Source organism: Mytilus californianus, unplaced genomic scaffold (genome assembly GCF_021869535.1).
Source record: "Mytilus californianus isolate M0D057914Y unplaced genomic scaffold, xbMytCali1.0.p SCAF_5, whole genome shotgun sequence".
Taxonomy (NCBI): Eukaryota; Metazoa; Mollusca; class Bivalvia; order Mytilida; family Mytilidae; genus Mytilus; species Mytilus californianus.
In genome coordinates, this window is record NW_026262701.1 from 46,581,622 (window position 1) to 46,653,710 (window position 72,089).

The 72,089-nt window shown below is 32.6% G+C and overlaps 2 protein-coding genes and 1 long non-coding RNA gene across 6 annotated transcripts in view; all 3 read right to left on the reverse strand.

The window, feature by feature from the left end:
* Window positions 1-516: 516 nt before the first annotated feature.
* Window positions 517-27,449, reverse strand: LOC127702339 (beta-1,4-galactosyltransferase galt-1-like). 2 transcript variants are annotated; one of them, XM_052206474.1, is made up of 2 exons: window positions 26,228-27,449; window positions 517-1,573 (listed from the first exon to the last, which is right to left on the reverse strand). In XM_052206474.1, the coding sequence occupies exons 1-2, from the start codon at window positions 26,632-26,634 to the stop codon at window positions 634-636; spliced, it is 1,347 nt and encodes a 448-aa protein (XP_052062434.1). In that variant the 5' UTR covers window positions 26,635-27,449; the 3' UTR covers window positions 517-633. The 2 variants fall into 2 exon arrangements, with proteins under 2 accessions (XP_052062434.1, XP_052062435.1); XM_052206475.1 differs by lacking the exon at window positions 26,228-27,449 and adding an exon at window positions 2,897-3,169.
* On the reverse strand, window positions 18,725-21,939 carry LOC127702340 (uncharacterized). Its single transcript, XR_007982379.1, has 3 exons — window positions 21,395-21,939; window positions 20,534-20,645; window positions 18,725-19,096 (listed from the first exon to the last, which is right to left on the reverse strand). It is a non-coding gene; the product is annotated as an uncharacterized LOC127702340 (long non-coding RNA).
* Window positions 27,450-50,607: 23,158 nt separating the features above from the next.
* LOC127702341 (lysine--tRNA ligase-like) overlaps window positions 50,608-72,089 on the reverse strand; it is a 23,863-nt gene continuing 2,381 nt past the window's right edge. For all 3 annotated transcript variants that reach the window (XM_052206478.1, XM_052206476.1, XM_052206477.1), the window contains 14 exons: window positions 70,821-70,953; window positions 69,463-69,625; window positions 68,142-68,235; window positions 67,642-67,724; window positions 65,583-65,686; window positions 64,728-64,853; window positions 63,785-63,904; window positions 59,611-59,773; window positions 58,464-58,637; window positions 57,577-57,662; window positions 56,342-56,427; window positions 55,656-55,782; window positions 52,433-52,576; window positions 50,608-52,043 (listed from right to left, as the gene is read on the reverse strand). In XM_052206478.1, the coding sequence (XP_052062438.1) occupies window positions 51,963-52,043; window positions 52,433-52,576; window positions 55,656-55,782; window positions 56,342-56,427; window positions 57,577-57,662; window positions 58,464-58,637; window positions 59,611-59,773; window positions 63,785-63,904; window positions 64,728-64,853; window positions 65,583-65,686; window positions 67,642-67,724; window positions 68,142-68,235; window positions 69,463-69,625; window positions 70,821-70,953 (1,684 nt within the window). In that variant the 3' untranslated portion in view covers window positions 50,608-51,962. The remainder of the gene's footprint in view (window positions 52,044-52,432; window positions 52,577-55,655; window positions 55,783-56,341; window positions 56,428-57,576; window positions 57,663-58,463; window positions 58,638-59,610; window positions 59,774-63,784; window positions 63,905-64,727; window positions 64,854-65,582; window positions 65,687-67,641; window positions 67,725-68,141; window positions 68,236-69,462; window positions 69,626-70,820; window positions 70,954-72,089) is intronic.

Here is a 72,089-nt window from a genome sequence, read left to right on the forward strand (position 1 = left end):
GTTAACTAGCCATGGTGGTTTGTGCATCAGTTAATAATACCTTTTTTTTTTTGCTATGGTGTTGTCTTTTTCACGCAGTTGTGGTTTTTATTGCACAATCTATATAAGTATCTCAGTTCACCCCTAATTTTTTATGTGGTTCGTGTTTCTTAGTTTTCTATCTAGCGTTTCCTGAACTGTCAATCTTTCGTCGTCTTTCGGGTTTTTTTTACATAGCGTTGTCATTTTCTCTCGACTTGTGAGTTTTGAGTGTCATCTTCCGCCTCTTTTTTATACATACTTTCTTACTTTTTGTGAACTCATATTTCTATATTTCACATGATGGCAGAACAAATGCCACTGGAACCAAATTTGTGGCTTGTTTAGATAACTAAATTCAATAATTATATGTTTAAGTTTAACAATAGATTGATGAAGTTGATTTATAACAAGCTTGATGTCTTTGATAAGTTTTTTTTATGAAATAACCTCCTTCAAGGTTAATTCTCTGAATGGCAATATTAACTATGAAATCTATCAAAATTCAATATTTATAATATTCAACAATTTTAGAAAAAAAACAAATAATTTTAATAAGTTTTGGCATCAATTAGAGTGTCAATTCTTCTTTTGACACAAATTGCAAATTTGAGGTCATGGATGGATGATTGGTCCTAAAGGCACATCTATTAATTTTTCCCATGCATGTACTGTATTCTGTAACAATTCATTTTTATAAACCATAGTCCTATTATCCTCAATACCTGTGTTAGCATCATTTGGATTTAACCAGTCCCTGTAATGATGCATGCGAGCGAATTCTGAATCAACAAAATGGGCTTTAGAACCCGACCGGTACCGCCATATATTGTGAATTCCTACAGTATCGATTTGTTTTGGGTCAATAATATATTTAGATCGATGGCTTTTTCCCAGTAATTTAGATTCTCGCTTTTGCTTCAATAAAGTGTTCATTTTATATTTTTGAGCTTTATCTTTACCTTCAAAGTCTCTCGTTGTGTCCGGCCATTCTTTTCGAAAGAAAAAACACCTAAAAATATAAGCACCTGAACCTTTCGGAAGAGCTTCCATCATATCGGACCAAGTTAAGTGTTTTTTTGGTATAATAAATTCATCTAAATCTTGAAAGACAACGTATTTGCTGAGGTACATATTGCGATATAAACAGTCATTTAATGCTGCAAGTTGAGCAAAGTAATGAATTTCTACAGGCTCTTTTTTCTTTGGCCATGTATCAACCTTCATCGGTAGATTCCATTTTAAAACTTCAACTAATCCTTGTTCTTTATAATATTCTAGAACCCTATCCACATTAGAGTCTGTGCTATAATTGTAAAACACAAAATATTCTGCTCCTAATATTCTATTTAATTCAATCATTTCCACCAGCTCGTAGGCTTTACTGTAGCGATAATTCAATGGAGAAACACAGACGGTAAATTTTCTCTTCTGTTGCTGAGGGTAAATTATTGGCAAGATGTTTGATGGAGATTTACAATGATCGGTTGACAATGATACGGCGTATGGACGAGTCGACTTTGGTAATGGACATGTATAAAATGCAGCACTGTATCTGAAATGAGAAAAAAAAGATAACGATTTTGTTTGTTTGATTGTTGTTTTTTTTCCTGTTATCTTAAAGCATGTGCATCATTAAGTAAGTAAATTAAGTAATTTGTACATTATGTCTGGGTTTTTTTTATTCACAAATTGTTTGTCTATATAATGGAATTGTATGCAACTGTCATACAAGTGAGTGGTTTAGCTAGCTATAAAACCAGGTTTAATCCACCATTTTCTACATAAGGAAATGCCTGTACCAAGTCAGGAATATGACAGTTGTTTTCCATTCGTTTGGTGTGTTTGAGCTTTTAATTTTGCCATTTGATAAGGGACTTTCCGTTTTGAATTTTCCTTGGAGTTCGGTATTTTTGTTATTTTACTTTTTATTGTATATGTTTTTGTTTCATATTTAGAATTGTAGATTGTATGTGCAGTGTCATACATCATTTTTTGTACATTTCCTTTCACAATATCTAATATTAGATGTATGTGCAGTTCAAATGGTCTAATTTGACATCTACTGTTACAGTTTTACAGGTCACTGGATCTGATCACTCATACATAGAGTTACAAATGTATTTCTACAAGGGCAACTAAGACGAAATATTAACAATCATCATATATTGTTACATGAATTCCACACAGGGACCACTATCAACGTTAATACACTAATAACAGTGATGGGAGATTAATTAATTGATTGACTGCTTGATTGGTGGATTGTTCAAAAAGATGGTCTTTAGATAGAGGCCGGAGTTTGGCATTACGACAGTCCGCCTTACACGATAGAGTTGTGTTTTTACGTGCTACTGAGAAATTGACATCTGCCTTCCTAAGTCATCAATTTAAATTTCCGATTCCGCCAGACTTGACGGAACGTATCTATTCATCCAAAATAGCCAAACAAACACCCCCTCTGCATGGATTTAAAGCTTAAGAGGAGGAATCTTGATGACCCCATTTATATACCCATGTGAACCCAATGGATTAGATAGATGACTAACATACACATGATAACGTATTTGAATCCTAAATGAAAAACAAAGGATAATACATTCTAGACGAGGACGCGGAGAATCCTGCTTTGTGCTAGTCTGATCGACAGGATGAGTCGAAGTTTGTATTCTCTTCCAAGTCGGTCTACTTTTAAAGTTAGCTATTTCTTGCAAATACCATATGCCCGGATGAGAAGCAACAAATTAAGATTTAAGAGCATGGCTTAATACGAATTCGGTTCGAGCGCAAACTCGGGCGAACATGCTATATAAGCACCTGATTAATGACAAACTAAAGTAAACTACTATTTCATTTCATATCTAAATAGAGGACAAACCTTTTCCCTCGGTTTTCCGGCATTGCTTTCCTTTTTACTATAGTTTCATTACAATTACTTAACGCATTAAGCGAAAATTCATTGAAGAATCGACACTGGTACTGCACATTCCTATCTAACAAACTTTTACGGGTAGTTGTTGATATTATACTTATAAGATCTTTACTGTGATAGAACGCAGAAAATACATAAGTCATATCGCAAAAACTAACATTCTGCCATAACGGTTTAAGAGAAATAGTGGTAAATAAATTCAATAATCCATACGGGTTATTAGAAAGCTTATTACAACCTTGATTATTGCTTGTAACACCACGATGACGCCATGATTCCTTTGAATTGTCGGTGAGATCGAAACTTGTAGCAGTATTTACATGTTTTAAATCTCGTATTTTCACAAGAAGAAATCCAAGAAAGAAACAATAAAAAGTAACTCCACAAAAAATAATACCGTAAAATAAAGCTTTGAGGCGACGTCTGCCCATTTACGATGATGTCGTCTGCAAATGCTTAAGCATTTCAAGAAAAAGAGATTCCAGGTAAAATCAATCACTGAGAATTATTTTAGTCATCAATGTTTTCCTATGAAATAAGGTTTTGTGAATTTTCCTTCCAGAATATTTACATCCATTAATATATCAGAAAAAAACGCAATCAATATGTTTTCCGAATTTAACTTGAAATATACTTAAGCCAATGTAGTACGGGTGATGTTTAGAACCGTTATCCTCTCAACCTTAACCAGATCAATTTACATATATACTTATTGTATTATTTGTCAATATAGGATCCAAAAACAAACAGATATTGATATTTATATTTATTTAGGCTATTTTCTTATTGTGTACAATTATTAAAGGATTTCAAATAACACGACATTCAAAGAATGTTTGGGGAACAATTTGGGATTAAACTCGGTATATCCTGACAAAAATATAAAAGCCTTATTCGTGTTTAATTTATAAATCAAAAGTTGTTTTGGATTGTCATTTTCAACAGTGTTTCCGATGAACTCTTTTTTAAAGAACAAAATAGGGATCCAGTTTCTCCTTATAAACCCAGATAAACCCTATGTCATCAGATCTAGTCATCGGGACAGAATGATTTTACCTTGGATCCTAACCTACAGGTAACTTATGATTTACCAAACAAAAACGATTCCTTTGTGTTTTTTTAAAAAGTTGTAATAAAACTTAGATTAATACATTTAATGGTGAAAATTGTTTTACCGGCTATCATGAATGAACCATTATTTATATTTACATATACGAAATTCCCAACGCAATGCTAGACTACAATTACCTCACAGTTTGTAAGAAAGGGAAAAGGGGATAACTGATGATAAAACGGAGATTTCATTTTTTTTATTCTAGTATCCTTTGTTTTGTTTTTGTGTATTTTTTTCGGGGCGGGTGGGGGGTGGGGGTGGGGAGTTTTTTTTGTTTGTTTTTTTTTTTTTTTTTGGGGGGGGGGGGGGGGCTTTTTTCATTTTGATTATTGCATTTTATTCAATTATATAGATTTTGGTCATATTTTTAGGATAATAATTGAAATTCATGTAATAACAAAAGTTATTTTGGCAATTTCACTCTTAACAGCTACAATACGCCTTATAAGATTTACTTGTGTTTCCGCTATCCCTAACTCAAGATTTGTTTGTTATCTTTGAAACAGCATTATTAAAGTTCGACTGTTAATTAAGTTAAGTCCCCTTATTAAATAAGTCAAAAACTTCAAAATACAAAAACTATTTGCCTTTTTAAGTACCCACACTTATTTTTAGCATGTTAGCGGAAACACAGGTAATATCTTATTAGGCCATATCGAAGACTATTTCCTTATTATAAATAAAGGTAAACAAAATGGTGTTAGTTTAAATAATTAACAAGAATGTGTCCATAGTTCACGGATGCCCCACTAGCACTATCATTTTCTATGTTCAGTGGACCGTGAAATTGGGATCAAAACTCTAATTTGGCATTAAAATTAGAAAGATCATATTATCATAGGGAACATGTGTACTAAGTTTCAAGTTGATTGGACTTCAACTTCATCAAATACTACCTTGACCAAAAACTTTAACCTGAAGCGGGATAGACGGACGGACGGACGGACGGACGAACGGACCAAAAAACATAATGCCCATAAATGAGGCATAAAAAGTGAAACACGAATGTTTTTTTTTTTCAATTTTACCAGACAACAAGTAAATTGTAGAACATTGTATAGCTAAGAATTGATAACATAAATTGTGTCAAGCCCGATCAGGTCAAATTAATTAATTAATTACACCGTGAAATTAAACAATAAAACTAAATGGAAACAATCCTTTTGCACTGCAACAGAATGATTGATTAAGTTCTTGAACCGTTACGGTAAACAATCACAACTCAAATCCATAATCAAAGCAACAACAAACAAACAAAAAACCCAAAATAGAGCTAAGTAATTATGTCGGACAGCTATTTAAAACCACTTAAAAATTTATAAAATAAATTGGTGTGACCTAAGCAAAGTTTAACTATTATAAGTACCACCTGAAATGGAATATATTTAAAATAGACAATTAAAGTAACTCCAGTCCGTTACAATTATATTCCATTAGATCATTGGCTTAGTGTATCTTTATTTTGTAAGTAACGTCCTTCAAAATAAGTATTTGTATAGACGTTTTAATTTTGATTTAAATTCCAAATAAAATTTCGCACAATGCGCATGTTCAAGGTTTTTTTTTTAGTAAGATCGAGTAAACACGTTTGACACCTAGCTATTATATAGTATATTGATTCCATCTTAGAGTATATATATATATTTTTTTCATTTTATAATGGGATCCTCCCCATAAAATAAACAATTTATTTTTTTTCGCTCTGATATCTTTCATTTTTTTTTTCAAAGATAAATCGTGAAATTCAAAAGTATTTTGAAAGCAACAGTATGGTATATGAACGTTTCGATTCTATAAACTGGGTTAAAACATACTATTAAACATAAAAAACTTTAACGTCGTGCCTTATTTGGGACAATAAAAGCCTATGAGCCGCTTGATTCCAATCGTTATCTTTCCGTCAAAGTGTTTGGCTGTAGGTGACGTTATTTGACCTCATTTGTGCGTTTGTTGGGCATTAAATCTACGTCAGTACGTTGAGCTAAGGGATGAATATTCTAATGGGGATAAATTCCATATGGCTGCTTCGATAACTATTTTTAAAAGATAAAATTAATATATTTCTGTAGGCAGGGCTGGATTATGTACAAAAGAATAAAGACAAGTGTTTGAAAAATGTCAAACAGTCACAATTTCTCTATCAGTTCAAATATGCAGGGATCCAGTTAGCCTATAAAACGTTTAAATGACGTGAGAATCAGCGTACTAGTATAGTAAAAAAAGTATTTCTGGTAATCGAAATGATATGAATCAAACGTGGCAATGGTCGCTGATAGAGCATATCAAACACTGTCTTAATGAGCACTCAGGAATGTCGTTTCCTAGGGAGGAGGTAATTTCCCGTTTTTGTTTCAGAAAATTTACTATTTTTATTGCATTTTGAATTTTTGACTGTTCTTCCGTATTGGCAAATAATATTTTGTAATACATTTCGGTAAGTCTCTCCGCTTCCACTTTTGAAAATACGGAATCCGCCATTGCTGACCTTGATTTATCGTGTATATTCTTAAATATTTTTTTCAAAAGAAGCAAGGTCAGAACTTCTGGTAAAATTGACCTAAAACGATTTTAGTTATTTTAATGCCCTTGTTATTATACACATTTGCAGTGTTAGCATTCTTGGTGATGATAATCCAAAATCAGTCTACAAAACTGCAAAATCCTGTACTGTACTTTTATAAGAACGTGAAGAGATTAATTCATTTTAATTTCCCGTAACGTGTATGAATTCCGCCCACGGTGTAAGGAAGCAAAAAAAAAAACCCAAAAAAAAACGAGTCTGCAATACCGACTTTATTGATTACTTGCTCTAATTTCTTATATGCATTGATGACTTCCCTTATCATATATGGATTTCATAAATAAAAATTATTTATTCATTTGGCATTTCGTTTGGTAGAGTTTTTATCTATAGCGTTTTCTTAGATGTTGACCTTCACGGAACAAGATAACTTTATTTTTATTTATTTTTGAATATCATAAAATTTACAGACTTCGCAAAAGTGAAAGGTAAAATTTACTTCGTTCAAATGCCTCATGTTGCATTTTTTTGGTAAAGCGACATAGTGAATTCACAAACGGCTACAGTCACCATTAAATCTATGATACTTATTGATTGATTATTGCTTAAACGAGTAAATTCTTTAGGTTGACGAAAAAAGGTCCATTACTTAAAACTGTTTTATGACAATTTTGCTTATCGATAGATAAAGACTCAATTCTAAAGTAAAGTGCTAAAACACACCACAAGTTTGAATTTTGGAATATATTTGAATATTTGTATAAACGATATTTTATCTTTATTTGAATAGTTACCAGGCATATTAACACTAAATATTTCTGCAAATATCAATCAAACTGGTACATTCTTGTAAAATACGTTTAACAGTTTACTTGTCGAAAGGTAAACATTTCTTGAATTGCTTATTTATTCATATCCCCACCTAGAAATAACACAATTAGGTAGATCATATCAAATTTAATGTGAATGCTCAGATTATCACTATGAAAAACAATAACCCGTTAAATTGTAACAAATAGTCAATATGAAAATGTTTAGCCAACTTTGTAAATGGCTTTAAATTGTAATCATTAGTCTTTGACTTTGGTAATTGACGTTTTTATTTATAAGTTATATCATTTAGTCCCACACATGTATAATGGTCGTGAGCGTGAAACAATAAAACTCGTAGCAAATCCTAAATTCGTTAATTTTTTCGAAGTTCTGGAAGCAAAGGAAACAAAAATACAAAGAGTTTTTACGACGAAAATAATGAAAATTACTTCACAGTAAAAATAAAATTAATTATTTTTTCATTAGATTTAGCTCTTGCTCAACTAGCAACAATCATATATTAGCTAAAATGTGTTTAGTTATTAAGCTCACACCTAACCCACATATTCGAATAGTTCAGCTTCTTGGCAGAACTTTATGCTTCATGTCATATTTTAAAATTTACATCCAATTAATTTCTCCTATCATTACTTTTTTTTGTAACTATCAAGGACATTCAAAAGTTGTGGGTTGAAAGGATTTTCTTTTTTTGGGGGGGAGGGGGGTAACGACACAAGCACAGCCACAAGCTTCGTTGGTATGTATCATACTTGCCGGTGATTTACCCTGAATTCTGGTATTCTAAAATATTGCACTTGAAATTCACTATCGTTCAATAATAAAGTATCGTTAGCATCAAAGAAACAGCAATATGCAACTGGTTTACGGTTCACTAATAAGTCACATATTATAAATCGGGCCAGGTTTTCTATAACGAAAACGGAATATAAGTATGTATCACGTGTAACAAACTCCCGCCATTTATCGAACCTCCTAGCAGCATATCCAGAATTTCTAAGAAAATTGTCCAAAGAACAACATTCCTTAATGGAAAAACCATTAAAAATATATCCAAAGCCCAACAGGTACAACATAAACACCATTATCCCAATAATGTGAACGTTACTGCAGCGTGTCATTGTTGACGTTATGATTCGATCCGTTAGAATGTTGACTGAATTGTGTTAACGTTTCAAACTTAACATTTTCGTAAAATTCGATCCATTATAATGTTAATTGAATTCTGTGATACTGGTTTTATCAGAATATTTTTATGCCAGAAAATAAACGAATCTGTCGTCCGAATGTTTATATACAAATATGTGTGCAGACAGTTAATAAATTAACTTCTAACACTTTGTTAAATAAATTTATTAAGTTGTGATCTTAAATATCAGTTTAATTGGATAGATCATATCAAATTTAATGTTTAGAATATTCAGATTATCCCTATGAAAAACAATAACCCGTTAAATTGTAACAAAAAGTCAATATAAAATGTTCAGTCAACTTTGTAAATGGCTTCAAGTTTCAATCATTATTCTTTGACTTTGTAATTGGCATTTTTTATTTATAAGTCCCCACATATATAATGGTCGTTATATATGATACAATAAAAAACTTGGAAAAAAATTAATAAATTATTTTTTCTTCGGAAATACAAATACAAAAAGCCCTTACAAAGAAAATTTGAATAATTATTTCACAGTGAAAGTAATGTAATACTTTTTCATTCGATCCCTTGTGCTCAACTGCAGCAATCATATATATTAGCATAAAAGCTCACCTTACCCACATATTTGTACATTAATAATTCAGTTTTTTAGCAGGAATTGTACTTTAGTGTTGATTTTAAAATTTAAATTCGACGACTTTTCCCTTATCGTTAAATATGACACAAACAGAACAGATTGTCGATTTTTACGAAGGTTCACGATTGATTGTAGTAGGTGATAAAAAGACCAGGTTCATTTTAGCCGAAGTATTACCTTGAATTTCAACATTATCATATCGAAAAAGGATTAATTTCAAAAGCTTTATGCTAAGTAAAACAAATCTCTTTATAGGAGTAAACTATATATAGGCTCCAAAAACGGCAATTTTGAGAGATATTTTCAAAACACACAGATTTTGTGCATTTTTCGGGTCTATTAGCTTGAGGAAAACCTTGGCCGAATCCTACTTTCCAAATGATATGTAACCAAAAGGTGCCAAGGTTTATATTAAATCCCTGGAAACAATATTTTTTTGAATCAGGGGTTGCACTCAATTTTGTATTACGATATATATTACTACAATTTCTCTGTAAAATTAGTAGTATTTTGCCCAGATTACAAAAAAAATCAAAATAAGGCCAATTTCTATCCTTCGGGAATAAACTCCTTTGAAGCCAGTTATTTTACTTTCTAGTATTTAGTTTTGCTTCATGAAAGTATTAATAACTGGTAATAAAGCAACACGAATATTAAGTATTACATAAATGTTGGCTCGTTTACGTTGCTCAACTCTACATTTACTGCCTACAATAATTGGTGTGGTGTTTTTATAGGGGGGGGGGGGGGGTGAGATAGTTAAATTTCAAAACTTTTACCGAGCATTTTAGAATTTTAACTATCGAGAGTGGATAAGTATTGTACTACACGGGATTAAGTGGTTGTATCCCTTTCTCTAATGATCCAAATGGACACTGTAGCTTGGGATCCTGAACCAACCTTCTCTTCGCGTCAGTGTCGAGCAGTTAGCCAGAATCCCAGGCAATGTACCGATTGCAATGTTCCGAATGGATATGGCGGAAAAACTGCTAAACACAGCATTTATCTACTTAAATTCAAATCAAGAAAGTATACGCTTTTAGATTTTTTACTATTCCATAAATAAGTTATTATTCGTTGTATTTGTACTTTGTCAAAAAACAGCAAGATTGCATTAAATGTAATTAGATATCCTGCATCTATCCTGCTTTACCATAAAAGAAGATCAAATTGCTGAAAGTCCCCCTCTATCCTTTTGCATTAACCATAATAACTTGGTGTAAATTAAAAACACACAATCGGGCTAACGCCCTCATGGATGTATCTATTAAATCAAATGCCGATCTACTAAGTAATAATAAAATCTTGTTTTCACACTGACATGTTATAAGATAGTTTCTCAACAAAATGTATATACATGTATATACATGTATAACACCTGGAGAACACTTTATATAGTGCTTAATAGATATGTATGACCCTCGGCCTGCATACATGGTTGTCCCGTTTTCAATATAGCGCTTGTTCAAATATTACATTTGTTACATGGGGGAATAAGATATGTTTACTTTCACTTTTCAACTTTAAGTACATTTTTGTGTAATTCAAGTTGATTTATTTATAAATTCTACTAATGCATGTTTATCATGTAGATACTGTATGGTAAATACAATAACTATGAACAGGTTGTCTAAAAGAATTCCAAGCTGTTTCGAAGACTTATAATTGGCGCTAAAAAGAATTAAGAAGGGAAGAACACAGAAAAATTCAGAAACTTTATACATGTAACTGTTTAATATTTGATAAGCTTGCAGTTGGGATTAGGTTGGATTATGGGTGGTATATATATATATAACCCGCTGCATTTATTTGCACCTGTCCTAAGTAAGGAATCTGATGTTCAGTAGTTGTCGTTTGTTGATGTGGTTCATAAGTGTTTCTCGTTTCTCGTTTTTTATATAGATTAGACCGTTGGTTTTCCCGTTTGAATGGTTTTACACTAGTAATTTTTGGGGCCCTTTATAGCTTACTGTTCGGTGTGAGCCAAGGCTCCGTGTTGAAGACCGTACTGTGACCTATAATGGTTTACTTTTATAAATTTTGACTTGGATGGAGGTTTGTCTCATTGGCACTCATACCACATCTTCTTATATCTACGTACAAATCAACCGTTGGTGCAATGTTGAGGGGGGATATATTGGTCCTATGCATGTCATATTTCATTTCTAACATATGTTGAACCAACGTTAAACCAACATGACAGGCAAACATTGTCTCTGTTTGCTCTGAGATCAGTCGACAACAAAGTTTACCAACCATAGGCCAAGCGGCGCAATAAGACTCGTTGGCTAAGGATGTATCGATCATCGCCAAACATACTGCATGTCAGTGACATATTTATATATTTACCGTTGTCAAATTTGAAATATTATACTAGCTTGGATCGGTCAGTGCCGTTTATTGGGAATGTATTACCACGCAATCGTTGTTGTAACATCTTAACTGTCGTCACCTTTGAAATTTTAGAGTTGTACCAGTTCATATCGCACATTACTATTTTTATTTGAAGCATATCTTTGCAGTCTCTGTTGTAAATAGCTACATAACCTACGTCATGTTTAAAAATTTTAGAACTGTACAAGCGTCTCTATGATGTTCAGTTTTGACTGTTTAATTGTATAAATTTCAAGATTGTTATAGTTTTATAATAAGACTAGATTGATGTGATTCATTTTACATCGTGATCATACTGATGAAGGATATCTGTTATCCGAAATATTTAACATTTGTTCATTTTATTATTATTTTTTGGTGATGTTGTACCCTTTTAGACTTGTTATATATTATATTTTGTAGTGTACTGTATCATAATTATATGATCCATCGCCCCGTAAGATTTATCGTTGGCTATTATTCAGTCATTTAATATATAAATATATATATATGGGTTAAAAAATGAACTTCCACGTTCGGTCTGCTTTGTATCGATCTGATGAGCTATAAAGTCCTTTTCAACCGATTTTTATACATGTTGTTTGTTCTTATGTTGTACAATCACACCACTGTCACAGGTTAGGGTGGGGGTTGGCGCCTTCAAACACCGCCACATTCTTTATTTATTTTTCAAATGAAATACTGAAATCATGTTCTTACATTTTTCAAAAAGAACAAACTATGTTTTCACTTCCCTACTGTAACTGTATGTTTTAAATTGAGAATCAAATAAAATTGAGAATGGAAATGGGGAATATGTCAAAGAGACAACAACCCAGCCAAAGAGCAGGTAACAGCCGAAGGCCACCAATGGGTCTTCAACGCAGCGAGAAAATCCCGCACCCGGAGGTGGTCCTCAGCTGGCCCCTAAATAAAAATGTGTACTAGTTCAGTGAAAATGGACGTCATACCAAAACATATAAATGAACTAAAATTAAAAAACATACAAGACTAACAAAGGCCAGAGGCTCCTGACTTGGGACAGGCGCAAAAATGCGGCGGGGTTTATTAAACATCCTACCATTTTACACACACACAAACATTGATTAATGCCTAAACGACAAGGGTGTATGTACAAAATTAAACTTTATTTTCGGCGAATTACGGATACAGTATTCAGTATGGCATGTATAAATAAACAAAGTATGTGTGTTCATGGGACACAGATGCCCCCGCTCGAAAATATATGACAAATTCTGCAATTTTTCAATTTACAAAGAGACATAACTCAAGAACAGCAAACGTGACGCCACCCAAATTCAAAAATGATCTTTGTGTTTGGTAGTAATAAGCATTGTGGATAAGTTTTATAACAATTAGTTGGGGCAAACTAAAGCTGGGGTGTAGAAACGACAAATTTAGCAATATTTCCATTAATAAAGGGACATAACTCAAGAATGGTGAAAGCCACCCAAATTCAACCTTAATCTGTGTTTGGTGATAATAAGCATTGTGTATAAGTTTCATAGTCAAACTATAAAGTTAGAGAACGGAAACTAATTCAAGTTGGACGTACGGATGAACATACAGACGGACAAGGATACCATTTAATGCCCCCTCCGCCACGACGGGGGCATAAAAGTTACGAACAATATGTACTTATATGAAAGATCCGTAAACACATCCTCTATCTTAAACAGAGCAGGAAGTGGCCTTACTAATAATTAATAGATAATACCATAGAACAAGATAATCTGGGTTAGAAAATGATAGTAATTCAACGTCTCAAAGAAAATATACGCCTATCTCTTATGCACTATAATTAACATTTTGTTTTACATTCTAAAACTGCATATATCGCGCCTACCCGTATCCATTCTTTTTTGTTCTGGCAATTGTTGTAGTAACAACAACCATCAGCAGAAACCATTAGAATGTAGAAAAGATAAATCGTTAAAGAAAGAAGTTTGTTTGATGTTGGAATCCCCCCCCCCCTTTGGATTCTGCTTTTTTTTATTTCATATACGAACGAGAATTCAAAAAAGGATATAAAATATAAAAAAAACAATGATAATAAAATAATAAATAATAAACTGTTAACACAGAGATATGTCTCACCTTTTTGTTATTTCGATAATGACTGAAGGTAAAGGGTTGAACATGTACAATCTCCATGGAAATGAGATGTGCCAATACTAATACAACTGCATACCAAATACCATTGACTTATCATAATTCGTTCCCTTTAAACAAACCTAAACACAAACATTAACTTTTAAACTATGTAAAAGTTCCAAAATTAATGAACCATGATGAGGGGTGGGGCTATATAATCTCAATGGAAATGAGACTTGCAAATACCTATACGTTTGCATACTAAATATCATTGACTTAACATTAGTGGTTCATATTAGACTGATCTAATCACAAACTAATACATGTAAACTAAGCAAAAGTTTCAAAGTCAATAGACCATGATTGAGGGACAAGGACCAAACATTCTCCATGGAAATGAAATGCTAATGTTTATACAACTGTATACCAATGATCATTGACCTAGTTCAAATGGTTCCCCTTAAACTGATCTAATCACAAACTAATACATGTAAACTGAGCAAAAAGTTTCAAAGTCAATAGACCATGACTGAGGGGGCGGGGCCAAATAATCTCCATGGAAATGAGATATATGCCAATGCTTATACAACTGCATACCAAATATCATTGACCTACCACTAGTGGTTCCCCTTTAACTAGACCTAATCACAGATACATGTAAACTAAGCAAAAGTTTTAAAGTCAATAGACCATGACTGAGGGGGCAGGGCCAAATAATCTCCATGGAAATGAGATGAGCCAGTGCTAATACAACTGCATACCAAATATCATTGCTCTACCGCAAACGTTATGTTAAAATCGTTTGATGTACAATTGGTTTTGGTAAATAATTGTCATTATACACATTTCTTTTGGTACTCTCTCGGAATATGGAATAAAACAATTACTGTCTTTTGTTTCGGTAAATAGTTGGTTTAATTGACTTTTGAAAAACTGATATTCACTTCGGCCGCTGGCCTCAGTGAATATTAGTTTTTCAAAAGTCAATAAAACCACATATTTACCTCATCAAAAGACAGTAATTGTATAATCTTAAATGTAAAATTAAATTTATAAAAACATATGCAACTATACCAGTCATAATTACGTTCGATAACTCTGCATGTAACTGGTTTAATTAGGATTATGAAAAATTTACTGGTAACCCGTGTGATGAATGATTTAGAAAATTGAAAAATATAGATATTTCACCTCGGGTTTCGAGTTTTTTTTTTTAATATAAAATAATACCATCAAATAATTTCTATAAGAATCGGACCATACTAATCTACATAAGTCTTGTCAAAACTTACATGATCTTACATCGTGATTAGGTGCCGTGTTTGTTTTCTTTGATCACGTTGATGACTTAATATCTCCTTAATCAAGCTATGTCCTTGGGTATTATTAGAGTGACAATAACGTGTCATATTTGATTGCAATATAAACAGTGAAATTAAATTGTGTTATTTGCATGGGCAAAATAAGTGTCGAACATCGTCTACGTTTGAAAATTGTTTGGTCGCCATTTTGTTTCGTAACTTCGAAATTTTATCAAAACAAAAAGCATGTATCCACATTATCAAAAAGACAAAATATTTGATTCTATGCTGCTTTAAGGTAAGACAAAAACTGAAAACGCATGCATCCAACAGTTTTTTGATTGTCATCGTAAAAATATTACAATATATATTTTCACAAGTCGACCTACGCTGTCAACATGGTCAATGTAAACAATGCATGGTTGATGCATATAAATCTTTGTTTTGAGTGCGAGAGACTGTTTCTAATAAATATATTAAATTAAAGGTGAAATAAGAAATTTCTAAAAACAATAAGACACACTTTAATAAATATTTCACAAATTACTTTTTAATTAATTGCTAAATGAATACATGTCGTGTCTTTGTTCACTTCCGACATCGGCCGCCATTTTCAAAATATTGTTAACGAATGCCAAAATGTAAACTTTTCAATCAAATTTTGAAGCAAAAAGTTTGTTACCTAAACTGATTTGGGTTTCGATTTCATTTAAATGAATGTGTTGTCGATCTTTTTAGGGGTTGGAAGGATATTATTAACAAATTATAAGTTGAGAAAATTGATCATATAAGAAGGTCCCATTGCAATTTTATTGAGTTTTAACGAAGAAGTCAACGGAGGCTGTTTGGTTATGTCACCTCCATTTTCAAACTTAATTTGAAGCAAGAAATCATATTTCTGAACTGAAACTTAAAACATTTTTAATTGTGAAAATGAAAATACTATAAAACGCGGGGTTGGAAGGTAAAATATACAATGTAACAAAAAAGTTATGATCGTTTAATCTATGTAGCCCGTTCATTTTCATTGATAATCAATCGGCCATTAATGATATACAACTGAATTGTAAAAGTCACGTGATGACCGCGATAGTTGGATATGGAAAATAAACAATTAAACTGGCGTAACATGTGTATACTGAAGGATTGTTAAGTGAGAGAAAAAGAAGAAAATTATTATTAAAGAGAAAAATTATCAATCAGAGAGAAGGGGTGGTAGAAAAAAATCAAGATAAGAAAATTAAACATTTTTAGGGTCAGTTCTTGCTATGCTTACGTTACATGAATGCAAAAATTTATGTCGTTCAATGGCAATTCGTAATAATTTCCGTATAAAAACTGCAGTTTTTCTTCCTATAAATTTAAAACATGGTATTATGAAAAATAACGTACTAGCATAGGTGTAGTAAGTCAAATGTTTATTGTAGAAACAGAATAAACAATATCAACTATTGTTGAATTATGAATTGCCATTGACAGGCAGAATTTAGTATAACACGTTATGCTAGTATAATTAAATTCAAAAGAAAACAATAACATTTTCAATCAATCTAAAATTACTATTATATTCGACGTACCTCAGTTGTTTACCTTCTGGTATGAGTGAATATTCGGCCCTTACTTCAGTGAAGTTTGACAATGGTGATTTAGAAGTATAGAAACAACAGTTAATGTGGTCCTTGATGGAAGTACTTAAAGATCCGACTATACGAAGAACATGTAATTTCCTCAAATCGCCATAGGCAGAAAAATAATAAAATTTCACAGAAGTATTATCAACCGATCTCCAATATTGCAAATTATTTTCTAAAACATATCTTGATGTTCCAACTAATTCAGTTTTAAAATGAGTGTGTGGATCTTGTAATGTCGTGTTTGAAATTACTGTTGATACATGTATTTGTGACGAAACGTGTACTGATTGACCATTTATATCGAAATGAACATGAGCTCCGGATGAATTTCCTAAAGTGTCACCACCCTTTTCATGCACCTTGTGTACTGTTTTCCATATGTTCAACAAACAAACAAAATAAACTGACATGAAGAGCACTGTTAACTTCTTTTTTTTCATGACGTCCACGTTCATGTACGTTAAGGAATGAATTAGGACGCGGATACGTACTTTATACGGATTACAAAAAGCCCCTGAATGTCAACATAACACAATGCATCTTTATAGTATATATGTTTGGGGTGTGATATGTTCTTACTAAAAATCCTATAACATGTAAATAAGTTACACGTAAAACTTTTAGGTAAAACAAGAAATGATGTTTGTTTTAAGATATGTCATCTTATTGATCATTAATGGAAATTGGGAATGTGTCAAAGAGACAACAACCCAACCAAACAGCAGAAAACAGCCGACGGCCACCAATAAGTCTTCAACACAGCGAGAAAATCCCACACCCGGATCTAATGTAATGTATCTTTTCAATTACGTTTTATTAACAACTTATCGATTTTTATAAAGTCAGCCTGGAAATTTTTTCAAATATAAAAAAGAAGATGTGGTATGATTGCCAATGAGACAACTCTCCACAAGAAACCAAATGACACAGAAATTAACAACTATAGGTCACCGTACGGCCTTCAACAATGAGCAAAGTCCATACCGCACAGTCAGCTATAAAAGGCCCCGAAATGACAATGTAACACAATTCAAACGAGAAAACTAACGGCCTAATTTATGTACAAAAAATGAACGAAAAACAAATATGTAACACATTAACAAACGACAACCACTGAATTACAGGCTCCTGACTTGGGACAGGCACATACATATAGAATGTGGCGGGGTTAAACATGTTAGCGGGATCCCAACCCTCCCCTAACCTGGGACAGTGGTGTAACAGTACAACATAAGAACGAACTATAAAAATCAGCTGAAAGAGGCTTAACTCATCAGATGGATAAAAATACAAATACTACAAATACAAGTGGACGTGGCCGGGTACTTGTACATCCAAACAACAAAAAGACACTAAGTACAGATCTGAGAGTACTCGCAGTTACTGACAGCTAGTTCAAAGCCACTAACAACTAATAAAAAAAAATCATGCATCTACACTGTAAAAACAGTGTTTAGATTCTAAACACAAATCTAAACACTTTTTCTGTGTACGTTTTGAAACACGTTTAGCATCTAAACATGTTTAGATTTTAACAAGTGTTTAGATTTCAACAAGTGTTTAGATGTCAGATGTTAAGAAATGTATGCTGTTTAGACCTTAGAACTGTAAGGCTACTAGTACTATGATTTTACAGGAACTACTGGTGGTACAGCACTACAGATTGGATACTAATAGTGCATTGTATAATATTGTAGAATATACAATTCAAGTGTACAAATCTGCTTAAATGTTCTTGCAATTATTTTTACCATCATTTGTCCTCGTCAATACAGAATACTAAAGCTAGAAAAATGCAGTAATGATACTAACAATAATAATAGGGTTACACATTTATAATTTTTATTCTTCCTGGAGGCCTAAGAAAAGTCTGTAAACCATAAGACCAAGTTTAACCCACCATTATTTTTAAAGGAAAATGCCTGTACCAAGTAAGGAATATAACAGGTTTTTTTTTCAATTGTTCTGTTGGTTATGTAGTCAAGTGTTTGATTTTGTCAGGTTTTATGGACCTTTACCTTTTTAAATACAATATGGAGTTTGGTTCTTCTATTTTTTTTTTATTCCAGACTTGAGGATAACATACAATCTATTCAAATTATTTCAATATTTTATTTAAAAGTCTCACTTAAAGCAAACAAAAAATACAATTATAAATCTTGATATAAATGTACAGATTTATGAGAGACAATAACAACTTTACATTATTTTCCCTTGATAAATTTTAACATTTTCATCACCAATTTCATAAGTGTTAATAGATTTAATAAAAAGAATTTGCCATAGATAGCTATATAGTCATTAACAGGAAAATGTAAAATCACATGAATTTTATCCTCAACAAAACAGAAATTGTCAGTCCATCTCCTATTATACAGGAATTGTTCATTACGGAACAATCTTCTTTTGAATGATAAAGGCTCTTGGTGAGCATCTTTTTGGTTGTCAGGTGAACTTTTGTAAACTGAAACGAAAAAATGAAACCTTCAAGTACATGTACATTTGTAGTGCAACAGTCACTTATTCTTATATCAAAATACATTAAACAAGGTTCTCAAAAGATTCTTGCAAAAGAAAAATACAAATTGTAGTTAAAAAGACAATACTTTAAACCATGTACACATCAATAGACAAATAAATAAAAGGGAACAATATAGCATGTAAGTTTTTTTATATTTTTAAAACAAAATCCTCGATTTCTGAGAGCTACAGCCTTTTCTCTTATTTATAATATATTTTTTTTAGAATTACCATTTTTTCTATTTTCAACAGGATAAATACTAGAGTATGAATTAACCTTCATTTTTCAATCATATTATAATGTATTATAGTTCTTTTGGCTACTTAATCAGTGATCGGGAAGGACGTGCGCCTTGCGCCAATTGCGCTTATCGACCAGAAATGGCGCATAGAGTGACAAATGTAAGCGCCTGTGTGGCGCATGATATTTTTCACTTCGTTTTGAAACGTTGAGATATCGTCAAATGGATTTCCGATCGTATTACGTGCCGCCATGTGTGAGTACACAACTGTGTAGTGTTTACTCCAATGATAGGAGCACCTATATATTTTTGGGACGTCTCGGGTGTTTTCCTATGGTAATAATAGCAACATGCGGTATGACTGATTACCCAAAAAACGTAATTAACCATCATTCATGATATAATTTTTTATAAACAACTTTAAATTTGTGAAAATTGGCTAGTACAGGCGAGAATTCTTCTCTAATTATAATCTTTTAAGTAAGCTTGCTATTATTTCGATTGAAAAATCCAAAACCTTTTTATGAATAGCATAGTATTTGTCTCCATAAAGGGGGCTTAACTGTCCTTGTCAATTTTTTGGTCTTTGGCTCGTTTTGACATTTTGTAAACATGCCTTCAGCAAATTGTTGTTGTGTCTTATCAATTAACGTTGCTCTCTACTGTTATTCTTGTCATCGTGATGAAGTAATAATAATACAAGTGCAGAGGAAATGCCAGAAACGTCCTCTAATACGGAACGTCTGGAATAAGTATGGTATTGACGAAGACCCAAATTTAATGTAAAAAAAAACATGAACATGAACAAGGGAACAGTACCAGTTTTAACATTGTAAATAAAGGTTACCGTAAATATTCCCCGGTTTGGAAGAAGTTATTGTATATTCATTGAAATTGAAATTACAAAATCACAGGAACAATATCCATGATATTAATTAGAATGATCATACTTGTAAGTACAGTGAAATATACACTTTTTTTATTTTTTTTTATTGTAAACAAATGGCCCACTCATTTGACAACATGGCCCATTAATTCTAAAAATGGCCCATTGAATTTATTTTTGGGGGGCCTGGGCCCATAGAGAAAAAATGCTTCCAGATCACTGCTTAATAATATACTTATATATTTTTACTTACATCTGCTTTTGAAATTAAGTCATCCTTTTCTTTCTTTGTTGCTTTATATCTGATCTTTTCTTCAATTTGATCTATATTCTAGGGATTTCATTCCCACTACTGTGTCACAGTCCTATAAATACATACAAACAAATTATTAAATTTATTTACAGGTTAAAATAAAATATATTTATAACTTGTCGGTTTATTTTTGTCTTATGAGTTTGAATGATCCTTTGGTATTGTCAGTTTATTTTCAACTTATGATTTTGAATGTTCTTTTGGTATTTTTAGTTTCTCTTTGACAAATGTAGTGTAACTATAATTTCAGTGTTTATATGTGTAAAAGATGTTGCACTATCGGCCATTGGGATCTTATTTCTTGCAAAGTTAAAATACATGAAACTATGATTTTATGTACAGGGACGAATACTGTTACCTATACAGTATGTAAATAAAAACTCAATGATGTTTCACTAACAAAATCAAAGATACATACATTAAAATGTGTGCACAGACATGATAGACTGACTGTTACTTCTGAAAATTCAGTGAACTACAACGGTACTAATTTTGTCTAGTCCAAATAATTATGACGTCTTGAAAGGCTATTTTATTTTTTTGCTTTGAAGTCTTACAGCGACGTCACAATGCATTCTTAATAGCACGAAAACCCACGAGACGAGGATACAAGTCAAGACCCCCCCCCCTTCCCCGAATTAAATGTTTGCTCCTATCAACAATATCAGAGTCAGAACAATGAGGGGAAGGGGGTCCGGACACCTTAAAGAGATACATATAGGTTAACAGTTTAATGCACATATTCCTAACTAAGCCTGTTTTGTGCCCCACCCCCTTTTTACGAAATCTGGATTTGCTTACCTTCCGCTGCTGTAATAATTGTTAAGCTGGTTTTTGATTCCGTCAATATTCTAACAAGATCTTCTGTATCTGTTGCATCGTCCATAGATATATTTCCTTGGTCGATGGGATCCATTGTTTTAAATTTTGTTTGTCTTTGGCGGGTCTGAAGGCGTCTGTATCAAATTACCAAGGAAGATAACTCTGTTCGTTAAATAAAATCAGATCATAGTCGGACAACGACTCCGGAAATTAGAGAAAATATTCACTCATATCTTCCTTATAAATACTATCAAGATTCAGTAAAAGAAAGTAATTGCTTAACATAAAGAAATTTTAATTGATAGTAAATCTATATTCTTACAACACAAAAAATGGCCGCGGAACTCAGTTGGGGAAGATGATATGAATTGTTCTCATAAGTAGCTCATACCAGGAACATATATATTGACTCATACTTGGGACTGATTTGTAAATATAATTATCTGTCCCATAATTTTCATTTCAATAAAACCGAGATAGTGTCACAGAATACGTTGGATTATGTAGGAACATAGAGTAAAAAGGTGAAATCAGTAATGAAGTGGTATGTGTTTAGGTGTTTAAGAAAGTGTTTCAGAAGTGTTTAGATGCTATTTAATGTTTAGCTTACTGATAACATTCACAGATAATAAAACTGCAACACGTTTAAATTCTAAACATGTTTAGGTTTCAATGTGTTTACGTGAATATCCGTTTAGATCCTAAACGCTTTCCTAAACACGTTTAGATCTAAACATGTTGTAGATGTGTTTCAAATCTAAACGCCGTTTTTACAGTGTAAGACTAAATTATCAATCCGTACATATCCAACATCCAATGGATTTAGTGTAAAGACGTCATAAACAGTCAGAGAAAAACATGACCTTGTGCAATGCCAAGATACAGGTATCGACAGATTGTAGATCCATGAATGTGTATATGTATATAACAATAATATTTAGTTTGCTTTTAATTTACTGATAACAAAATCAATATTAGTACCAATAAAAACAATATTTAATTATCTAATTACAGTGTTTCTTATGTGACTTTTTTACGGTAGACTGATTTGAGATGCATAAAAAAAGACAAAGGCCAGAGTTTTGAAGGAATAACACGTGTGGCGAGGATATAACGATCATCAGGTTCAATATTGTCCGGTTTTCCAAATACAATGACAAAAAGTTTCAAAAGGCAAGAATTGAAAACGATAAAATTGGTACATGTATGTAAGTGACCACTGCTGCAAATAATCCAACAACTGGTACAAAATATGAGACAATGTCATATCATGTTTGAAAAAAATGAGAGAAATTATATCCTGGATATCGATAATCAAATCATTCAAATATTCATAGAAGAATAAAAGCAAGGTCGAAGTTATCAAGATTTAGTTTTATTTACTTATTTTTCATTAATATATATGGCCTAAAACAATAATCTGAAAAACAGTTTTTTTTAATTTTAGATCTATACTGCAGACCTTTTATGATCAACATGACTGGTGGCAGTAGTGAAGAATGATCTACTTACCCTTCCGCAGCACCTGAGTTCACAACCTGTTATTTTGTTATTATAGTATTTTGAGGACTGATGTTTGTTTATATCATCATGTTGTCTATTTGTTTTTCTATGACTTATAGTTCCCCCTTGAATCTCGTATTCATTATTTAAGTTATCTTATTTCTCAAATAATTATCTAAATTAAGGTACAAGATTTCTGTTAGAGGCTTTTAACTAGGTTTCAATATGCGTTTGTTCTCGTGTTTATAGGATTATCTTAGTCGTCAAAAGGTCAAATGTCCTAGAAAATTAAAAATTAAATGGTCAAAAATGTAACTAATTTTTTTTTTTTTTTTTGTAAAATAGTTGGGCTTTTTCGGGGGGAGAGGCAAGAAAAACTTCTATCAAACTTGACTTTCTGGTGTAATATATACCTGGATGGGTGGTAGTTGTACCTTATATTTTGATTTTAAAATTACGTAAATTTGGAGGACGTATGATAGGAGACATTATTCAAGTTGACACCTGAAATTTCAAAAGTAGTATAATTGTTCAACCTTCCAAGATTATGTTAATTTTATTGCTAAATAAATAGGTTGCTATAATCTGACATCTTTAGTGCATATTTACATGCATGATAATATCTTTTTGGGTAAAGCATGGGCTAATATATAAATATTAATCACAAGATCTTAATATGTGTTTTGGGGCAATTTTTACAGTTTTGCAGAAAATGCAAGAAATTTCAAGCCCTAATGGAAATATCAAAAAAACAATATAGATATATACTGATGATTGACAGTCTAATGTCTTATGAACTACTGAAAATTTGTAAGTCGGATTTATAATAAAATTAGATTTTCGAATTCAGGGGGCCAACAAGTGGCCTTATCATACCTTCTCCTTTGGTGGTGAATCTGTTCATTTCGCAATTATTTGTCGATTTAAGATGTCAAAGTGACTGTTGTATATAGAAAAGTACTAACTCCAAAAAAAATGTGTTTTTGGAAAGTCAATTTATAAGCGCCAAATATGATTTAGCTATATTTTATTAATATCTTTACAAAAATACGTTTGAAAATAATGGGGCCCCTGTGCTCAGTGAAATTCGTTCTCTATAAAAATAAGGAGACGTAAGTATGATTGCTAAAGATATTATGTTATTTTATCAATACAAAATTTTTCATATAAAACTGTTCTTGAATTTTTGATAAACATGTCATAAACCCGCTGTGTTGTATTGTTATAATCACATTTTAAACAGTGTTTGTCTGCATGTGTTACATAATCATATTATATAATCATATTTTAACTGATAAAACAAAAAAAAAAAGATAAGGAGAAAGAAAGAGAAAGATTTGTTGTATTACTCATATATTTACAAAATTTATTGTAACCATTGTAATCATTCATCCTGTTGTAGAAAATCCGGTTCGACATAGATTTGAAAGTTTTTAAACTATGAACTGGTTTGATTGTAGTCTGTAATATATAATACTTTTATCTTTCAACTCATCAAGTTATTTCGTCTATATACCCCCAAAGACGTGATTTCTTCTTCTTTCGGTTAACTTGGATCATTTCTTTTTTTTTTTGCAAACAAAAAAAAAAAGACAAATATAAATATGTATATTAAATTATGATGCAATTTTTAAAGAACACTTTATATTTCGACTATGGAAACGTTTATCATACGTTTTATGCATCAATGGCGGATCCAGGGGTGGTGGAACCCCCCCCCCCTTTTTTTTACGATCAATGCATTTGAATAGGGACATATAGTTGGAACCCCCCTTTATCCTGGGTTAGGACCCCCCTTTTTATAAATGGGTGGATCCGCCCCTGTGCATATAGAAGACTACGTATACAAAACGGTCAGGACCTGGGGACCGGTCACCGCAGTACTACAATTTAAGAAATATGACGCGTATGATGTTACACCAGAGCACCTGACATCCCTCTCTGTTTTGATGGAAGTTCGTTTTACCTAACATTTTGTTATGTCTGCGTTGTTTGTATGCCGGGGTCTTTGTGTAGCTCTTGCTTATATTTTTCAACTTATTTGGATCTCTCTTTAACAAAGTCGGTTTGATATTTTGTATCTGCTAGTTAGATTATGCCATCCCTTCGTGTTATTTTTTACATGTTTTGATTTATTAACTAGGGTATTGTTAGTTTGCCAACCAGCCGATCCGATCACGATCTTTTATTTTCACGTTATTTTATCACAAGACTATAGTATGTCTTGCATCTGCAACTGACTGAACACTGTGTATTCGATAAGAAGTTTCGAGCTGGTAAACAATCTTGAGTTCTTAAGTTGAAAAATGAAGCAAAAAAAAACATTATATTCAACAAAAATTGTTTAACATTTAAAATATTTTTGAAGGTCATTTATGAATACACAAATCTACCGTGTTACATAATAGTGAAACTATGTTTGTAACCATACGGAAAACTTTAGATAAAAGAGAACCGAAAATAAGTGTTATTAATCAGGTACACAGGTGTGATTTTCAATTGTGAGCAGCTGAGCATGTCGACCGAAGAAGAGCTGGGCTGATATGCATATAACTACTTAAGTTAAGATTTGTTCCGAACGGACGGATTTTTCTACATGTCCTACGACAAATTAGTAATACGATTACATATCTTAACTTAAGTGGTTTTATGCATATCAGCCCTGGAGTTCAAATACTTTATTTATAATTTACTATCCCGGATACATAGCGGTGTGTTAAATCGTCAGTTTTGTCAGTTGATGTATAATGTTAAGTTTCGAAAAACCACCCTCAAATAAGGTGACACTGACCTTCATCTCCTGAAGCAACTTCAAATCATAGCTAGAAATTATCTTATGTCAGTTATTGCTTCCTATTTAGTAAAAAAAGTCAACTATTTAACATTGACCTTTATCAATAATTTAGATAAAAAATGAAAGGAATAACTGGCTATGAGATACACTATTGTAAACGACATCTTCAGGTCCTTGTTGAATACTATATGACGTATAAGAAAAATAACGATTTGCACTGCAACATTAATTTGTTTAAATACTTTTTACGCTTGTATTTTTTTTCTGGCAATTAATTCTAAAAAAGTAAAAAAAACCTATTTGTGCAGATGCAAATTTAGAGAACGTTGGCTACTCTACACCCCTGTATGTCAAAGAACTACGTACTGCTTAGAACACTTATTTAGTTAATTGTTAAGCCAAAACCAATTAAATAATCATATATATCTGAAGAGCCGCTAGTGTACTCTATGCAGACTGGGCTCCTTATCAAAACCAGAAGTCTGCATTTGTAAGCAATAGTATTACAAACATACCTTAACCCTTTATGTTCAGGTAGCACAGTGTAATGAGCTACAATATTTTTTTCAGCAACCCTATCTCCTCTGTTCGTAAAGAAACAACACACTAAACTATCTGTCAGACCTTTTTGAATTGTCCCGAACAATCGGATGATATTTGATGTATGGGCATACGCCGAATAATAAAAAGCTTTGTACGGAATCGTAGTTACGTTTCTCCAGTAATGTTCGGGTACTTCGATGAAGCTCTCATTTTTCGCAGAATTATTCGGTTTTTCTACCGTGAACACATGATTTTCGTTATGAACTTGTGGCTTATTGGAGTATTCCGTCTGATGAAAATCTGTTGACCACAAAAGTAGCATACAACTGAAGTAGAAGCAAAAGGCACAAATGAACAACCTCGATGTTGATTTTTTCATGCTGAAATTTTATTTTTTCGGCGATCTAAATGCATACTTCAAGTACAATAAGGCTCCTATAAACTAGAAAACACAGATATTTACCAATGATGATCCAACATTGATGTAATCCAAAATAATATCCGGTAGGTTTTTTCCTAGATTTAGTTCCGTGTTTCAGTATATATTGCAAGCCCCGCAATAGTACCACAATGGCAGGTAAGATCTCTATACATGCATTGATCGATTGTTGTATAGGTATTGATTTTATAGTTCCATTACAATTCCTATAAATTATAAATACATAATAAGTTTAGATTCCATGAATATATATTGTCACATTTGCTCTCTATAATAGGTCTAATTAATCAGTTTCGATCTAGTTGTCGGTCTGAAACGTAAACTGTGTCCCAATAAGTATTCCTATACATGTACACAGGTTACGTCGGGTGTGTTTAAAAACATTTACCTTTTATAATGAAATGGTAATACCGTAGTCGTTGTAATCCATAATACCAATAATCCAAGTTAGTATATTGTTTATACATTTAAATTCATATTGCATGCAACTCCTATTTTGCTTGTTAATACAGGTTTGTTAAAAGTATTGTTGATCGAGTTACGGGTAGTTAAACATAAGATCAACAATGTTGCGATTGTTCTGACGTGAATGTGTAGGTCAGTGAAGTTTCAGGTTTAAATATTAAAATATTTCCTTAACTCAATTGTTATAACTGAAATGTAAATGATGCTATTAATAAATACTTTTACTTAAAATTATTAAACTGCAATCCGAGTTCTGAAATACTAGACCATCTCCAACAGTGCTTGACAAGAAATACACACAAGAATGATCACATGGACACAAATCATATAGCATGCAATAATATACGATGAAAATAAATTTAAATGTTGTTGTATAAATATTAAGTGACATCCTTTTCCACAAGTCTCAACTGTTACGACCTTTTCTGGTTCAAACTTTTCATAAGTCCACTTGGTAATTTTTTGTTAGTTCTATGCACTTTTAGCGTAATATAAATACAACGTCTAGATATTAGTCAACGATCTTTCTTACGAGGGCGCTGGATCGTTATGAGAAATGATTCTGTACACAAAAAATGAATTATATATATATGCCGGAAAAGGTGTACCAAACAACACGAATATTAATAAAAGGTAACAATTAAAATAAGTATCTATAAATATTTCGCATCATCAGTATGATAATGATGATGTAAATAAATCATATCATGGCAATCTATTCTGATTTAACTAAAACAATCTTAACAGTTATGCAATTAAAAACCGTTCGATCGTTATATAAACTGTGTATATATATATATATATATATATATATATATATATATATATATATATATATATATATATATATATATATATATATATTAGTATATGTGTCTAAGTACTAGATACATGTATGAATTATTGATTTATCTAAAAGTGTAATTAAATCAACAAGGAAACAGTGAATAATATTATCTTTTAGGAAATAGATTGTAAAGATAACGAATAATGTAACAGGATCCTCATTGAGCAAATACTTTAATTTTGATCTTTTTTTGTAATGAAGATTTCCTTTTCATATCATGCACGATGAAATTAAAGTTCTTTAAAACAAACTTCTTCAAATGTCCTCGAATTTCGAGAACAATGAATAGAACAATCTATAAACTTAAGCTACTCTGACAACAGTGACATTCAGAAAAAAATGACTTGATTGAGATGCATACCCTATGAAACAAATACACAAAATACGCCGTGGTGTGATTGAAAAATGTTTTAGTTCTTTTAAAGTTATTACTATGAATTTTAATAGCCCTTATCAACTAAACAATTAATGAATAATCAATGAATAAGACGAAATCTTTTTTTTTTTCTTTACCTCTTTTTACATGTAAATTATCTCTGAGTGTGTATATTTACCCAGGCATGCCAGTGTGTCGTACAGAAAACATTCTGTATCTTTGATCATGATCTAGCCTTTACATTATTGACAAAATTAATGCATACTGCGGTTACTTTTATTAAAGGACAAAGTACATACATTTTTTTTGTAATATATTGATAATTGCGGATATGTCATTTGTACAAGTTTACGATTATCTGCGGTGGATATATAAAGATTTACATGAAGCGACTAATTGCATCAGTTCGACAAATATGACTGGATGCTTTATAAATTGAAATGTTTTAATGCTGAGATTACTATAACACATATATAGTAATCTCGGCGTAATGCTAGAGATATAAATCCTTGAAATGTGATAATTTGATTTTATATTACACCGGCTAATACATGTAGTCAGTAGTATATTGATTCGTGAAAAATTCATGTCTGTGCAATGCAAACGTGTTAGTTTTTAATCAATTTATCTAATGAACAAGTTAATTACAATATTCTTCCCGTTTCTATTTCATAATGATTCAATGGTAAACTTGATCGTGTTTTAGCCAGCTTATGACAAATGGCTAATCCGTTATTTCATTGATTTTAATTATAATCTTTGAAATACTGACTTATTATTATATGTACATGTAATTGCCTTACTTTGGTTTTGTTAAAATAAAACGCCAACAGACGAAATATTTCTAATCTATCCATACCGTATATAATATAAATATTGTCACTGGCGAGACTGACTGTCTTAATTCAATTTCAATTTTAAATAATTTATAGATAAAAATATTGTTAAAGGGAACTGGATGGCAGAAAAAGCATACAGGTGTATACTACTTCCCTCTAACAAGATGGAACAAGACATGACAAACATAATAAATAATTTACATAGTAATTAAGTCAATCAATCAGTGATGAATTCGGTTGGCCATATGGGAATTCAAGTAATTATTTGAAACTTAAACTTTCCAACTTACACAATTGGGTTATAAATAATCTAGAAGTAACAACAAAAACTAGAGGATCTAAAGAGCCTGTGTCGCTCACCTTGGTCTATGTGCATATTAAACAAAGGACACAGATGGATTCATGACAAAATTGTGTTTTGGTGATGGTGATGTGTTTGTAGATCTTACTTTACTGAACATTCTTGCTCCTTACTATTATCTCTATCTATAATGAACTTGGCCCGGTAGTTACAGTGGAAAATATTTTGTAAAAATTTACAAAAATTTACAAAATTTATGAAAATTGTAAAAAATTGACTATAAAGGGCAATAACTCCTTAAGGGGTCAATTGACAATTTTGGTCATGTTGACTTATTTGTAGATCTAACTTTGCTGTACATTATTGCTGTTTACAGTTTATCTCTATCTAAATGCTTTGGTTTCAGAGATATGAGCCAAAAACTGCATTTTACCCTATGTACTCTTTTTTAGCCATGTCGGCCATCTTGGTTCGCGGGCGGGGTCATCGGACACATTTTTTAAACTAGATACCCTAATGATGATTGTGGACAAGTTTGGTTAAATTTGTCTTAGTAGTTTCAGAGGAGAAGATTTTTGTAAAAGATTACAAAAATTTACAAAAATGGTTAAAAATTGACTATAAAGGGCAATAACTCCTTAAGGGGTCAACTGACCATTTTGGTCAAGTTGACTTATTTGTAGATCTTACTTTGCTGAACATTATTGCTGTTTACAGTTTATCTCTATCTATAATATTATTCAAGATAATAACCAAAAACGGCAAAATTTCCTTAAAATTACCAATTCAGGGGGAGCAACCCAACAACGGGTTGTCCGATTCATCTGAAAATTTCAGGGCAGATAGATCTTGACCTGATAAACAATTTTACCCCTGTCAGATTTGCTCTAAATGCTTTGGTTTCAGAGATATAAGCCAAAATATACATTTTACCCCTATATTCTATTTTTAGCCATGGCGGCCATCTTGGTTGGTTGGCCGGGTCACCGGACACATTTTTTGATGATTGTGGCCAAGTTTGGTCAAATTTGGCCCAGTAGTTTCAGAGGAGAAGATTTTTGTAAAAGTTAACGACGACGGACGACGACGCCGACGGACGACGACGACGGACGACGGACGCCAAGTGATGAGAAAATCTCACTTGGCCCTTTGGGCCAGGTGAGCTAAAAATGGTGGCGTGATTGAGCAATTTAGGTTATTTATATAAGGTCTTAGAATACAATTTTATTTTTTTACAGTAAAAAAAAAATTACCGAAAACGATTTATTGTCGGATTTTATCATGAGCTACATGATGGGCGTCACTAGTGGAAGATAAACTGTCTATATAATCCGGAGAACAAGATATAAAATGAAAGAACCTTCGTGAGCGCGCTCACCTACCCCACGTCCCCACATTGTCATTGGAGAAATAAAATAAGTGTAAGAAAAAAAAAATGTATCAAAAAAAAAAATTCAATCATAATTTCCTGTCAATATGAACATCTACGTAGAATGTCCTTATTATCTGAAAAGGTTTCATGAAATTCTGTTGTGTGGTTTGAGAGGAGATGCGATGACAAACTGTTGCAGTAGTACATTAAAGTAAATAAGTTCAAAGGGGCGTAACTCCTAGAAAAAGAATTGAATCGTAATTTCCTGTCGATATGCACAACTACATAGTATGTCCTTATTATCTAAAAAGGTTTCGTGAAATTCTGTTGTGTGGTTTGAGAGGAGTTGCGATGACAAAAGGTTGCAGTAGTATATTGGGCAAATAAGTTCAAAGAGGCGTAACTCCTGAAAAAAAAATTGAATCGTAATTTCCTGTCGATATGCACATCTACGTAGTATGTCCTTATTATCTGAAAAGGTTTCATGAAATTCTGTTGTGTGGTTTGAGAGGAGTTGCGATGACAAACTGTTGCAGTAGTATCTTGGGCAAATAAGTTCAAAGCGGCGTAACTCCTGGAAAAAAAATGATTCGTAATTTCCTGTCGATATGCACAACTACATAGTATGTCCTTATTATCTAAAAAGGTTTCATGAAATTCTGTTGTGTGGTTTGAGAGGAGTTGTGATGACAAGAAACAGGACTGACGGACGGACAGACGGACTGACGGACGGACAGACGGACAGGCGGACGGACAGACGGACAGACGGACGGACGGACGGGTCAAAAACATTATACCCTCCGCAACTCGTTGCGTGGGGTATAAGAAGGAGATGTGGTATGATTGCAAATGAGACAACTATCCACCAAAGTTGTCCTCTAGAGTGATCGATAGTGAGTCGGAATATAACGACTGGATTAGTCGGGTTGGCCTCATTGGTATCGTGAACTTTGTATAATACATCTGTATTCAAAATAGATATGGAAATAAATCAAAGTGCATGCACTTCAATGAGAATTATACTTTAAGTTAATATATTGGACTTGAACCTAATATGAATCAATGAAGTGTTACACATAGGTCTTCATATGAGGTTGCTATAATCTCCGAAATGCACCCTTACGTCATGTGATATCATTAAAAGTCGCTTAGTGTCCAAGAAATGAACTCAAATATAAAATTTAACAATTATTAGTAAGTGAAGTGTAAAATTTAGGTCAATGTAACCTTCTTGTGTGAGGTTGTCATACTCCTTCAATGCATCGTTATGATAGGTTGCGTAGAATATGAAAAATGAACTTGTACAAGTTTTAACCGTTGAAACTTTAAAACAAGAGGCACACCTGTGTCACTCATTTGCAGTTTGTTAACTACTACTTTTATATTTCTGTGTCATTTGGTCTCTTGTGGAGAGTTGTCTCATTGGCAATCATACCACATCTTCTTATTTTTATACATACTAATGGTTACTCTTTGTGTTGCTGACCGTTTTTTCAATTAACATCTTTAATGTAGCTCCTATAGTTTTTTTTTATATAACAGACACAACTGCAATTTTACAAAAAACTCTTAAAATAAAATTCTTTTGATAAAAAAAAACAAGAACCTCTACAGAGTCTCCATTGTTCATTAAGCATTTTTGATACAACCCAACAATAATAATTCTGATGAATAGTCATTTATATGCTATGTAGACTTATTGGTAGATCTTGTCTATAGCTGAGACTTATTGGTAGATATTTTCTATAGCTGAAACTTATTGGTAGATATTTTCTACAGCTGAGACTTATTGGTAGATCTTGTCTATAGCTGAGACTTATTGGTAGATCTTGTCTACAGCTAAGAATTATTGGTAGATCTTGTCTACAGCTGAGACTTATTAGTAGATCTTGTCTATAATAGCTGAGACTTATTGGTAGATCTTGCCTACAGCTGAGACTTATTGGTAGATCTTGTCTATAATAGCTGAGACTTATTGGTAGATCTTGTCTATAGCTGGGACTTATTGGTAGATCTTGTCTACAGCTGAAACTTATTGGTAGATCTTGTCTACAGCTGAGACTTATTGGTAGATCTTGTCTATAGCTGAGACTTATTGGTAGATCTTGTCTATAGCTGAGACTTATTGGTAGATCTTGTCTATAATAGCTGAGACTTATTGGTAGATCTTGTCTATAGCTGATACTTATTGGTAGATCTTGTCTATAGCTGATCCAAGTTTCTCTATAGTTGTATTAATAATTCGTTTCAATATAATAGAAACAACAACAAAAAACGTAAAAAAAATAGATAAAACATTTTTGTTTCTTTTTGTGGCTAAAACTGTTCGGAGTTGCATAATGATTTCGGATATGCTGGCTTATTGGTAAATCTTTCTAGCTGAACATTTTAGTTTCTTTTTGTGGCTAAAACTTTGTACGGAGTTCTCTAGTGATTTTGGCCATGTTGACCAAACAAATTATAGATCTTGTGTTGCTGATAATGTCTGCGCCTTTTTTAAAAGTTCGCTCTCTCTGTAATAGTTTTCATGATAAAAACAAACGAAAAAATTTAGTCAACATAATTTAGTCAATTAAGTGCAAAACCTATGAGGAGTCATCTGACATTTTTGGTCGAAATGGATAGAAGGTAGATCTTGACATTCTGACGTGCAAGACTTCCTCTTTCAAGATATTAAACAATAATTCCCTTTTACCTCTGTGTTCAACTTATAGTCATGGCGGCAATGTTGGTTGGCCAGCAGATTCAACGGACACAATTTTTAAGCTAGATACCTAAGGGATGATTGTGGCAAAGTTTGATTGCAATTGGCATGGTAGTTTAAGCTGGGACTAATATATACATTTATGTCTTAGTCCCAGGTTTAAGAGAAAACTTTTGTAAAAAACTTAATGGACGAAGACTGATGCAAGTGATGATAATAGATCACACGTGCCATTTGGACCAGGCGAGCTAAAAAGAGGTTTACAGACCTTAATAAATGTGTTTTGGTAAAATATTCAATGGGTGGTTGGTGTCAACAATGTGTTGTTTTGTAACAATGGCCATGTAACTTGATTTGAAGGATCATCCTATAAACGGATTTTGCATGTGGAGCAGGATCTGCTTACCCTTCCCGAACACCTGAGATCACCCCCGGTTTTTGGTGGGGTTCGGGTTAATCAGTCTTATGTTTTTTACGTTGTGTTTTGTGTACTATTGTTTGTCTTTTGGTCGTTTTTTGTTCCGTTTTGCCACGACATTTTGTTTTCGACTTATGATCTTATTTTCACTTTAAAAGGACTTTTCTCATAATGATTTAAACAAATATCATAAATATGTAGTTTTAGTTCTGCTTACTTTCTTATGGAAATATTCCTGTAATAATTTGAACAAATAGAATAAATATGTCACTGTACTTACACTAATCATAAATTTTGTCATTTAATGACGGCAATATCGGTACTATTTTTTCTTTATCAGTTTACTGATAAAATTGCTATAAATAACTAAAACAAGAGTGCACATCTGAAAATGTCTCATCCGTTTAAAAATGTTTGTACTATATGTAAGCTTCTCATATCTGAGGGGCGTCAGCCCCGAAGATATTAGATGATTACATCGGATTTACATAGAAGTAATAAATACATATTTTATCTTTTCTCTTGTTCTAAAAAGAGCAATTAGTTTTGATAAAACAGGAAAAGAGTCATTATCTCAAATCTTACAGTTGCAGTTACACATTCAGAAGAAGTTTTTTGTGATGAATTTGGAATGAAATCTTAAGTCCTGTGATGATGTCTTACTAGAGAAAAACACGCAAACGACATAACAATATACATTATATACTAGTGGTTAATAGAATTGACTTCAACTTGCAAATTGGCACAAGAGTTTTGCATGATTCCCAAGCACATGATTATACGTTATACCAACTGTAGACCAAATTGACATAACAATGACTTATAGTAACAAAGAAAATGACCGTAGCACTACAACTTCACAATCATTTAACCATAACAAACTGTTGACACAGAGATAAGTCTCACCTTTATATAATATGTATGGATACAATATAGATACAATGGATAAGCGTTGGTTCTTGAAAAAGAAACCATGAGCCCTTTCAAAAATATCTTACTAATATTTTAATATTTAATTTAAAAGACAGACGTGTTATGTTATACTTGTATTTCTCTAACCGATTAATTGTGAACTTTGATTTATTAATGCATCGTTGAACATGATAATATGGTTTACCCTTCTAATTTAGAAAAGGCTTTCATTTTGAAAAAAAACATCAGAACAAGACCTACACCTAGAATCGGCTGAAATCGACGATGACCTAGCTGCATGGGCTGAACAAATCGAGACTGAACATCCATTGGTCGCCATTGCTGCAACTGTAACTGGTCCAGAACACAGCAACAAGAGAATAAAAAGAATCGTGTCGAACGACGAGATTAAAAGAATTGCTGTTAAAAGGTAAAAACAAATAAAATTGAGAATGGAAATGGGGAATGTGTCAAAGAGACAACAACCCGACCACAGAGCAGACAACAGCCGACGGCCACCAATGGGTGGAAAATCCCTGCCTTCTTAATTATAATTATATGAAATAAGTATAACGGTGGAATGGGGTATTGAATATTTAATATGTTACAGTAACTTGTTGATATAAGATAAGATAAGATACATTTTATCATGCGTCTCATGCACATACATAAACATTACTTTTTTAATCTCAAGGTCGTAATTTTTTCGTCCCTAAATTTGAATGTAAATCAACAATTATTATTTTTCCTCTTTTTTCTGAAACAAAGTACCAACTTTTTTAGAATCAATTCATTTGTTAAAATATCGACCCAACTTATACACACACACACACAATAATGGACAGCAGTTTATAGAATTTCATAACAGCGTGGACATGGACACACATGGACACATGGTATTTTAAAAATGTTATCGTGTGTATCACTGACTGTCGACAACAAACATTTCATGCAATAATAGTTGTTTTTAATGTGTTTCTTAGTAGCAATTATCTTTACAGTTTTGTACTTACTTTTTTATTTGTGTTTCAGTATCGATCCATGAATTAAACATGTTCACAATACCTTTTATATTACAATAAGTATACGAGAACACCCAGTGTAAAGGTTATTATTACACTGTTACCGGTTATGTTGACATAAAAACCTGTACATTAGCACGTGTTGCGGTTGACCAGTTTAGTCTTCTGCACATGATTTATTATTCCAAAACATATGTATTGTGAACATATCATTTAAATCCATGGATAGATATTGAAACACAGAAACCGAAAAAGAAGTGAGTACAGGGGGCGACCATTCCTGGTTCAGTTAAAATAAGGGAGGGTGGATTTGCAAGAGGCATTTGAAATCAGCATGGAAAAAAATGAAAATAAACATTTATGCAGAATTGTCTCAAATATGCGTCCTCAAATAACAATAAATTAGTTGCGTAGGACAAAATTCATTGAAAAAACTTCCTTCATTTTTAGTAAAACAATATAGATCCCGTAAATTGTGTTATACGTGTTCAGGTAATAGCAAAATCTAAAATAAATATCAATATCAGTTCGGGACTGACATCAAAAGTCAAATGAAAAGGTATCCTCAGCCACTCTTTTGGCATCAAACAAGGAGTAAGACAAGGAGGAGTACTGTCACCCTTTCTATATAAAATGTATGTGAATGACCTCCTTGAGGACCTAAAAACACATAATATCGGATTAAAAATTGGAACAACCTACGTAGGCTGCCCAACATGTGCAGACGATATTGCTTTCTTGAGTAGCGACCCGTCAGAACTTCAAACAATGGTATCTACCGCTATCTGGCATTCTAAACAGGACAGGGTAACGCTGCACCCTGAAAAACTAAAGCTGTCATTCTCAATAAATCCGCAAAAATGGATAGATCAACACTAAGTTGGACATTGGACAACACCACCATGTATCCTTCCAAAGAAACAACCCATCTGGGAATCATAAGATCAGAACTAAAAGAAAACGACCTTAATATTGATGCTAGAATGAGCATAGCCAGGAGAACACTTTATTCTCTTATTAAAACCGGAGTACATGGAACTAATGGATTAAACCCGGCAACATCCTATAAAATCTACCAGTGCTATGTTTTACCAAGACTGATTTATGGATTGGAAATTTTACCACTAAACAACTCCCAGATGGAAAAATTAAATATATTTCATTTAAAGAACTTGAAAAGCTTCCAATCTCTACCTATCAGGACAGCAAACTGTGCAGTATTATTACTTATCGGAGCATTGCCCCTTGAGGCAGAAATACACAAAAGGCAACTGACATTCCTCCATATACTTTCATGCGAAAACAGTACAATTAGGGATCTCTCTGAGCGTCAAATCCTCGTGAATATGCAAAATCCAATAAGCTTCTTTAACAGGATCCAACCACTTCTATCAATATATCAACTACCAGAGATAACTGCTCTCCAACAACGCTTGCCCACTAAACTATCATGGAAATCTACAGTTAAATCATCTATCCGAGAGTTCTGGACACAAAAATTAAAATCTGATATATCACAAAAATCTACCTTAAAACATTTAAGTCAAAACTGCCTAACCTTTGGATCCACTCACCCATCCTGGAGCAGTCTAAATTCAACTATCTCAGATATAAAGAAAGGCACTGTAAAAGCACGACTAATTACTGGAACATATCTCTTACAAAGTCTAAAATATAAATATTCAGGAGGAAAGGAAGCACCTACTTGTAAATGCTGTGGATTGAGCGATGAAGATAAGATTCATTTCTTGCTAGACTGTCCGGCTCTATTTAAGCAAAGAAAAGAAGCTTTACAAGAACTGAAAATGTATACAATAAACATCATTGGGCCACAAACTTGGAAAAATACTTTCTCAAAGAAACAAGATATTGTACAGCTTGTAATCGACTGTAGCCACTTCTGTGCATTATTCAAGAAGGAGGACATTATCAATATCCATAATCTTTCGGCAAGTCTATGCTATAAACTTCATACACATAGAATCAGACTTTTAAAGTAATAACTCAGATATATAGGATACAAGGAGATGATCATAAACTGACATTGTATATAATGTGGCTACTGAACAGTGCTTTGCCAAATTTTTGTATGTATGTATATAGACCGATAAACAGGGAGAGACAGGGTATTCTTTCCGCTTAACTTATACTGTATAAAGTATCCTTGTAGATTTTAAGTTTATTCCCGCTTAACTTTTACTGTACAAAAGTATCCTCTTAGATTTTAAATTTAGTCGCATATATAAATTTTAAAATTAATTCCCCCTATTTATACTGTTTAAAAGTTTCCTTTTAGATTTTAAATTTATTAGTATAAATAAATTTTAAAAATTGTGTGACACATTTCAGTACACATACAGAGCTGTATGTGGTGTTCCATGAATGGAAGGATATCCATGCAATAGAAGAAGTAGAAGTTTCAACAGAACCTACTCTTTGAGTAACTTATTGAAAAAAATGCAGATTTTTCACAAAAGAAATGCAAATGGACCTTTAAAAAGTTAAGGGCATACCCAGCACCATGTACCTGTCGAAAAACACGATATTTTTATGGTGATAGAGAGAGTTCACATGCACTATTGTAAGAATATACTTTGGTGTTAAATTATCTATACTAACAATGTTATGATATACCAAGAACAAGGTATATTGCCTCTTATTTTTGTCGAGCCTGCGACTTTTGTCGCAGAAAGCTCGACATAGGGATAGTGATCCGGCGGCGGCGGCGGCGGCGGCGGCGGCGGCGGCGGCGTTAGCTAACTTCTTAAAAGCTTTATATTTTAGAAGGTGGAAGGTCTGGATGCTTCATACTTTGTATATGGATGCCTCATGTTACGAAGTTTCCGGCAGTCACATGTCCAATGTCCTTGACCTCATTTTCATGGTTCAGTGACTACTTGAAAAAAAAGTTCAGATTTTTTGTAATGTTAGATTCTCTCTTATTATAAGTAATAGGATAAATATATTTGGTATGTGCGTACCTTGCAAGGTCCTCATGCCTGTCAGACAGTTTTCACTTGACCTCGACCTCATTTCATGGATCAGTGAACAAGGTTAAGTTTTGGTGGTCAAGTCCATATCTCAGATACTATAAGCAATAGGTCTAGTATATTCGGTGTATGGAAGGACTGTAAGGTGTACATGGCCAACTGGCAGGTGTCATCTGACCTTGACCTCATTTTCATGGTTCAGTGGTTATAGTTAAGTTTTTGTGTTTTGGTCTGTTTTTCTTATACTGTATGCCATAGGTCTACTATATTTGGTGTATGGAATGATTGTAAGGTGTACATGTCTAGCGGGCAGGTGTCATCTGACCTTGACCTCATTTTCATGGTTCAGTGGTCAAAGTTAAGTTTTTGAGTTTTGGTCTTTTTTTCTAATACTATGTGCAATAGTTCAACTATATTTGGTATGTGCGTACCTTGCAAGGTCCTCATGCCCGTCAGACAGTTTTCACTTGACCTCGACCTCATTTCATGGATCAATGAACAAGGTTAAGTTTTGGTGGTCAAGTCCATATCTCAGATACTATAAGCAATAGGTCTAGTATATTCGGTGTATGGAAGGACTGTAAGGTGTACATGTCCAACTGGCAGGTGTCATCTGACCTTGACCTCATTTTCATGGTTCAGTGGTTATAGTTAAGTTTTTGTGTTTTGGTCTGTTTTTCGTATACTGTATGCCATAGGTCTACTATATTTGGTGTATGGAATGATTGTAAGGTGTACATGTCTAGCGGGCAGGTGTCATCTGACCTTGACCTCATTTTCATGGTTCAGTGGTCAAAGTTAAGTTTTTGAGTTTTGGTCTTTTTTTCTAATACTATGTGCAATAGTTCAACTATATTTGGTATGTGCATACCTTGCAAGGTCCTCATGCCCGTCAGACAGTTTTCACTTGACCTCGACCTCATTTCATGGATCAATGAACAAGGTTAAGTTTTGGTGGTCAAGTCCATATCTCAGATACTATAAGCAATAGGTCTAGTATATTCGGTGTATGGAAGGACTGTAAGGTGTACATGTCCAACTGGCAGGTGTCATCTGACCTTGACCTCATTTTCATGGTTCAGTGGTTATAGTTAAGTTTTTGTGTTTTGGTCTGTTTTTCTTATACTGTATGCAATAGTTCAACTATATTTGGTGTATGGAAATATTTTATGATCTATTTGGCAGTCACGCAGGTTTTATTTGACCTTGACCTCATTTTCAAGGTTCATTGCTCAGTGTTAAGTTTTTGTGTTTTGGTCTGTTTTTCTTAAACTATAAGCAATAGGTCAACTCTATTTGTTGTATGGAAGAATTGTTAGCTGTACATGCCTGCCTAGCATGGTTCATCTGACCTTGACCTCATTTTCATGGTTCATTGGTCAATGTTTAGTTTACTTGATTAATGTTAAGTTTATGTGACAGTTGTAATAAAGCTTTATATTTAGGACTATCAACATAATATCAATGATTAGTAAAGAAGGCGAGACATTTCAGCGTGTGCACTCTTGTTATAAGAAAATGCAAGATTTTCAAATATTGGTTTAAATTGCTAAATACTTCAAACTGTATATTGAAAAACTGTTATAATTACTTATATGGCGAATTAGAGAGATATCTAAATAAATAACTTCAATATAAGTGTGATTGGTTGTATTTTATAAAGAATGAACTGTTTGTTATTGGTTTAGGTGATGTATGGTATAGCCAAAACCTTATTTCAGACTTGCCTGATGTATTATATTTTGCTGTCATAAAGCAGCGTTTATATGATTGTCTAAAACAAGATCTTGCTCAGTTGCATACTTCTCCAAAATGTTCTAATTATAAATATATACACTGCTACTTTTGCATAGGTACTATTTCTGTACTAAAAATCTGTAGTACTGGAAATTTACTTTTAATATTTAGTACTATTTCATTACTTTAAAAATATTGTAATATTTATGTACCTGTATTTTACAGTACTTGATTTGTACTACAAATTTTTGGTACAAAAATAATGCAAACAGTGATCACAATATTCCATATTTGAAAATCATAGCTGAAAGAGATTTGAAATAGACAAACTTTCAAAATGCTGAAAATGTAATGGTGTAACAAAAAATCTGTAGTACTTAAAGAATTTCAAGTACAAATCAAGTACTGTAAAATACAGGTACCTAAATATTACAATCATTTTAAAGTAACAAAATTGTACTGAATATTAAAAGTACATGTAGATTTCCAGTACTACAGATTTTGGGTACAGAAATAGTACCTATGCAAAAGTAGCTGTGTATGTTAGATAATTTTTGTCAGCAATTTTATTTATGCAAACCAATTCCTAATGTTTACAAAACAAGTATTACGAAAATAAGATTAAGTAGCCACAACTTAGTCATAGAAAATGGAAGATTTTATGGTACAACAAGAAATAATAAAATATGTGCTTTTTGTAAAAATGATAAAGAGGATGAGTTTCATTTCATCCTCAAATGACCCTTTTTCAAGGTTTTCGAAAATTTTATATTAAGCCATATTATTGGAAAAAAACATCGATGTACAAATGTATTAAACTAATGAGTACCAACAATGTAAAAGAGTCGTGTAGTTTAGGTAAATTTATTTTTTAGATCTTTTAAGCTTAGAACCGTTTATTTATAATTACAACACCTATATATATATGTATTATTGATGTGGATGTAATTCAGATGTGCACTTATAGTTTATATAGACTTTGGTTAAAAAGATATATGTATAAACCCATAAATCTACGGTATGGTGCGTTCTGTGGCGCGTTTGTGCAAGAAAAAAAAAACATAACGTTTTTTTTTCTCGATTTTTTGGTGATATCACCTCTGAATATACTCATTTTTTCAAAAGAAACTTTTTTGTTGTGAGTATACAAATACATTCAAAACAAATTCCTAAAAACTTTAATTTTATGAATGGACATGTGTAAAGATAGTAATTACGTACATCCCCATTGAGAAGCCCCTGCGTGGTCTTTGTTGTCGACAGCCAGTGACCGACACGATAATGTGCACTTGTCTGCAAGTGGCGTCTCGATCGAGCTCCCATGTGAGAGTTTGACGGTCTCTCAGTCTGGTATAATCTTAAAAATTCGTAAATACTAACAAATTGTCTTCTATTTTCAGGTCTGCTGACAATACAAAGAAAAAGATGAGATGAGCTGTTAACCGTATTTAAGAAAGTGGAAGATGGAAAGAAACGAGTTAGCGAAACGAGACGAGAGTATTAGTTGTATCTTGAAGAAATGACGAAAGATGAACTTCGTTATTCATTGTCCATAATTTATTTGTGAAGTTATTAAAGAAAAAGGTGAAGATTATCCGGGTCAGACATTGTTTGTAATTTTAATTAATATTTAAATGCATATTGAACAACAAGGGAAATGCTACAATTTTGTTAATGATAAAGGTTTTTACAAGTCAAAAACACCTTGGATTGAATTGCGAAACAGAGGACTTCTGCTGGTTATAAAGGGAAACACAAGAAAAAAGTAAATTATAATGCACGTGCATCAATATAATTTTGTGTCAACCGTCTTTTCTCAATATTGTCTGTTATTGGCTCTATTTACAAGGTTGTCCTCCCGGCCTAGATGTTCGTCAAGTCTGGTACAAGCATGTGCCATATCATTTTATGGTTTTATGCTAGGGTTCCCAAATTGTCAACCGCAAATAGAGCACATTATATACAATAAGCTCTTCGTTTGAAGAAGAGTACACAAGCCCGTCATATTGAATCAGCCAATTTCTCTGAAACAGTCTGTTCTTTCCTGCGTATTTACGGGAAAGTTACTATTTGTTCCTAGTTGGAAAATGATTCCTTGTCAAATTAATTTTTTGTTCATTTGTTATTTGACGTGTTGATTGCTTCAAAGGGCCAATGTCGTTTATACCTAGTATATGCATGTCGGGGGTTGATTCGTGATAACAATCACCAATATTGCTCGCGTATCAATGCCAGTAGCTAGGTCTATTACGAGTCGTTGGTACTTCAGAAGGGGCTGATTTGTGGCGTTTCCTGAATGACAGAGGGTAAAAGTTACAAAAAATGTAAAATGCCCGAATTTTTAGACAATTGATAGAAGAGAGGTAAAGGATTAAGAAGTTGATAAGACTCGGAAAGGAAAAAATAATATTTTGAATTTTAGCATCACAGTAGAAAAACATCAATGGTCAGAAAAGTTGCCATACAAAATTAAACTTTTAAAATTTAGATTACTACGTAATATACATAAAATTATCAACTGAAAACATCTAAGATTGAGGACTGTCCCTTCAGTTTCACACCTACACATCAAAGGAATCGAAAAAGTAATTAACGGTCGATACATAAACATGCAAGACCGTACTGTGACCTATAATGGTTTACTTTTATAAATTTTGACTTGGATGGAGAGTTGTCTCATTGGCACTCATACCACATCTTCTTATATCTATGTATGCATGGTTACAAAATAAACATGTAATCAACGATTAAGATGTCAAGATACATACATATACATGCAAGTTGTTCGCCTTAATGTAAGTTATTACCTGTGAAAGACAAATTGATAAATTAATCAAAATATTGTAATAAAATATACATGGAGCACCATTTTTGTTAACCACAGGTGGGTCACGTGCACCAGGTGACAACTCCCTGGGTTCGCCTCTGGAATATAACGACCCAATTATTCGGGTTAACTACTTCCATGTATTTCTTTTTTCTAGGGACAAAGTTTTTTTTCAACAATGACCAAAAACGTTCAATTTTTTTTTTTTCAATCACTTTTAGGAAAAAGAATTTCTTTTGAAACTCAAATGTATTGATTTATTTACCAATCTCAATGGGAAAAAGTTATAATTATCATTCCCATCTAAAACAATCATAGATATAAGAAGATGTGGTATGAGTGCCAGTGAGACAACCATGTTTGTTCTTGAAATCTTAAAATCAAATAATTCATATTTATAAAAACTCGTACCCCCACAAAAAATGGACGGTCAAGTGTCTAAATTGAAAATTTAAATTTGTAGGAATTTAATAAATTTTCAAAAACATCACTGTATTACAGGGTTGTCCTATAATATATGCCTTCACAGGTCCATATCGTTTGCTTTCAACTTTTTTCATCGGATATTATTTCTTTACTATCAATGCGGTCTGGATAGTAAAAACAATATCCGATAAGAAACGTTGCAAGTTATTATATTAGGACTATAATACAGTGATTCTCTGAATATCATTTTAGAAAAAAGGATTACTCACATGTATGTCCATATTATTGTTTATAATCCACATAACTTCATGCTGAGTCACTTCAGCTGAGCGACCCTAAAGATGTACATGAATAGGTCCACATTTATTTTTACTTTTAACTTCAACTTCTATACATACATGTGTATATATAAACAAGTCTAAATTGAAAACAACGTTCAAACATGGTATATATATATATACTAAGTTAAAAAAAAGTTTAGCAACAAATATTTAGAATATCTATTTCAAAAATAAGCCTAAACATAGCCATAAATACATTATCGTTACAAAGAAAATATACAATCAGGTGGTTTTTTTTACAGTAATGTTCTAAGTTAACAAATTATTTCCGAAACTTGGGACATTTTTAATTAATTTTTTTTAGTTGAATTATAAGTTGCTAAACTTGCTTTACTCAGTATCTTATTTAAGGAATTCATTGCTTGCATTGAACACAGTAATCTGTATTGATTTGGTACAGAAACTGAATTTTATCAAATTTAGGGGGCGTTCAAATCCCACACGTGGCATGTGCGTTCGACTCACAACTGAATTGACTAGGGTTTACAGTTTCCCTACCGAAGGTCAATGGTTCTCTTCAGGTACTCCGACTTCCTCTGCCAATAAAAACTGATCGCCATGAAGTAGCCAATAGTACTGAAAGTGGCGTTAAACACTTATCAATCAATCAATCATATTTAAGGGGCGGTTGGAAAGGCTGGAAAAGTTCAGCAATTTTTCAAATTATAAAGGGACACAACTTGAGAACGGTGAAAGTGACGCCTCCAAAATTAACTCTTGATCTGTGTTTGGTGGTAATAAGCATTGTGTATAAGTTTCATATCATTTGGTTGAGGTAAACTAAAGTTAAGGAATGGAAACTTATTTTGGGACTTACAAGGATAAAACTTAATACCCCTCCCATGCAGCAGGGACATAAAAAAATGGTAAAACTTGTCATTTAAGGACAATAACATCTATAAGCAGTTGTCAGACAGTTTTTGTCGAGCCTGCGACTTTTGTCGCAGAAAGCTCGACATAGGGATAGTGATCCGGCGGCTACGGCGGCGCGGCGTTAGCTCACTTCTTAAAAGCTTTATATTTTAGAGGGTGGAAGACCTGGATGCTTCATACTTTGTATATGGATGCCTCATGTTACGAAGTTTCCGTCAGTCACATGTCCAATGTCCTTGACCTCATTTTCATGGTTCAGTGACTACTTGAAAAAAAGTTAAGATTTTTTGTAATGTTAAATTCTCTCTTATTATAAGTAATAGGATAACTATATTTGGTATGTGCGTACCTTGCAAGGTCCTCATGCCCGTCAGACAGTTTTCACTTGACCTCGACTTCATTTCATGGATCAGTGAACAAGGTTAAGTTTTGGTGGTCAAGTCCATATCTCAGATACTATAAGCAATAGGTCTAGTATATTCGGTGTATGGAAGGACTGTAAGGTGTACATGTCCAGCTGGCAGGTGTCATCTGACCTTGACCTCATTTTCATGGTTCAGTGGTTATAGTTAAGTTTTTGTGTTTTGGTCTGTTTTTCTTATACTGTATGCAATAGGTCTACTATATTTGGTGTATGGAAGGATTGTAAGGTGTACATGTCTAGCTGGCAGGTGTCATCTGACCTTGACCTCATTTTCATGGTTTAGTGGTTATAGTTGAGTTTTTGTGTTTTGGTCTGTTTTTCTTATACTGTATGCAATAGGTCTACAATATTTGGTGTATGGAATGATTGTAAGGTGTACATGTCTAGCTGGCAGGTGTCATCTGACCTTGACCTCATTTTCATGGTTCAGTGGTTATAGTTAAATTTTTGTGTTTTGGTCTGTTTTTCTTATACTGTATGCAATAGGTCTACAATATTTGGTGTATGGAATGATTGTAAGGTGTACATGTCTAGCTGGCAGGTGTCATCTGACCTTGACCTCATTTTCATGGTTCAGTGGTCAAAGTTAAGTTTTTGAGTTTTGGTCTTTTTTTCTAATACTGCATGCAATAGGTCTACTATATTTGGTGTATGGAATGATTGTAAGGTGTACATGTCTAGCTGGCAGGTGTCATCTGACCTTGACCTCATTTTCATGGTTCAGTGGTCAAAGTTAAGTTTTTGAGATTTGATCTTTTTTTCTAATACTATATGCAATAGTTCAACTACATTTGGTGTATGGAAATATTTTATGATCTATATGTCAGTCACGCAGGTTTTATTTGACCTTGACCTCATTTTCAAGGTTCATTGCTCAGTGTTAAGTTTTTGTGTTTTGGTCTGTTTTTCTTAAACTATAAGCAATAGATCAACTATATTTGTTGTATGGAAGAATTGTTAGCTGTACATGCCTGCCTAGCATGGTTCATCTGACCTTGACCTCATTTTCATGGTTCATTGGTCAATGTTTAGTTTGCTTGGTTAATGTAAAGTGTATGTGACAGTTGTAATAAAGCTTTATATTTAGGACTATCAACATAATATCAATGATTAGTAAAGAAGGCGAGACATTTCAGCGTGTGCACTCTTGTGATGTAAATGGACAAAAGTTTTAAAGAAGAAACAAGTAAATTGCAATTTACCCCCCCAGGTTCTATTATTTACCATGTCAGCCATGTTGGTTGTCCTACACAATGGTTAAAATTAAAATAAAAATTATTTGATATCCCATATAAAAGGTAAGTAAAATCATCCAGTTCTAAGTCAAACATCAAATATGCATAATGATGATGGGTGGCTGTTAACATCCAACAGCAAATTAAATGCATATTCAGGACAAGAATATGTTAATGCAATATGAATATTTATCTTACCTGCTATACATTTCTAGGATTTTCATTGGTTAAAATCTACCGCGTGTAGACCGTGTATATTTCATATGGGGTTAGTAGGCGGGGCTTATTCTAATACACAGTTAGTAGTGGTGTTACGTCCCTGTATTAAAACAAGACGGCGTTGAGGAAAAATCTGAAATGTTTCTACAAACAAAGAATTCAATGATGAAAGATTGATATATTTCTAGAAAACACATTAAAGGCTATCAAGTTGTTATTGTTGGCATTTGTTTTTATAAATACCAATAGAAGTAGGTTCTTTATATTGAAGACTTGATCATTTTGATAGGCCACTAGTCTAAAAATTCGTAAGGGTTCCGCGGAACCCAGTGTCTCGCCTACTTTTGCTGTTAATCACAGGCTCAACAAAAATGAGGAAAAAAATTAATAAAAATATTCCTCTCTATACTATCTTTTGATTGTAAGTAGCTTCTGTCCAAGTTTGGTAAAAATCCAGGATAGTTTATGAATCTAATAAATGCTTTAAAAACTTAAACTGCAGACTGTATGTAATGTTAACTGGAAGAAAAACTAAGTCCATTTATAAGTAAAATACGGAAAAAATGGAACAAAATTTTAACAAAATTTCCTTCTGGATACTAGCTTTTAATCATAAACAAGCTTCTGTCCAAGTTTGGTACAAATCCAGGAGGATAGTTTAAGAAAGTTGTTAAAATTTTAAAAACTTTAACCACAGAGTGAATGTAATGTTTACTGGCAGAAAAACTAAGTCCATTTATAAGTAAAATACGGAAAAAATGGAATTTGTTTTTTACAAAATTTACTTCTGGATACTATCTTATGATCATAAACAAGCTTCTGTCCAAGTTTGGTAGAAATCCAGGATAGTTTATGAAAGTTATTAAATTTCAAAAACTTTAACCACAGAGTGAATGTAATGTTAACTGGCAGAAAAACTAAGTCCATTTATAAGTAAAATACGGAAAAAATGGATGTTTTTTTTTACAAAATTTACTTTTGAATATTATCTTATGATCATAAACAAGCTTCTGTCCAAGTTTGGTAGACATTCAGGATAGTTTAAGAAAGTTATTAAAATTTCAAAAACTTTTAACCACAGAGTGAATATTTGTGGACGCCGCCGACGACGACGACGCCGACGACGCCGACGACGCCGACGGAATGTAGGATCGCTATGTCTAGCTTTTTCGACAAAAGTCGAAGGCTCGACAAAAATGGATTTATTTTTTTACAAAATTTACTCCTAGATACTATCTTATGATCGTAAACAAGCTTCTTTCCAAGTTTGGTACAAACTCAGGATAGTTTAAGAAAGTTATTAAAATTTTTAAAAACTTTAACCACACAGTGAATGCAATATTTCCGGGCAGAAAAACTAAGTCCATTTATAAGTAAAATACGGAAAAAATGGAATTTTATTTTTACAAAATTTACTTCTGGATACTATCTTATGATCATAAACAAGCTTCTGTCCAAGTTTGGTAGAAATCCAGGATAGTTTAAGAAAGTTATTAAAATTTCAAAAACTTTAACCACAGAGTGAATATTTGTGGACGCCGCCGACGACGCCGACGGAATGTAAAATCGTCATGTCTCGCTTTTTCGACTAAAGTCGAAGGCTGGACAAAAACCACATATAAAGATAGTCGTTAAGATAAATTCGTTACAGTGTGCTAGTGACCTAATATGATATATATGTGGTCAATAAATTCCATATGGGCTTCGATCTCATCCCATATATATTGTATTAGGTCACTACCACACTATGTTAATAATAATATGGAGCCTGCTTTGTACTAGATTGACAAGATGAGCTGGATTATTAACATGCTAGTTTACAATGTAACAGTCCACAGGAAGACATGTCACCCTACCCAGAAACATTGTTCTGTCTCCCAGCTAACCAGTCTTTACTCTTTCTCCTTAATACATTTGTGTACTGCATGCAAAGCAGAGAAGCAACAAATTCCGTTTTAGTCTTTGGTTTGACCAGGCCTGGAATTGATCTCCCTCAAGGTAAGCACACTACCACAAGACCATTGTGGCCCACAATGTACTAATATACTGAGAAGCTGAGGTAGATGTCACATAAGTTATGAACTGACAAGGAGATATAACTACCACTCCTTGAGTGGGGGTAAATTTAGTATAAAATAAGAATTTAGTTCTGGTTACATATTACAGTTTAATAAGATCAGAATCAAATATTGATGGACTTAAATTATACTGCCACTTTGTTGGCCCTCTAGACCGGATAAATGATCAAAACTGGAACAAAGTCCAACAAGAGTGCACACGCTGAAATGTCTCGCCTTCTTTACTAACCATTGATTTTATGTTGATAGTCCTAAATATAAAGCTTTACTACAAGTAACACATAAACTTAACATGATCCAAGAAAATGAGGTCAAGGTCAGATAAACCAAACGATAAATACATGTACACCTTACAATCATTCAATAAACCAAACATTGTTGACCTATTGCTTATAGTTTCTAAGAAACAGTCTTAACCAAGAAAACTTAACATTGACCAATGAACCATGAAAATGAGGTCAAGGTCAGATGAACCTTGCCAGACAGACATGTACACCTCACAATCAATTTAGGCATTAAATATAGTTGACCTATTGCTTATAGTATATAAGAAACAAACTTAACCATGAAAACTAAACATTAACCAATGAACCATGAAAATGAGGTCAAGGTCAGATGATACTTGCCAGACAGACATATACACCTTACAATCCTTCCATACAACAAATATAGTTGATCTATTGCTTACAGTTTAAGAAAAACAGACCAAAACACAAAAACTTAACACTGAGAAATGAATGGTGAAAATGAGGTCAAGGTCAAATAAAACCTACATGACTGACATGTACATCATAAAATATTTCCATACACCAAATATAGTTGACCTATTGCATATAGTATTAGAAAAAAAGACCAAAACTCAAAAACTTAACTTTGACCACTGAACCATGAAAATGAGGTCAAGGTCAGATGACACCTACCAGTTGGACATGTACACCTTACAATCATTCCATATACCAAATATAGTAGACCTACTGCTTATAGTATCTGATATATGGACTTGACCACGAAAACTTAACCTTGTTCACCGATCCATGAAATGAGGTGGAGGTCAAATGAAAATTGTCTGACGGGCATGAGGACCTTGCAAGGTACGCACATACTAAATATAGTTATTACTCATAATAAGAAAGAAATTAACATTACAAAAAAAGTTGACTTTTTTTTCAAGTAGTTACTGAACCATGAAAATGAGGTCAAGGACAATGGACATATGACAGACGGAAACTTCGTAACATAAGGCATCTATATACAAAGTATGAAGCATCCAGGTCTTCTAGCTTCTAAAATATAAAGCTTTTAAGAAGTTAGCTAACACCGCCGCCGCCGATCACTATCCCTATGTCGTGCTTTCTGCGACAAAAGTCGCAGGCTCGACAAAAATCCTATTGTTAGTAAATGAAAAGTTATAATCAGTTAAAATGTGTGATGGGCAGGTGGATTAAGTCAAAGATTGGTTTACAACAAAATGCAGACTTGCATTTAACATTCACATACAAACAACACATTATTATATAAATATGTAGCACTTTTATTTTTCTCTCAAACAACTTATGTTTATAAAACAGAAATAAATTCAGGAATTTCAATTTGAATATACACTTGTTGTTTTTTTTATCCTGTACACAATTTTAGAGAATCAAGTACACTTTAACATTTTCTGTCTATGTTGCTATCAGACACAATGCAATTAACTGATTTATGCGACAGTCACTACTAATTTTGAATGTGACAATAAACTGCTGCATAATAATAAACTTGAACTGAGTAAATATAATGTACAGTTTCAGAAAATTCAATAAAAAGTTATTTCATGTCAGTTTTTATACTAAAAAAGTTTGGTTGAAGATAACCCCATATTCATCTCCAAATACATTGACACAAGTGTACCTAGTACCCCTAAAGGAATAGGAGATTCTCTTAAGATTATACAGGTGTTTATTTTACACAAGTAAAATTACATATGCTAAAGAAAATTGACTGTTTGTACTACATGTAGTATAAGAGCTCAGGCATGTTTTCAATATAAGCTTTGTATTGTTAAGGCTGGTTTCACTATTGAAATCACTTTCCAAATTAGCTTGATATAGGATTATTTTTTTTTAGCAAAAACCCTATTCAATATAAACTGCTAAATTCAGAATATTTTGTGTCTTTCAATTTATAAGTATTTCAAGAAAATATGCATACTAAAACAATATTAAGTACACTGATGAAAATAATGAAACAAAAAGCTCCCAAAACCTCTCATTCTTCAAATTACAATGTTCAAATACAAAGAAATTGGTTGAAGATATGTGATACAAATGCCATTTTTGTCCTACATGCAAAATGACAGAATATTTTATTATGGTAAAATCCAAGTAATTCTATGGATTGCTTATTTGACGTCTAAGCTTCATTGTTAAACATCACAAAAAAATATGATCTTTTAATAAAGGATTGTACATATAATCTTATCAACACTGTAAAAAAAGTGTGATAGTTACCTTGTTCATTGTTGTTTAGCCCCTCAAATGAACCTAAAGTACCTACCAGAAAACTGGGTTCCCAATGTTGTGCCAGTTTTTTTTGTGCTAAATATAAGTTTTTGTTATTTCATAAATAAAACATTTCTTTTCTTTCTTCTTTTATACTAATCCCTGAAAATTTTATTTATGTTAAGAAAAGGTTGTACGAAATCTGCTATTTTCAAATGATATACTGCAAGTGTCATTTGTAAAATCCTGCATGAAACAAGAATCCTTTTTAACAAACGGCCTTTATGAAAACATCTTACATATAATTATAAGAAAATTTTCATGCAATTAAGATTCTTAAAAATAATAAATAAATAACAAGATCTTAAGAATTGTTTTTGCGTTAGCTTTCATTTCCTTCTTCTCCTTCTTTGGTTGGTGGTTTCTGTTCATCAGGTTTCATGGCTGGAAATAATAACACTTCCTAAAAAGAGAAAATATCATTATTTTGATTGCTGCTATAAAACATTAAATAATCTATCCTACAGTTGATTTATTTCTTTTTATTCACTTTTTAATTTATTGGATTTCAAGGGTACAATGAACCACAAATCAAGGAGACTTCAGAATTCTAAAGCTAAACCAAAGTATTAAATCTTCAAAAAACTTTATCTTAAACCATAAAAAATGGAACATTGAATTTGTATGGATGAATTGAGGTTAATACTTCTGTCGGAAATCATATAACAATTTTCAAGTATGCCTCTTATTGAAAGTACTAGCCTATAGATACAAATAAATTAAGACAGATTTTTAAAGTGATACTTATCTGTATATTACAAATCTTCCCAGCTATAAACATTAATTGTTTACCTTTATGTTATTAGAATCTGTGAGGAACATAGCTAATCTGTCAACCCCTAGACCCCATCCAGCTGTTGGCGGTAGACCATATTCTAGGGACGTGCAAAAATTCTCATCTACAAACATAGCTTCATCGTCTCCAGCAGCTTTATCCTGCAATATTCATAACGATATCAACTTACCATTCTAAATACTGGAAACAATCTATACAGATCAGCAAGGACACAAAACAAACACAAATTGATTGATTGTCGGTTGCTTGATTTTAAAAATATTTCATGCATGTTCAGGATGATCATAAACACAAAAGATTCATGAGATATTAAATCAGAGAAAGATTGTACCAGCGTATCATTTCATCATCCTCACAGAATTATTTTTAATAAAGACACTTAAAAAAGAAGAAAAATGTAAATATTTTATAAAAATAGATGTGCAGTTTGAACAGTTCAATGAAAGAAATCATTTAAAAATGCAGATTTAAGATATTGAAAATCTAATTAAAGAACCTTAGTGAGCACGCTCACATACCCCACGTCCCCACATTGTCACTGGAGAAGTAAAATAACTAAGATAAAAAAATTGTATAAGAAAAAAAAATTGAATCATAATTTCCTGTCAATATGCACATCTACATAATATGTCCTTATTATCTACAAAGTTTCATGAAATTCTGTTGTGTGGTTTCAGAGGAGTTGCGATGACAAACTGTTGCAGAGGTATATTGAAGCAAATAAGTGCAAAGGGGTGTAACTCCTAGAAAAAAAATTGAATCATAATTTCCTGTCGATATGCACATCTACCTAGTATGTCCTTATTATCTACAAAGTTTCATGAAATTCTGTTGTGTGGTTTCAGACGAGTTGCGATGACAAACTGTTGCAGAGGTATATTGAAGCAAATAAGTTCAAAGGGGCGTAACTCCTAGAAAAAAATTGAATCATAATTTCCTGTCGATATGCACATCTACGTAGTATGTCCTTATTATCTACAAAGTTTCATGAAATTCTGTTGTGTGGTTTGAGAGGAGTGGCGATGACAAAAGGTTGCAGTAGTATATTGGGCAAATAAGTTCAAAGGGGCGTAACTCCTGGAAAAAAAATTGAATCTTAATTTCCTGTCGATATGCACATCTACGTAGTATGTCCTTATTATCTGAAAAGGTTTCATGAAATGCTGTTGTGTGGTTTGAGAGGAGTTGCGATGACAAAAGGTTGCAGTAGTATATTGGGCAAATAAGTTCAAAGGGGCGTAACTCCTGGAAAAAAAATTGAATCGTAATTTCCTGTCAATATGCACATCTACATAATATGTCCTTATTATCTACAAAGTTTCATGAAATTCTGTTGTGTGGTTTCAGAGGAGTTGCGATGACAAACTGTTGCAGAGGTATATTGAAGCAAATAAGTTCAAAGGGGTGTAACTCCTAGAAAAAAAATTGAATCATAATTTCCTGTCGATATGCACATCTACCTAGTATGTCCTTATTATCTACAAAGTTTCATGAAATGTTGTTGTGTGGTTTGAGAGGAGTTGCGATGACAAAAGGTTGCAGTAGTACATTAAAGTAAATAAGTTCAAAGGGACGTAACTCCTAGAAAAAAAATTGAATTGTAATTTCCTGTCGATATGCACAACTACATAGTATGTCCTTATTATCTAAAAAGGTTTCATGAAATTCTGTTGTGTGGTTTCAGACGAGTTGCGATGACAAACTGTTGCAGAGGTATATTGAAGCAAATAAGTTCAAAGGGGCGTAACTCCTAGAAAAAAATTGAAATTTCCTGTCAATATGCACATCTACGTAGTATGTCCTTATTATCTACAAAGTTTCATGAAATGTTGTTGTGTGGTTTGAGAGGAGTTGCGATGACAAAAGGTTGCAGTAGTATATTGGGCAAATAAGTTCAAAGGGGCGTAACTCCTGGAAAAAAATTGAACCTTAATTTCCTGTCGATATGCACATCTACGTAGTATGTCCTTATTATCTGAAAAGGTTTCATGAAATGCTGTTGTGTGGTTTGAGAGGAGTTGCGATGACAAAAAGGTTGCAGTAGTATATTGGGCAAATAAGTTCAAAGGGGCGTAACTCCTGGAAAAAAAATTGAATCGTAATTTCCTGTCGATATGCACATCTACCTAGTATGTCCTTATTATCTACAAAGTTTCATGAAATTTTGTTGTGTGGTTTCAGAGAAGTTGAGATGACAAACTGTTGCAGTAGTACATTAAAGTAAATAAGTTCAAAGGGACGTAACTCCTAGAAAAAAAATTGAATTGTAATTTCCTGTCGATATGCACAACTACATAGTATGTCCTTATTATCTAAAAAGGTTTCGTGAAATTCTGTTTTGTGGTTTGAGAGGAGTTGCGATGACAAGAAACAGGACTGACGGACTGACGGACAGACGGACAGACGGGTCAAAAACATTATACCCTGAGCAACTTTTTGCGTGGGATATAATAACAGTTAAGGTAAATTTAGGGGGAATGAATCAAACAAAAACTATTCTGTATACGTAAAAGCGGTCCAAAATAGAAGATATTAACACATAGTATTGTTCATCTAGATGGATGGTCTTACAATTTGAATTACATTCTTCTATCAAAATTTGCATATTTCATTGAAGATCTAGACCAATTGTTTTCTACTATTTCACAATCAAAGATGACAGAAGACTTCCGATCTACTTGAAGAACTAATCTCATACTTCTCATTTACTGTGCAATTGTACTTGAAAAGTTCAATAAAATGCAATCCAGCAACTATTCTATTTCAAAACTTTTTTGAATTTTTTTCAAAAATGTAAATTAATGGAGAAGTTAATACAGAACAATGTTACAGATTACAATAAATGCTAAAAATAATCTAAATGCAAAATGACTGCACATATCAAAATTATCTTTTACTTGTTGCAGTCAGAATTGTTAAACTGGTCTGCTTGTTAATTCTTTATTGTGACCATTGAGTACTTCAGTCCATTCCTGTTTAAATGCAGATGAAGGCATATTTATGAACTTAGAAACTAAGCTCATACTGCTGTGAACTACTAATTCCAATTCAAATCATTTTTCCAACAGACAAATGATTTAACATCAAAGTAAGCTGTATGCAAAATAAATTATCAATTTACAATGAGTCAACTTCTCTTTGCTCTAGCTTTGACATAAAGCATTTTGTGTCTGAAAACAGTAAAATTTGAACAAAAGAGTCTCTCAGTTTAAAACTTACTTTAGCTTGTTGTGCAAATCTTTCTCTCTGTACTACAGGGTCATTTAACTCTGTATATGCATTAATTATCTCCTTTTTACAAACAAACATTTCTAGTCTTTCTGTTAAACCTGGTGTTGATCTATGCCTTCAAAAAAAGTCATAATCTTGAAATGTTGTAAACAAGCTAAATATATATTGTAAAGTTTTTAAATGTAAATATTCCTTTGTAATCTATTGGAAGTAAATTTTAAAATATTTGTGCTAGAGAAGATATATGTTCCTAACTAGCTGATCTTAAATCTAATCATGCCATAATAAATTTTTTTCTATTTTTAGGATAAATCCTTAATACTTTGAAGCTAAACAAAATCCTACTATTATAAACTCATCATCCCCTTTTTGGACCTTTTTTTTTCTTTTGAAGAAAGCAGAAATAAATGGAGAATGTGTAATGCCCCCACTTGCATATAACATTTTAAATGGGCATAACTTGAGAACGGTAAAAGTGACGCCACCCAAATGTATGTACTCTTTTCCCGTATGCCCCCACCACCCCTCAACCAGAATTGAATGTTGTTGCCATTACTCCTCTGCTGAACGCTATGTTATACAGGTGACATACACAGACAGAATTGATAACTTTGTTGTCAACAGTAAGTTTTAGATATTTCTAATATAAGAGACAGTATAAACAAAATACCTACCATTTAGCTAATGGACTCATAATATGGGGATGTTCTGTAATAAAGGCTGGACTTATACACTCTTCTTCTATATATTCACCAACTAACTGAAAAAAAAATAACATGAATTGAAAGCAATGAACAATTGTTAACAATGGCCAGAGCAAAAAATCTCTTTTAACTTGATACAAAATATTGACCAAGTTTTTGATACCTCACAAGATATATATTCTGTCAATAATAGAGAAATGATTCACCGTTGATTTAACACATAAGTTTCCATGTAAACATGTATTTGAACCTTTACTTTTGTTTTCAATCCTAAACAGTATTTAAAGCACTCCTTTTAAACACATGATTTTATTGCAAAGAAGAAAGCCATGTAGTCAATTTCAGTTTAATACCTCAACTAACCATGAGTTTTGACTGCATAAAGTGTAAAATTCAAAAATATTATTGGATCAAAACTTAAAACCTCCTACATTCAACCGAAATAAAAAATTGCTTGTTGCTTCCCCTTAAATCCCCCCCCCCCCCCCTTGAGTCAATCACACCTGCTTTTTATCTGTAGTACATGCATGTAAATATTGCTATATGAGGCTGTCACAGTCAGAGGAAATGAAACTTCATTCTTCTATGAATAAAAATTTACGAGTTATGATTGCAGTCTAAAACTTCTTATTACCAGAGGGAACACCTGAATTTTTCCAAATGTTATTAGAGTTATTCCTCTTTGAATAGTTTAAAAACGGTAAAATTTTAACAACAAAGATTTTTTACACATTTCATTTATTTTGGATTGACAATAAATTCAAGCCAGTGGAGGGTTTTTGGCTGACTCTGTAGTGGATCAGAGAACCAGAAAATTAATTTGAAATGGCCTTACTTGACAGAATTTAAAGGATAATGGGCTGATACAATTCAGACAAATTAACATGCCAGTAACTTAATAACAAAATGAATACCATCCATAATTATTGCTTACAAAAATTGTGAATTTTCATCTTGGTCATTAATAATTTATAAATGGATGACTGTTTTGCATCCATTGGGAATTAAGAATGTTCTGTTAAAACAGACATGGTACCCAGGGAAGGCACTTTCAAAATGGGGTAACTACATAAAGAGGCATGTTTGGTCTGCAACTGGTTAACAAATGAAAATTCCTGTAGAATTTAAGGATCAGAAAATTTTATTTAGTTTTTATATATAGATCCCTTATTTGAGGTGAATGAGAAGTGTATTCATGCACTTACTTTGTCTAATAACCTGGCTGTTGTTCTGGGTGAAGTACATTCTACACCATGTTTTTTACATAGATCATCAATAAATTTTCTACTTTCTGAAAGAAAAAAGGAATAATTCTTTCATGTCATGCTCTATGCTTATTTCGACAGGGCTAAAATGTTCTGACTTTGGAGGGTACAATAACGAAGAGATTTGTTTACCTAGCAAATAGGCTTTTGAATGGATCCATTTAATAACCAATTAATTGCAGCCTTTGTGATATTTTATGATAAAGTTGATATTCAAAGCCACATTTTACCAAAAGTGAAATTTGTCCTTGATACCAAACAGAGTTTCATAAAATTAATGTGTGATTTTAAATTAATTTTTCTTTTCTTTTCAATTTTAAAGTACCTGAATAAAATATTATCTCATGTTCCTTTTATGAAAAGATGTTAAAAAATTATTTTATCTATGTAATTGATTACAACAATAGCACTTCATTATGCCTTTGCTACACAAGATCAGGCATGTACAATTATCTGAACATTCAAATTATGTACGTGTGGATCCTAGTTTATCATTGTTTTACTCTAATTCCACTCGGGCATGACAAAAAAATTATGATTTCGGTCATAAATAAATCAGATTAAATTTCTATTTTTCTAGAAAGTAGGCTATGCAAATAACCAAAATCCACTGTTTTTCAAAATCTATAATCGATATTGTTTTTAGAGAGTTTTACTTCTCATAAAGACAATGAACTGTGCATTTATTTACGGTTTTGTAGTGATAACAAAAATTATAAATTGATTTAAAGACACAGCAAGCTAGGAGATTTACTACTCAACCTGATAACTTCAAAAGACAACAAAAACTAAGCTCAGACTTTTTCATTTCACTTGAAAAAACCTACCCTCTTTGCCAAACTCTGTAGGATTTGGAAATTTAACCCCCAATTTTGACTCTAATTCTGGAATCATTTTAATTCTTCTGAATGGTGGTGTAAAATCAACTTCCCATACCGGTCCATCTGGACCCTCAGGATGATAGGGTACTTTATAGCCACCTGTTAATGTTTTTACCATACCTGTAAATAAAATGTTTAAAAAGCATGTGCACGAGTGATGATGATGTAGTTAACCAAGCAATATTTTTGCATATTTGAGTTACTTCTATCTCTGTTTTCATAAACATTTATTGCCTCAATTAAGTATCTATCTGGTGATATATCAGTTGTGGCCAGTGATATTGTTGTCTTTTTTCAAAACTACCTCTACCGTTTTTTATTGGGAAAAATGCATATTTTTTATTGAAATTGGGAAATTTGTATATTTTATTCTAAACACATTTCCGATTTTTTGCCGACCTTTGCAGTCTTTTTTGCACTGTTTTTTCATGTATATTTTGGTTGTCAGACATTTTCAACCTGAAAGGTACTTTTCTAAGAGGGGAAAGAAACGTAAGCAATGATGGTACTTAATGCATTGAAAACCACATGTGTTACAAACACCATGATGATTCTGATCAGAAAACCGGATCTCAAAAGTGCTTTCTAATATCAAAATAATAACATGAATACGATATTTACAATCATTACTACCAATGCCATCACTGTTTGGGGAAAATGTAAAACTTTTTGGGAGGAATTTTAAGCCATTTTTTTTAGTAATTGGGAATTTTCTCTAGGGGAAAAAGCCGAATTTCGGCTGTAATTTGAGGCAAACAATATCACTGGTGGCTTACTGATTAAAAAGACTCATGAATACAATTTTTTTAGGAAAGCAAATGTATGTTAATTAATAAGATGCACTTTTTATTCGAAAGATTTACAGACCCCATCACAAGTTGGTGAACTGTTACGGAATATATGTGTCACAAAAGACCACAAATATGTTTCAAATGTTGTAACTACTATCTTAATGTAGTGTTTTGTGAACTTGTTTGTCTTTACATCATTTTTCCTTTTTTGTTTTAAACTGAGTTGACAGTACTATTGCTAAGTTACTAAGTATTATTGGTAGCATTTCTATTGTAGTTGACAAGGTGTTAATTGTACTCACCAGATACCAGTGATTCTGTTATCACCATAAGGTCTTGGTAGTCTGCATAGGCCATATAAAATTCACATGTTGTGAACTCAGGATTATGTGTTAAATCAATGCCTTCATTTCTAAACTGTCTGCCTATCTCATATACACGGTCCATACCTCCAACCACTAACATCTGTAAAGGAGATAGATCTAAAATGAATGCTGAACTTTTAATGGACATTTTTACTATTAATTTACTTTGGATTATCTACAGTTTTCAAGTCAAAATTTAAATATAAATAATTATTTTCAATGCAATGAGGTATTCTTCATGTATAAGACAATTTGTGCCATTAAGGTGTAACTTTCTAACCAAGAACTTCAATAATTATTTTATATGATTTTTTTATAATAGATAAAGTTTTTCATAATTCAACCTATATAAAATTCATACTCTTAAAAGTAAGTGTGAAATAAAAGATTTTGCTATAATGATCCGGCTTTCAAAATTAACCTTACACCATCCCAGCTGTTGGACAAAATCCTTTCTGAATTTGACAACTTTAGATACCTATACCTCAGACCTATAAATCTAAATTCTGCAGAAACAAATCTTAAGATTGTTAGGGCCAACAGTGAATATTTTTGGACAAATTCTACCTTAATTTCTATTGAAAAACAGCTCAAGCCAAACTTTAGGGCAAATTCAGACTACCATTAAGTATATCTGTTTTTTTAATTTTTGCTTTGTTCGCGGCAGCTGAAGAAATGCGAAAATTTGACCCTGCATAAATTTCACTGCATATTCCAAGATTTATTGGTGTTAGAAAATTTCATACATTATACTGTTAATTATCGAGTATACACGAAATTGATATGTAAACTCAGTATTCACCTTAATGGTGATATAACATTACATATAAAATGAGTCATTTGTGCTGTTCGACAGATAAGAATGTGCATACTTAATTTAAATTTTTTTTTTCATTTGTTTTCATAATAATTAAATTGACTAATCATACATGTTACAAGTTTTGACAACACAGCAATCGGTGACATTTTAAAAAATGTTTATAAGTGACGATCTACTGATTGGTGTCATAACCCGAACATTTTGCACATAAGGGCTATTCCAGAAAAAAATGTATGGGGGGGTTGGAAGGCAGTTTTTGTCAGAACCCACCACCCAGACAATTGTAATTGAGAATCATAGTGCATTATAGTGTGAAAAGTTGCTCTGATACCCATCACCCATGTATTATTAATATAAAGTGCCTTCCAACCCCCCCATACAGTTTTTTCTGGAATAGCCCTAATGTAAAAATGAAATAAAAATCAATCACCATTACCACGGATCTTTGTATTTGTTATACCATCACACAAATGATCAAACCTTCAATTTTTAGCATGCTGTAATGTACATAATTTATGTTCCTTATAAGTTCTCAGAATTATGTGTATTTCAGTTTGTAGTTGTCATATTTATTTGTAATCGATAACCTGTCAGTCAATCAAGTTTATTTTTTTTACATCTTTAACAATACGATACAGTTATTTTTTGCGAGTATTTTCCCGTTCCTAAAAAATTATACAGTGAAAATTTAACCTATCCATTTTGTCATCAAATTGCAAAAAAAACTAGAGGCTCTAAAGAGCCTGTGTCGCTCACCTTGGTCTATGTGCATATTAAACAATGGACACAGATGGATTCATGACAAAATTGTGTTTTGATGATGGTGATGTGTTTGTAGATCTTACTTTACTGAACATTCTTGCTCCTTACTATTATCTCTATCTATAATGAACTTGGCCCAGTAGTTACAGTGGAAAATATTTGGAAAAATTTACAAAAATTTACAAAATTTATGAAAATTGTAAAAAATTGACTATAAAGGGCAATAACTCCTTAAGGGGTCAATTGACAATTTTGGTCATGTTGACTTATTTGTAGATCTAACTTTGCTGTACATTATTGCTGTTTACAGTTTATCTCTATCCATAATAATATTCAAGATAATAACCAAAAGCTGCAAAATTTTCTTAAAATTACCAATTCAGGGGCAGCAACCCAACAACATGTTGCCTGATTGGTCTGAAAATTTCAGGGCAGATAGATCTTGACCTAATGAACAATTTTATACCATCAGATTTGCTCTCAGGTTTCAGAGATATGAGCCAAAAACTGCATTTTACCCTATGTATTATTTTTTTGCCATGACGGCCATCTTGGTTTGCGGGCAGGGTCATCGGACACATTTTTTAAACTAGATACCCTAATGATGATTGTGGACAATTTTGGTTAAATTTGTCTTAGTAGTTTCAGAGGAGAAGATTTTTGTAACAGATTACAAAAATTTACAAAAAATGGTTAAAAATTGACTATAAAGGGCAATAACTCCTTAAGGGGTCAACTGACCATTTTGTTCAAGTTGACTTATTTGTAGATCATACTTTGCTGAACATTATTGCTCCTTACTATTATCTCTATCTATAATGAACTTGGCCCAGTAGTTACAGTGGAAAATATTTGGAAAAATTTACAAAAATTTACAAAATTTATGAAAATTGTAAAAAATTGACTATAAAGGGCAATAACTCCTTAAGGGGTCAATTGACAATTTTGGTCATGTTGACTTATTTGTAGATCTAACTTTGCTGTACATTATTGCTGTTTACAGTTTATCTCTATCCATAATAATATTCAAGATAATAACCAAAAGCTGCAAAATTTTCTTAAAATTACCAATTCAGGGGCAGCAACCCAACAACATGTTGCCTGATTGGTCTGAAAATTTCAGGGCAGATAGATCTTGACCTAATGAACAATTTTATACCATCAGATTTGCTCTCAGGTTTCAGAGATATGAGCCAAAAACTGCATTTTACCCTATGTATTATTTTTTTGCCATGACGGCCATCTTGGTTTGCGGGCAGGGTCATCGGACACATTTTTTAAACTAGATACCCTAATGATGATTGTGGACAATTTTGGTTAAATTTGTCTTAGTAGTTTCAGAGGAGAAGATTTTTGTAACAGATTACAAAAATTTACGAAAAATGGTTAAAAATTGACTATAAAGGGCAATAACTCCTTAAGGGGTCAACTGACCATTTTGTTCAAGTTGACTTATTTGTAGATCATACTTTGCTGAACATTATTGCTGTTTACAGTTTATCTCTATCTATAATAATATTCAAGATAATAACCAAAAACGGCAAAATTTCCTTAAAATTACCAATTCAGTGGCAGCAACCCAACAACGGGTTTCCGATTCATCTGAAAATTTCAGGGCAGATAGATCTTGACCTGATAAACAATTTTACATCCTGTCAGATTTGCTCTAAATGCTTTGGTTTCAGAGATATAAGCCAAAATCTACATTTTACCCCTATGTTCTATTTTTAGCCATGGCGGCCATCTTGGTTGGTTGGCGGGGTCATGGACACATTTTTTAAACTAGATACCCCAATGATGATTGTGGCCAAGTTTGGTCAAATTTGGCCCAGTAGTTTCAGAGGAGAAGATTTTTGTAAAAGATTACGGACAACGGACGACGGACGCAAAGTGATGAGAAAAGCTCACTTGACCTTTCAGGTCAGGTGAGCTAAAAAACCGATATATGTTATACATTTCCAATTAATAAACTGTTGACACAGAGATATCTTTGCCCGTATGTAATATTGATTGTAAAATGCAAACATTGGCATCAAAATGACAATACCTTTATAGTATGTAAACTAGGCAAAAACAGTCAAAGTCAATGAACCATGACTAAATGTTCAGGATCATCTAATTTCCATGGAAATGAGAAATGCCAATGCCAATACAACTGCATACCAAATATGATTGACTTTTCATAAGTGGTTCCCCTTAAACTGACCTAATCACAAACTTTAACATGTAAACTATGCAAAAGTTTAAACTTTAACAAATTGTTGAAACTTGATCTGTGTTTTGTGGTAATAAGCATTGCGTACAAGTTTCCTAACATTTGGTTGAGGCAAACTAAAAATAGAGAACGGAAAACATTTTTGGGACGTACAGAAGAACAAGGGTAAAACTTAATGCCCCCTCGGCTACAGCAGGTGCATAAAAATGAAAATATTAAGCTGAGAAATCAAAGTATAGCTGGAAATTTATCAATCTTAATTTAGGGCAAGAATTCTGGCATGTAAGACACTGACATCATAGAAGGGTACTTACTTTGAGATAAAGTTCTGGTGCTACTCTCATATATAAGTCCATGTTAAGATCATTGTGATGTGTGATGAAAGGTTTGGCTGTAGCGCCACCTGGGATCATGTTCATTAGTGGAGTCTCTACCTGTAAAAATATAGACAAATGATAGGTCATGTAAACTTTCTACTTAGCAACTTTCTTATATATTTAGTTCTTAATGGATGTTTTCATGTGTTACTATATTAGTGAGTTTTTTTCAGGCTTGGTTTGACATAATACATATTGTATATTGAAAGCAATCCTATTTTAAGATTCTATACAATTTTTTTTATAGAAATGGATTTACAGTGGTTAAAAAATATCACTTAACTTATTTAATCTTGTTTACTAGTTTTAAATGAAATAGTTGTGGAAAAGCTGTCAATCAGCAACTTTTCAATTTGCCAACATAAACATGATAAATAATGTCTACCTTTAAGAAAAGATGTCAATCAGCAAGATTTTTACTTTTCAACATAAATAATGTCTACCATTAAGAAAGGTGTCAACCAGCAAGATTTTTACTTTTCAACATAAATAATATTTACCTTTTAGAAAAGCTATCAATCAGCAAGATTTTTACTTTTCCAACATAACAAATGTCTACCTTTAAGGGCTATTCTTTTAAAATGTATGTGGGAGGGTAGGAAGGGAAGTTTAATTATTGAATGTGGGTCATGGGTCTTTTTCAGTATGCGTCTATTACCATTATGCAAAATTATCTAAATAATGGTTCTTGGTTGTAGGGATATTTTGAAAGTCCCTTCCTACCCTCCCACATACATTTTAATGGAATAGCCCTAAGAAAAGCTATCAATCAGCAAGATTTTTACTTTTCAACATAAATAATGGTTACCTTTAAGAAAAGCTGTCAATCAGCAAGATTTTTACTTTTCCAACATAAAAATTGTCTCCTATAAGTATTTACCTCTAAGAAACCCTGTTGATCAAAGAATTTTCTAATGTAATTTATAATCTTAGCTCTAGTTATAAATTTCTGTCTGACTGGTTCATTTATTATCATATCTAAATATCTCTGTCTGTATCTGGTTTCCTGTAAAACAAATCGACAAATAAAAAAATATTGCAAGAAACAATTCTATTCTTCCCATAGAAAAATAGAATCAAGTGATATAGCCACTGTCAATAACCTGCCAGCCTGTACTACCAACTGTAGTGGTTGAATTTCAGATACATGTAGTAAAAGGACATGACCCTTGCATGACTAATTGTAAAAAATTAGACATAATCAAAGATAGTTTAATATGTATTAAATTTTAGTGGCAATTTGCACATTGTTTTCAATTTGTCAAGTACTCACAAAATATTTAACATGCACAATATATATAGCAGTATCCTGAATTTTTCAAATCTAGCGTCCCTATAGATCATTTTTGAAAAAAAATTCATACTGTAACAAGCCCTTCAGGAAAAAACTTCCAACCACAAGTTAATACACATCAGATACCTTTGTCTGCAAATTTTGATAATCAGATGCACCACAAAGGTTTTTCTCTTAAATACCATCCTTTTTTCTCTAAAATATTATTTTGAAGAGTCTAAGTACTTTTAACTGGTTGATATTTGAGTAAGATCCTTTGCAAAAAGTCTCTCTATTTTCAACAGTGGCTAACCCAGAGATGGATGACCAAAAATATATAATCTCATCTAAAATCGTCCAAAATTTTTTCGCCTCCTTCTACTCAGAGATTAATATTCCACAGTCTAAAATTACTTTCCCCCTTTCAAAAATTCTGGATAGACCCCTGTGCTATGTCCTTACCTGGTTTTTAAGACCATAATGTAAATGTGGGAGTTGATGTAGACATGGTGATAATAATGTTATTGTCTTTGGAATAATACTCAGCTCTCCTCTTTTTGTTTTGCCTACAAAAAATGCAATCATTGATACAAATATATTCTATTAAATATCTTTTTAGTCTTGCCAACTAACATACACTATTCATGATGTATCACAGGCCCAACAATTAGGGCCTGTCTAAAAATTATCTGGTCTTCAATAATCTATTTCACTTATAGGTTAGTAAGGTCTATGCTATTTAGAGAAATTTAAAAAGATGGTTCAGCTCTCTCCCCCACCGCAAAAAATAATTATGAGAAGACTGATGGTGACAGGTTCACTTTTGTTCGGTTAGGACACAAGGCCAGGAAAATGACCACAAGTCATCCCCATTTTTTTTTCTTTTTATTCTTTCTTTTTTTGTAGCATATCTCATTACAATTTTAATAAAATGCTTCGCTGGGCGCATGTTTAGATTCAGCATATCAAAGAACCCCAAAAATTCAATTTTTGTTAAAATCAAACTAAGTTTAATTTTAGACCCTTTTGACCTTAATGTAGACCAATTTGAAAACGGAACCAAAAATTAAGAATCTAAATACACGGTTAGATTCGGCATATCGAAGAACCCCAATAATTCAATTTTTGATGAAATCAAACAAAGTTAAATTTTGGACCCTTTGGACCTCAATGTGGACCAATTTAAAAACGGGGCCCAAAATCCAAAAACTTAATACACGGTTAGATTCAGCATATTAAAGAACCCCAAGAATTCAAGAATAAAACCCCATTGAAATTGATCAAGAAATAAGCAATTTATACGAAGTATCTTCTTTTGCACAATACTGTGCAATTGAATATTTCTTGCTATTGTGCAATACTGTACAATTGACAATTTCTTGCTATTGTGCAATATTGTGCTATTGGATATTTCTTGCTATTGCGCAATACTGTGCAATTGAAGATTTCTTGCTATTGCGCAATACTGTGCAATTGAAGATTTCTTGCAATTGTGCAATACTGTGCAATTGAAAATTTCTTGCTATTGCACAATACTTATTATATAATAATTTACACATCCTGTTTGGTGTGTATCTCCTACCATATCATTATTATTTGCTTTTAAATATTAATCAGAAATAACCAACTTATAATGGAAAATTTTAAAAGAAAAAAAAAAGGAAAAAAAAAAAAAAAAGAAAAAAAAAAATCCCCCCCCCCAAATTTTTTGAACCCCCTTATGATTCATCACCCCCAAACTCAATCCCAGCCTTCCCTTTGTGGTATGGTACCTTGCAGTACAATTTCAGAGAGATCCATACACTTGAACACAAGTTATTGTCTGGAAACTAGAAAAATGCTTATTTTTGGCCCCTTTTTGGCCCCCAATTCCTAAACGTTTCGGGCAATTACCCCCAAACTCAATTCCAGCTTTCCCTTTGTGATATGGAACCTTGTAGTACAATTTCAGAAATATCCAAACACTTACACACAAGTTATTGTCATGAAACTAGAAAAATGCTTGTTTTTTGCCCCTTTTTTGGCCCCTAATTCCTAAAATTTTGAGGCAATTACCCCCAAAATCAATTACAGCCTTCCCTTTGTGATATGGAACCTTGTGGTACAATGTCAGAGAGATCCATACACTTACACACAAGTTATTGTCTGGAAGTTACAAAAATGCTTATTTTTGGCCCCTTTTTGGCCCCTAATTCCTTAACTGTTGGTACCATAACCCCCAAAATCAATCCCCACCTTCCTTTCGTGGTATTGAACCTTATGGTAAAATTTCATGGAGATCCATTCACTTAAACTAAAGTTAGAGTGCGAAAACTAATGTGTCTTCGGACGACGCCGGACGACGCCAACGTCATACCAATATACGACCAAAAAATTTTCAATTTTTGCGGTCGTATAAAAATGAAGGACCACTAAATTTTTTGTAGGATAAGCAAAAGCATGCATACTGTCGTTAATATTTTTTCTATGTAATAAAAAAAAATATTTTGTGAACTCTTTATAATCAAGTGAAATAATATACCTGGTTTGCCTACAACACCAATAATGTCCCCTCGTTTTATGTTGTCATTTATTTCATCAAAGGAGTCTACTGGTTCAAAAAATCTTAAGAGACAAAACATTACATAAACATAAATAAATAAACATGATAAACATGGTAAACAATGATTGGAATTTTTTTTACCAATGAGCCATTTTCAGACTTATTTTCTAATTCATTTTTCCGATGGAATTAATATATTTTATATTGTTATGATTGAATGGGCCTAGAGTAAATAAAATTTGCATATAAAAATATATAATTCTAATCAACATGACCCCAGCCAGGATAAATCTCGAAATATGAAGCACCCTGTAAAAATACATGTGCCACAGAAAAATTAAAGTTTACACAGTCACATGCACCTCAGATAATGTTAAATAACTCTTTACAAACACAATGGCGAAATGTTTGTACTTCAAAATTCTATTCTACACGATCTTTTCATTTTATTTGACTTAAAGAATTTAATGGTTACTCACTTTGCATTTGACATGACCTGGATTTTGACTCCTTCTGCTCTCAAGTCATAGAATATCAGTTTTGAACTGGATAATCTTTTAGCATGTACTCTTCCTGTAAAATATAAATAACAATTATGTTGTACTGAATTTTGTGTATGAGTAAAAGGAAATGCTCAAATTTTACATCTTTCAAAATAGCCAAAGAGTGATAACTCTAACACATTTGGAGAACTCAGGTTTTTACCTCTGTTTGTCATTTTGTAGCTATAGAAGTTTAGACATCCATTAATGCTTGAGGGATTTTGCATATATACTTTGAGATAAAATAAATGGAACAAAGAATGTGAGCTTCATTGGTACAACCAACATCACAACTTTTATATAAATAAAGCAAAAGTGATGTCTCTGAACTCCTCGGTAGATATTTTTACTATATTAAACTATAAGAAATTTATGCGTTTTAACAGCTGTCAAGGTACAGGTTTAAATGTAATTGTACTAGAATGCAGGTTGAAATTCCCTCAGGCAATGTTGATCATAGACTCAATTGTTTTTATATTGTTTAAAGGTTATCTATGAGATTAATAGGTGTGGATTACAGATCTTTATTAGTCTCAAAATCTATCTGGACTACAAAATTCAAGCTTGATTTAATTCATCTGAGACATTGTCTATGTAGCTTTCTGGATGTATTTATGATTTTTGTTGTCAATGTTTGTTATTAGGTTTGGGTCTTATTGACATATACCCAATGTCTCTTTTTACTCAAGTTATTGACAGTTTAGGCTGTTATGGGGTTTTGAACTTTTGGTCTTGAGCATACCAAAGAAGGTATAAAGGATTCTGTGTCAGAATTAAGTTTTCTGAAATGTTTTGCGAACTAGCTATTTGACTTTCTTGTTTTTACTTTGATTTTGTGATTTTTTATAATCCCCCTCTGGTGTCTTATTCTTTAACATGAATACAAGCAGTGTTAAAAAAATACTGATCTACACACAAAATTTACATGATTTAAATACTGTAAATTCAGAAATTATTGCGTGCATTTATTATTGCGAATTTTGAAGAATGGACTAAAATGCGAGATTAATTATTGCGATTTCAGGAAAATCTGCATACAGATATAAGTATCAGATTTCAGAATGCGAGTTCTTATTATTGCAATCTTCATCCACTCGCATTATTCGCATTAATAAAAACCTCGCAATAATTTCTGAATTTACAGTACACTGCCTCCCTCAACAATTTTTTAGAAGCAAGTTTCTGTGAACCAGAATATTTATATTGCATGACCTAAGCTAATTTTAGGAGAAAGAAAGCAATTCTATAGTACACAAACCTGCCACAGTGACTTCCTCTTCCTTAGTTTCTCCTATAGGTATACTGTCATAATTATCAATAAATGTGGATAGTGACATCTGTACATGAAATTTGTGTGGATAGGGGTTATTTCCTTTTTCTTTAAGCTGTGCAATAGATTTTGACCTGAGCTTGAAGTATTCCTGTAAAAAACAATGTTATCTTTATTCCATTTTGTATAAACATAAAGGGCAACCAAATTCTTTACATGGAATATGCCAAAGAGGTTTATAATTTTTGGTATGAAATTATTTAAATATATACTGGTGAGTACATTTCTGTTTTAAGAAATGTATAAATAAGAACTTGTATTTGAGAAAATATCCAAAGTGTTTTGCTTGTCAAGTTGCGTCAGAACATGTGATGTATTGGGATCATAAACAACATGGCAAAGCTAATCTTTTTATTGCTTTAAGTTCAACTGTTCAGCTTCGACGACAGCATGACAACTTTTGTGAAGGTATATAAAATTTTGTAGATTTCGCATTTCTATATTATACAAGTTATACATGTACATCAATATATATTTCTTTGCCTAAATTTACTCTAAATATTTGGGATATTGTCTCATGTTCTTCTACCCTGTATTTCCAATAGACTATCTTCATATTACCGACTTTTGACTCCGGATTATGTTATTTGTCGACTGGTTACCTTGGACATCATGGTACTCGGTCAAGTAAGAGCAACCAAAATAAGTAAAATCAAACATATAATCGGTGTAATTTGAGGGGAAAGTTTACTGTTTTCCGATGATTTTGTAGTGAAAAAAATATTAACCAGGTAATTTCCCCCGCAAATTGTACCGATTGAAAGCTTGGTTTTACTTCTTTAGCTTGCTCTTACCTGACTTGGTACCATGATGTCCAAGGTAACCAGTCGATAAATTATATAATCCGGAGTCAAAAGTCGGTAATATGAAAATAGTCTATTTAGATCTAGTGGTAATAACTGTTATCATTGAAGGTGTATTAGGTACATTCATATGTCATTCTAATAAATTCTAATTAGTTTTTGTATCGTTAATATCAAAACACCACTAAACTAACAAGTGAAACTGTGAGCTACTGCTCGCTTATGATACCCCGTCGCAACTGGATAATTTTAATAGTGTAAAAATATGTAAGTGTTCGGTAAACAGGAAGTTGTTGAGTGATGAATCTGAAAACGCATCACACTGTATAGCTGACTTATTTAAACTCTGAAACCAAATTTCAGAAATCCTTATGATGTAGTTCCTTAGAAAGATGTGACGAAAAAATATTCATGGGACGGACCGACGGACAGACAGAGGTAAAACAGTATTTTTTAACGCGTGGTATAATTATTAATACAAACATTTGGGTCAATTTCTTCATCATCTTTTGGTTTAACAGCCTTCTCTGATTCTTTAGCTTGCGGTGTGTTTTGAAGTCCTTTTTCAGCTTTTTCTTTAGCCTTTTTCTCTGCTTTCATCCGTCTTTTAAGTTCACTGAAAGTACAAAAATATACATTGAACATTTTGTCCCTACAATACATTAGCATTTAAAAGATTGACAGAATTCCTATCTATGAATAGGGACTTCAAACAGCTGTTTAGATTGATTGATGGCTGCTTAAGCTCCAGCAGCAAACATGACTTGGATATTAAGAACGAAAATGTGTTAATGACACATGAATATACCATGTTGTGTACTGTGGACCGACACACTGAGTAAGGTTTTGAACATGTTATCTCTATCAAGGAAAACTTAATCTAACACAATCTACAATTATTTATTTTTATATAATAATTGTTGCTTTTTTTCAAATGTCAATGATGCAACATAAAGATCATCAATGTGATTGATTGGGTTAATTTAGACCCACTCCAAATTTAAAGCTACATGTTGTGTACATTGTAATTAAATGTCTTATCATGGACTTTAAAAAAATGTTGAAAAACTATTTCTACTAGCTTACAGTCTTAATTCTTTTCATCATGAAGACTAGATTTCAAGTAAAAGTGAAATTTTTGCAAGCCAAGAGTATTTTTTTAAATGTAGTTACTGTCTTTAATTAGTAATCTGATGTTGCTCAGGGCTGTTCCATAAAAATATACATGGTACCCAAGGATGGCACTTTCATAATGGGGTAACCCCCTATAGAGGCAAATTTAGAACTTCAGTTACTTTTCCACTGTACTTGACTCCCACCCATAGTAGAGATTTCAAAGTGCCTTCTCTGGGTCCCATATATGTTTTTATGGAACAGCCCTCAACAAATCTAAATCAAATATTGATTTAATCTGATTAAAACATTGTAAATATAGATCCTACATGTACATGATGTATGTTCAAGCTTTGCTTACAAGGATCTGTAAACGATTTGTTCTACTTTCTGTTTTAAAGACCTTTCTGGATCCTCTGTTTTTGTCAGATTAATACACACCTTCAAAAATTTGCAGGGTGAAATTTCATTGACTGATGTAATAATTACCAGAAAAAAAAGTAAAACAGAGTGTTGTCAGCAAAGCATAGACACAGCTGATTAAAAATTGATTCAAACAAAAACTATAAAACACATACATGACATTATCTGTGTGAAATATTGGTCAATAAAGTTTTGTAATGATCTAAAATCAGACTA

Coding starts and splice junctions, on each gene's coding strand:
- LOC127702339 (XM_052206474.1), bottom strand. CDS start 26,634: ATGAAAAAATCAACATCGAGGTTGTTCATTTGTGCCTTTTGCTTCTAC. Junction 1,574..26,227: donor CCTGAACATAAAGGGTTAAG/GTATGTTTGTAA, acceptor TTCTCATTTCAG/ATACAGTGCTGCATTTTATA.